Here is a 69,569-nt window from a genome sequence, read left to right as displayed (position 1 = left end):
AAATGCTTCTCTGAGGCTCACACTGACAAGTGGTGGAGATAGTATGGGGCCCAGGCCCCCAGTGCCACGTCTGCACTCAGCCCCTCGTGGTTGTGACAGGGCCCTCGCTGGGAGTAGGGCTCTGAGCTCAGGTGTGAGGACTCTCGTGAGCCCATTGTGCAGGTGAGGCAAAGAAGGCACACGGGGGTGAGCCAAGCCGGGACCAGAACCAGGTCGGCTGACTCCGGAGCCCTGTGCTGAGTGAGTCATCAAAACAACAGAGGGAACCTGCCAGAAGTGATGAGCCCCGAGGGGAGCTGAGTCCAGGGGAGACTGCTGGGGAGGTCAGGGATGGGAGAAGGGCCCGAGGAAGCCACCGTAAACCCACAGAGGTAGGCAGTGGGCTGGCCACCAGGGAGGGGTTCCTACCGTCTCTGGAGGGTGAGCTGGTACCACCTCGCCGCACCCCGGGCCCGCTGGCTCTGTGCCTGCCAGAGCAAAAGGCACTGCCTCTGCTGCCGCCGCCCTGCTGCCCGCAGAAAGGCCACCTGGAGGGGCTCCCTGAGGGCAGGGTCGCTGGGAGCCTGGGAGGAGGGGCGGAGTCTTAGGACCCCATTCTCGCCCCACCCCCACCTTATCCGCCCACCTGCCTTGGCCCACCCCGAACCCCTCACCCTGGAGCGGTGAGGTGTGCTGCAGCCCGGCCAGGCCCCCCTTTCAGGGATGCTGCGTGGCGTCGCTGGGGCCGAGGTGGGCCTGGCACTGCTGGGTGGGGTGCAGGGTCCACACACCCTTGCATGCCATCGATGCAGGACACACTGCAGGCTGCGCTGCTGCAGGCCCTGGAGGAAGAAGCTACACCACAGGGCAAGTGAGTCTGGGGCCCCAGCCTGGCCCCTGTGAAAAAGCCCAGTTGGAGGGGTGCTTGCCACGTGCACCTTCTGCCCCCCACGCTCCCAAACTGGCTGCTCCCTACACATGCAGATGCCCACTGGGCCTGCCGCCTGGCGTTCTGTTTTCATGGGTCTGGGAGCAGCCTGGGCAGGGGGGTCTTTCTGAAGCTCCCCGGGTGACTCCTCGCTTCTTCCTGGGGTACCAAGGGTGGGGACCACAGAGATCATGGTGGGGAGAACTGGGGCCCAGAGACGGGTCCCTGCAGCCGGAGCCCACACCCATAAACACACGGTTAGACCCGAGGCCCGCCGTGGATCACGTCCTCATCCTCCCACAGTAGCCTGCTGGTCTGAGAGAGTGGGTCCCAGGTTGGCTGCTGGGGCATATGGTGGGCATTTGAGGAATCGGCCAATGCTGGGAGGCCAGGGGATGGACTGGGGCCTGGACTCTAAAGGCCCGTAGTGAACGGAGTTCCTGTGGGGTCCCGGTGCAGGAAGAGAGACCGAGGGTCCAAGTGGACCGGGGTGGGGTGGGAGAGGGGACGGTGAACGTTGGGTGTGTGCCTTTCACGGGCAGACAGCTAGCTTGTGGGAAGCTGCCTCCCACCTTCATCCACCACCAGCAGCCTGAGGTCCAGGTGCCAGCATGGCCAGTTAGCATAAAGACAGCCCCAGGGCCTCACTGCTCATCTCTGGCATGCTCCTGAGTCACAGCAAGCTGCTCAAGGCCTCAGGGCCTCGGTCTCTGATATTTGTCTCATGAGGATGATGGGGTGGGCAGGGGCAAGCAGAGCTGCACACACCAATCCTAGACTGCACTGATTTCGTCTGCAGCCCCTGTCCGGGCCCACTGCACCTGCCGGACGCATGGAGGGGCACCCACAGGACTCCAGCCCCCAGGGAGCTCTATCTGGATGGGATCTGGATGTTGGAGGGGCCCCAGCCCCCTCCCTCCAGCCCCACAGTTCTGTGGTTCTCTGCCTGAGCCCAGGTTCCCAGCACCAGGCCACCTACCCGGCCTGCTGGCGCAGGGAGAGCTGTGTCGTCCACAGCAGCAGCACTCGATGGAGGGCCAGCAGGCGGCAGGCTTCCTGTGGGGAACCCCGGCCTTGCCCCAGGCGCTGCCCCCGGGCCTGGGCCTGGGTCCTTGCCCCTGGGGCCTGGGCAGGGGCTGCTCTGGGCGCTGGATTGCGAAGGGCTGCAGCTCCTGAGAAGTAGGCAGAGCTGGGCCAGCCACACCTCTGCTGACGTCTCTCTGCTCATAGCTGTTGGCAGTCCCTGGGGACCTCTCCCCTCAGGGACACTCCCCCCTCCCCCCACCTCCAAACCCCTTGCCCAGGTCAGGATGCCCCAAATGCCCCATCAGGCTGGTTTGGGAGGGGTCTCCCAGGAGCCTCCTGTGAGCAGGGAAGCAAGTCTCTGCTCGGTTGGGCCGTGCATGACTCAGCAAGGAGCTGGGCTCTCAGCATGTTGGCTCGGAAGGAGGGGGAACAGAGGCTCCGCCATAGGAGGTGGAGGTGAGAGCGAGGATGTGGGCCGGCACCCCCAGAGCTCTCTGTACCACCACCAGCTGCCAGAATCCATAGGCCTGTCCAGGCCCACTGAAGACGGGGAGGGAAAGGGGGCCCCACCTCGGCCAGCCACTCACTCACTCGCCTTCTGCCGGCAGAAGAGCAGCCGGGTGACCTTCATCCCATCCGAGACCTGGAGCTGCTTCATCTGCACCCACTGCTGTAGACACGTGTTCAAGGTCCCCACCCGGCGGCCAGCCTGGAGGTCCCGGCAGCAGGCGCCTCTTTGCACAACCCGCTGCCAGGCCCCAAAGCACCTGGGAGAACCAAGGAGTGGAGCTGGGGCGGATCTCTGTTGCTGACCATGGGGACAATGCCTGTCACACACCAGACACTGCGGGGCCTTGGGCAGCCAGGTGACCTCTGAGCTTAGTCTCCAGATGTGTGAAACGAGGCTGCCTGGAGGACAGTGTGGCAGGCTTTTCATCAGCCCAGGACCCCCCAGCCTCTGGGTGTGGACACGGTTCCTGCAGCCTCCTCCCTGCTTTCCCTCATCCAGCCAGCTTTTCCACTTAGCAGCCGGGGTGGGGGTTTTGTTTGGATTTTGAAAATCTCAAACGAATGGTCTTTCTTATTCTGTGGAGAACATTCTCCAGGGGTGGGCCCCTTGCTGAGTGATAAAACTCAGCTCCTCCCCAAGGCCTACCTGGTTATTCAACCTCACCCCCAACCATTCCCCTCTTGTTGCCAAGGCTCCAACTTGACTACGGCTCCCTGCATTTTCTGTGCTCTGCTGCCTCATGGCCTTTGCACATGCTGTTCCCTCTGACGAGCACACTGTTCCCCACACCCCCACCACTAGTTGACTGTCCCTTCCTCCACTCCTCCACAAAGCAAGTCCTTCTGGAAAACCACACAGGGGGGATGAAATCAGCAAGACGCAGCTGTGGTGGTGGTGGGGGGGCAACCACTGGACAAGCCCCCTGGTTTCTTCAACAAATAAATTACAAGAGGAAAAAAGATTGGGGATTGTGGGGAGAGCCCAGACAATAAAAATAAATCGACACATACCCACTTTCAAAAAACTTAACATCAGCAACAAATCAACCTATTGCCATGTGTTAGCCTTCTGTAGGCCTCAGAGAGAGCTGTGATAAAATCTCCGTTTGAGAGACAACTGGATAATTGGATGCTGCTGTTGCTCTCTGTCGCAGAACTGGGCCCTGCTCCTGGCAACGCCATGTCTTACAGAACAGGCCTGCTCCAAGGGGGTTTCTTGGCTGGACTGTCATCTTTATGGAAGCAGATCACCAGGCCTTTCCTCCGTGGGGCAGCGGGTGGGTTTGAACCTCCCACCTTTAAGCTAGCTGTTATTTGTTGCTGTTAGGTTTCATTGAGTCGATTCCAACTCACGATGGCCCGGCACCCAACAGAAGGAGACACCGCAGGGCCTGTGCCGCCCTCACAATATTTTCATGTCTGAGCCCATGTGGCAGCCACGGTCCAGGGCCTTCCTCTTTTGTGCCGCCTCTCCGCTTTAACCAAACGTGATGTCCCTCTCCAGGGACCGGCCTCTCCTGAGCACGTCTCCAATGGATGGGAGACGAGTCTCGACATCCTTGCTTCCAAGGAGCATTCCGGCTGTACGTCTTCCAAGACAGATGTGCCCTGTTAGCAGCCGCGGCACGTTCGAGATTCTTCCCCAGCACCGTCGTTCAAAGGCATCGATTGTCTTTCGGTCCTCCTTATGCTCTCCCACGCCACTGAGGCGATCGACAACACCATGGACTGGCTCAGGGGCACCTTGGTCCTCAAGGGAACAGCTTGCTTCCCAACACTTTAAAAGGTCTGGTGCAGCAGATTTGTCTAATGCCATGCGGGCTTCAGCAGCCCCTACAAGCCACTTTCCTTACCCAGGCAGTCTGAATACAGACCACGTCCTGGAAATTGGAATACAGACCAGCTATTTTGTGGGTATTAGAGAATTATGGTTCATTTCCTCAGGTGTGGCCCTCGGATTGTGGTTATCTTTTTAAGAGTCTTAATCTTTTACAGATACATACAGAAATATATAGGGTTGAAGGGACAGGGTGTTGGGGGTTTGCCTCAAAATCATGTGCAGGAGGGAGGAAGCTGTGGGGGTACATGCGGAATATTCTCAGGAGGTGATTTAGTTGCAGCTGGAGTGCTCCTTAGAGGCAAGGCTGGTGAGACTTTGTCTCACGTACTTAGGGCATGTCAGGAGAGACCAGTCCTTGGAGAAGGGCAGGATGCTTGGTAAAGTGGAGGAGCAGCTGAAAATGAAGCCCTTCAATGAGATGGATGGACACAACGGGCTCAGACATCAACACAGTTGGGAGGATGGAGCAGGCCTGGGCAGTGTTTCCTTCTATTGTGCTCACGGGTGCTGTGGGTCGGAACCGACTCGAGGCACCCAACAACAACAGTGATGAACACGTGGGGATGAGTTCTTGTATTCTACCTGTGTGTAAGGAACCCTGGTGGCATCGTGGTTACACATTGGACTGCTAACTATAGGCCAGCAGTTCGGAACCACCACTCCTCAGGAGAAAGATGGGGCTTTCAACTCCTGTAAAGAGTTACAGTCTTGGAAACTCACAAGGGCAGTTCTACCCTGTCCTTTAGGGTCACTGTGGGTTGGCATCAACTCGGTGGCAGTGAATAGAAATCCATGTCCAGGACAGCCATATACAGAGAAATCTATCGCACTGCGATAGAAGTGTTATGATTGACTACAGGCCCGAAAGCCGCCTGATCAATCCACCCGCATCATCACAGACGCAAGGCCTGTCTGTCTGCTTCTGCAGAGATTGCACCCAAGAAAACCAAATGAAGCCGGCTAACTCGGTAACGCAGAGCGTGGTAAACTGAGAGCCTGGATGAGAGCGTAAGGCAGATAAATCCTCTCGGCTTACAGTTACGGCTCTGGAAAGTCAACCGGTGGGGGAAGACTCTCACCGTTTTGAGATATAAATAAATCGTAGCCTACATTCTCATGACTGGACACAGGCCCGCCAGTAACACTCCCCCCGCGCCCTTAAAGGAACTGTGAGGAAGGAGCTACCACTAGGTGAGTCATTCCTACGTCTGCCTATTCCCTGTGCCTGGAGGTTGTCTGCAGCTAAGAGCCATCCCACCGCCCATAGCCAGACTCACCCTCAAAGGCAGCAAACCCTGTTTTGACATCTCTTGCTGATACTGGTCAGAGATAGCGATCCCTGGGGAGGGCTCCTGGGTCCTTCGAGGTCAACTGGCACTAGGTCAAGAGGATGACTCAGCTCCTCGCTTGTCTCTACGTTATTCGTTTATGATCTCACCCATCGACTTTGCTCCATATTAGCTGTATGACATGCATGTCTTATGACAGATCTGCAAGCCCCACGCTATAAAATGCATGCTCTCTCTCAGGCCTGACGTGGGACAAGCGGCTCCTGTGCCCTGCTGTCTGTCTGTCTGTCTTATTTTCCAAAATCACAAAGTCGCTCTTGAGGACCTGCTCATGTGTTGGGGCCCTCTCACCCCAAAAACACAGTTTTGAGATAAGTTAAAGTCAGCTCAACGGCAGGAAGGGTGAGATTTTGGTTCGTAGGAACTGCATGTGCCCAGACAAATCAATGGTGTCGCATGCCTGTTAACTAAGGCAACTGAGACGCTGACGGCATCTTTGGCCATGAACAGATGCAGACAAAATGATTACTGGCCACATTATCCATGGGCTTTCCTTTCTCTAGCAGCGAGTAGACAAATTAATGTGAACATATTTCTCATTTGTATGTAAGATGAAAACAGGCTGTAATTAAAAAATTCATAACAAGGGAAAAAAACGAACTGCTTTAGACCTGTATCCACTGCTGCCGGCGCAGGTAGCTCGGGCGGATCTGAGGCGGACGAGCCAAAGAGACTCCATGTTTTAGCTGCTGAGTGAACTGCCTCTCTCCCCCTCCCATCTCGGAAAGTCCCACTAGTGATTGATTTCAGGACGTACTCTCATGTACCCAGGTTCTGGACACTACAATGAGTTTTGACTATTCTTCAATCTATCGTTTGTTTTAATATTGTTCCTTTCGATGCTGTCATCTGAATGGAGTAGTTAATCTTGCTATGGTAACCAGGATGTCATAGTCCATGTTGGTATCGTTTCTTTCTTTTTATAAAATTAAATACTTTTTGGGGACTCTGACATCTCTTATCACAATCCATGCAATTATCCATTGTGTCAAGCACACTTGCACATATGCTGCCATCATTTTCAAAGCATTTTCTTTCTACTTGAGGCCTTGATATCAGCTCCTTATTTATTCCCTTTCCTCCCCTGTCCCCCCGCCCTCCCTCATGAACCTTTCATAAGTTATAGATTATTATTTTCATATCTTAAATCGTCCTCTGTCGCCCTTCACCCACTTTTCTGCTGTTCATCCCCTGGAAGGGGGTTATATGTTGATCTGGTGTTGTTTCTTTTACGATAAGGAATGTACCTTGTAAGGCATACTTGCTCTTCTTGAAGTTACCAGAATATTACAATCTTGCTGTACCCTGTAACGCTCCCTAACCCTAAAGAAAAATAACATTAATTTTGCTTCCTGCTTCTGTCCACGCTGGCTTAAGTCTTAGACAGAGGATAAATGAGTTTTTCGCCTTTAAAGATGGACTGAGATATGGACTCGGGACTGCAAGCAAAGAATCGCTTTTAGATTCTAGTAGTCCGATTATAACCCGATAAAGACTCCTCTAAATCATCACGCTGTCAGACTGGCTGCCCCTTATCAGAACCCTCAACAGGATCCACACACTCCCCTGTGCTGGTCTCGGGTTCTCACCCTGCCTCGCCCCAGTCTCAGGCCGGGACCACACTTGGCTTACCCAAGGAGCCCCAGCCGCTGCGGTGGTGGCCTGCTTAGGGTGGGAGGGGCCTCTGAGTCTGGTGTGGTCGTAGGGACCCTGCGTGAGGGTGACATGGCTCAGAGGGTTTTCTTGGGCATGATCTTCCCCAAAGCAGACCAGCTCTGGCTTCCAGGGAGCGGCTCAGGGGCTTCCAGCCACAGCCCTCTCGGTAGGCAGCAGAGTGCTTAACTGTTTGCACCACCAGGAGGTCCAAAGCCAAACCAAACTCCGTGCTATCGAGTCAGCTCAGCTACCCTAGAGGACAGGGTAGGACTTCCACTGTGGGTTCCCGGACTGTGACTCATGGGAATAGAAAGCCTTGTCTTTCTCCTGGGAAGCAACTGCTGGTTTCGAACTGCTGGCCTTTCAGGCAGCAGCCCTACTGGTAACCACGACGCCGCCAGGCTCCTCCCAGAGGCCCAGGAACTAGGTTAACAGCGGCTGCTTTCATTGGCTGGGTTCAGCCTGTGTCTCAATACCAGGACTCCTGTAGAGGTGGCTTACAGGACACCACCGGCTGAGTCCCCCATGCTGCCTCAGAGAGAAGACCACCCCGCCCCGCCCTGCACGGGCCCTGCCACACCCTCCACCTCCTTCACCTGTGGAGCCAGGCTCTCTGCCGCTGGGTCTGCAGCTCGACCACTCTGGGCAGGGCTGCAGCATGAGATCGCCAGGCCTGGAGGTGCTGTCCTGCCTTCGGAGTCCAGGGTGGGGCCTGGGCAGCTTCCCCCTGGGCTGCCCTCTCCTGCGTGGCCAGCCCCTTCTGCTGGCACCACAGGAGGACGACTGCAAAGGGACGGGGAGAGGGAGGGGTGTCAGGAGGGGCTCTTGACACCTGGGACACCAAGCCGTGGGCTCCCTGTCTCTGGGAGGCCCCAGTCTCCCCACAAGTGAGTAAGGCCTGTCCTCAGATTCCTGCCTGGGGTTTGATCAGAGTGTCACTTCTCCGTGCCTCTGTTCTCCATCCCTAAATGGGAAGGTGACTCCAAGGTCACTGGGCAGGTGCCCTAACCCCGTTGCACTACCTGGTGCCGGGCTCCACCTGCCCTAACCCCTCAGACCCTGCCTGGCCAGGCTCCACCTGCCAACGTCCCCCCCCCCCCACTTTCCCATCTTCTCACCAGCCAGTTGTTTCAAGGCCTGCAGGAGCTGGACGCCCCCATCTCTGCCATCCCGGCTCAGCCCCGTGTGCAGAGGAACCGGCCGACCTCCCTCCTCCGTCCTCAGGTTCCCTGGACTGAGAGTCAAGCTGTCAGGTCCAGGGAGGTGCATGGTCCCTGCCTGCCCACTGCAGCCCTAGGCCAGGGCAGGCCCCCCGTGGGAGCTGGCACCTCATGGGAGCCGGTCTCCCTGTAGGACGAGGCCTCCGTGTGGGGACAGTGTCACGGTGCCACCTGTTCTCTCCAGACACTTGGTTTGACTCGGAATCATAAAAGCCACCAAGGGGGGTGTGGGTCTGCCTTTACTTTATCTGGTCACGGAGGGGGGTGGCATTTTTGACAAGCGTGCAGTTAAACAAACCCACCCCACTGCCATCCGATCAAACAGACGGACTCAGAGTGACCGGCCCTCCAAGGGTGTCCAAGGCTCGACGTCTCTATGGGGGCGGGCAGCCCTGCCTCTCACTCCCCTACAGAACGGCTAGGGGACTCCAAGCAGTGGCCCAGAGCTTAACCTCTGTGCCACCAGGGCTCCCGTGTAGTCGTGTGAAATCATTGTGTTCACATTCATTTCAAATCAAAGACAGCTGTCACACGCTGCTGGCGTGGGAAACTGCAGGCCAGAGGAAGAAAATAGCAATAACCTGACAGGCCCCCTCATTCACCCACTTGAGCGTGTCTTCCCGTCTACGTGTGAGCCTTTGCTTTGAGATGGTCCATTTTTCTTGGCATTCAACACCGTGCCCATGTCAGAAAGAGGGGTGGGTGTGCGGGTGGGGTGGTAAAACTTCCACATTCGTGGATAGACACTAATTCCTAAATGCCACGCCCCACCCAAATCAGGTGCCGGCTGCTGGGACAATGGGCGGGAGAAACAGCAAAGATTGAAATGGAAAGGACAAAAAAATAGATAGATAAATAAATGCGGCTGGGAAGGAAAAAAAATCCTCATAAACATCATATTGAATGGTGGCCAAAAGATGTATCATGAGGTTAAACTTTCTACATTATAAAATACTGAGACCCCCATAGTGGGCACCCACTCCTTCCACCCCGCCCCCCCCCCGCACCAAAATCTGCTCACTGCATCCTGGTTCTGATGGGGGAGGGGGATGAGCACTGGGGTAGGAATGAGGGCGGGAAGATCACCAGCATTGCCCTGGCCACACCCAGGTTGCCCCAGCCCACCTGCTGCTCGGGGCAGTGTCCACAGTTGCCTTCCTGCCTGAGGAGGGGCCTTGGCTCCAGCCTTTCCCAGAGATGGTGGACCCTGGCCCAGCTGGGATGTGGGACCCGTCCTGCTTCTGCCGGGATGCCCGCCCTCTCCACTGTGTCAGAAGAGAAAGGGGATAGGCCAGCTGCAGCCTCCAATGAGGCCCCACAGTGGGCAAAAGGAGGGAGCAAGGGCAGGACTCCAAGACCTGGAGCCTCAAGCACTAGACCACCCTGCTGAGAGAGGGAGAGAGAGAGAGAGAGAGAGAGAGAGAGAGAGAGAGAGAGAGAGAGAGAGAGAGAGAGAGAGAGAGAAACTAGGGCTGTGTCCTTCCCCAGCACCCTCTTCCCAAGAGGTGCCTTCTGGTCCTGGCTGGCAAAAAAGTTCATGAGGGTGCCTGCCCTGTTTTTCTGTTTCAGAGCAACCCAATGGGTAGCCCCATCACTACCCTGTTCTCAAGATAAGGAGGCCTAGGCACAAAGAGTTGCCATAACTGGTCCAAATTCACACAGGGAGGGAGGGAACTCAGAGCAGAGCTGGTTCAGGGTCCTGGGCTCCAGGTCACCAATCACAAAAAGGCAGAGTGTCCTCTCAGCAGATGGAGCCTCCTTCCCAGACACACCAGCACTGCATCGCCTCCCCCTGCCCCAACCTGGGGACCCTGACCTCTTGGAAGCTCCGGGCCAGCAGGACCTGTGAGTGCCGCCTCCACGCGGCCTCCAGCTGCGCCTCCCGGAGGTGCTGGGCCCAGCGCAACGCCCGCAGGCCCTTTCTCAACAGCTGTCTTCGGCACAAAGCCGCCACTGCCGCCACTGCCCGCCGCCTCTGGGCCACGTGCCACCAGGCTCTGAAACACCTGGACAGCAGCTGCCGGCTGGGGGCAACAGCAGCCGGTCAGCAAGGCCTTGATGCAGGTCAGAAGGCCTTCCCTCTTCCTCATGGCTCCCTTGGCGTTTCCAAATGAGAAAGCCTGGGATGCGGCCGGGCAGCGGCCCCATGTCCCCGTCCTTGGTGCCTCAGTTGCTCCCCTCATCCCAGCAGGGAGAGCATGGAAGAAAGGGGCAGTGCCGTCCTGCCCAGCTCAGGTCTGGGCACCGCACGCCTGCCCACTCCCACTGGTAGCCCGCCAGCTCACCAGGCTGTCTTGATCTGCAGAGTCTCAGCATCTGGGGCCTTGTTCTGAGAATGCAAGCGGAGTCCCAGCGTTCACAGGTCGGAGAGGGCCCGGACAGGATCCCCGCTGCCCAGGCCTCCCTTCCTGGGTGAGGGAGTGGCCCAGGGAGAGACAATGACTTAGAGAATCCCTGGGAGGCGGGGCCCAGCCTGGGAGCCCCAACCCTGGCTTTACCTGTGGGGTGGTGTCCAGCTGACAGGAAGCTGTCCTCTGCTCCTTCCTGCGGGCCCCTCCTTCCCGCCCAGGCACCACGATGCCCCAGGCTGTCCTGGAGTCGGTGAGAGGACAGAGCCCAGCCTCTCTTGGGAGACCAGGGAACCCCCTCTTCTCCCCACCATCTGCAAGCCCCACAGAGCAGTCCCCTCCCCAGCATAGGGGGTGGGTAGGAACAACACCTCGCTCAGTCTCCCCTGAATCAGTTTTCCATGATGCTAGCTGGCCGCGGGCCTGAGAGCTGGCAACACTGGCCTGGGCTCCTGGTGTCTTTTCCCTATTATCCAGGAAGGCAGGAGCAGGCAGGCTGGGCTGGGGGCGGGGAGGGGCTGCTGCTAGGAGTTCCTGGGATGCCCAGTGCCTGAATTGGGCTGCCTCTTGCTCCAGGCATCGCGCAGAGGCCACCGAGTGGTGAACCTCAGCATGGGACCGGGTCTGAGCCTGGAGCTGGGTAGGGACCACCAGGTCCTCCAGGGCCAGGGGCTCATCCATGGGCCCTGAGGTCCATTGGCCCAGGGCACGCCAGGGGCTGGGACTTGGCCACGGGTACCCAGCTCCAGGGATGAAACCTACAGGGGGCTGGAAGGCTGGGTGGAGGGTGTGGGGGGCCAGTGGCTGAGACTGCCTCTGGCCAGAGGGTAGGCAGGTCAGCTGCCTGCTGCGGCAAAAGGGGCTTCCCCAGGGCAGAGTGTGGGGGTCCAAACCGATAGGCTCTCCCGGGTCCAGGTTGCTTTGCTGGGCCCTCTGGGGAGGCATGCCGGCCCAGGGCTGCAGGTTGCTCTGCTGGAGGTAGCTAGAGCTAGCCCCCTTCCAGCGGGTCTGGTCCCCGAGGGTGATGCCCAGGCCAGGGCTGGGGCCAGCCAGGTTGGTCTGGACGAGGCAGGGTTCCACGCGCCACATTGTCGCTGGAGAGGACGGGATGGCAGGCCCTCCCCTCCTGGTACATTGGTACATTGGTCCTCGCTGGCCGCTTGGGAATCCCCTAGGCTCTGAAGAGAAGAGAGACAAGTCCTGGGGTGGAGTCCAGAGGTCAGAGGTCAGCGGGGGCGGGGGCGGGCAGCCAGGCTGGGGAGGGACAGGGCTCCAGGTTTGGGAGTTAGTAGGGGAAGAGCAATTCTGGGGTCCTCAGCAGAGGGGTGGCATGCCGTGTGTGTGCGTGTGTGTGTGTATGCGTGTGCGCACACACATGCAAGGGCAGAGAGAAGGAGGAGACAACGGGGGCGGGGGTTGGGCTGGGTTCTGGACCACGAAGGTGGTGATGTGGGTGTAAAGGTGCTGGAGCCACATTCCAGTGGTGGAGAGCCAACAAGCTAAGAGGGGGTGCAGACAAGAGTCATGGTGACTCCTTGATTTCTGCCCTGAGACACAGGGGTGATGAGGACTCTTGGGGGAGGGGCATAGCAGGGGTGGTGGTGAAAGCAAGACCCACTACATCAAGCAGCTGGAGGGGGCTTCTCTGGGTAAAAGTGGGTGGAACAGTAGGGCCTTCCCTCCCTGCCGGTGCCCCGGATCTCTCTGCAGCCTGGCAGAATCCCCACGGGCACTGCATGAAGCCTGGAGGCTTAGGAAATGGCAGGCAATGCAAGTTGCCACCTTTGTGATAAAGAAGCTAAGGCTCAGAGCGTTGAAGCCACTTGCCCTCTGGTCAGTGGGCCAGAGCATGGAGGAAGAGGGAGGTGAATCCGAATCTGCACGTGTTCTCGCCTTGGCCGGAACAGCGCCAAGGCCTTCTTGCAGCCCTTGGTGACTGAGCGGGGAAGTCTACAGACCGCCACCCCAGGCACAGGCTGATGGGGGGCCCCTTCCCAGCCAGGCCCACACATGGACACCCTCTTCCTGACCTCATCCACCCACAGCGTGTGACCTCCCTCAGACCCAGGCTGGGGAAGACTTTGTCCTCAGCCCAGCTGACCCTGATCTGATCTGATCAGCTGGGGAATTATCAGGGTACTGGGGGCAGTACCCCCAGGCCCACTAAGCCTCTTGCCTGGCCTCAGGGGAGCCAAGGGCCTGGGGGGCACATTCTCCTTGCAGCAGGGTGGGACCTCAGCTCCACGCATTCCGAGGCCTGGGGCCGCCTTGTTCCTTCACAGAGGTCTTGCCTGTGCGTCTAGTTGAGGCTCTGAGGAGTGAGGTCACACAGGTCAGGCCAGGTCACCCCCTACACACTTAGCAGCACCCCCAGCTGCCCCTCGGGCCCATGCCCAGCTGCCCTGGACCCTCACTGGTCAGGCCCCCTGGGGTCTCCCTGTCCCACCCCACATGCCCCTCTTCCTGCAGAAATATCGTGGTGTCTGCCAGGGCCCAATCCTTCCAGCACCAACTGCAGATTCCTGGCCCATCCCTCCGGCCTCTGCTTCTAGCCTTCAGACCACTGGGCCCAGGGAAGAGGCCCTCCAGCACCTGGCCTCTGGTGGCCCTGACCTTCTCTTTTCCCACGATCCAGCCTTGCCCTTCACCACTGTACTGCCTCCCACCAGACTTGGGAAAATTGCCCAAACTAGAGCAGACCAGTCGCTGTTGATTGAGCCCTGTCCCTGGCCACCCGTCTGTCTCTGTCGCAGCAGAACTGTAGTCCATGGGGGTTTCCAGGGCAGACTGCCAGGCCTCTCTTCGGAGGCACCCAGAGGGGTGGACTCCACCCTTCAGACCTGTCAGTTAATACCTGCACCACCAGGGAGTCCTGGTAACTGCCCCCTCTGACTCCACTGGAAACAGCCCAATAGCGTCCACTGTGCACCCCTGCTGCTCAAGTCCTCTTGTGCCCAGCGCGGACACTGCTCCCTCTCCACCAGACACCACTGTCTGATCCTACCTCTTTTTGACAGTCCCTTACCTTCCTAAGAGGAGCCCTGGTGGCGTAGTGGCTATGCATTGGGCTGCTGACTGCAAAGTCAGCAGTTCTAAACCACCAGCTGCTCCAAGGGAGAAAGATGGGGCTTTCTACTCCCATAAACAGTCTCGGAAACTCATAGGAGCACGCCAACTCTGCCCTACAGGGTCACTGTGTGTCAGTAAGGACCCAATGGCAGTTGGTTTGGCTTTTTGGGTTTCCCTCCTGAATGCCCACCCCCACCCCCCACCTCTCCCTGCAGCCTGATGACCAAGAATTATAGGAGGGGACTTCAAAAAGTTCATGGGAAAATAAAATCATTGTACTTACTCCTTAATATTCTCCTTCCAGCTTCTCAAAGTCTCCCCCTGCCCTCACCTGTATTCTCACACCTGCTTGGCAAAACCACCACGCTGGGGAAGGTGAGCCTGCCACTGCCTGCACCTGGGCAGGTGGAGGTGGTTAGAGGGGCCACATGCCCCCACTGCCGGCCCGCTTTCCTCATGGTGATCTTCAGCCTGAGTGGTCCAGAAGGCAGCCCGAACCCCAGCTTCGAGCTCTCACTCCCCTGGACACTGAAACCCACTCTCCTCTGCCCTCAAGTCTCTGCCACCCCCTTGCCGGTCACCTCTCTGCAGAACAAACAGCATGTCCAAAGGGAAAGTGCCCTGTGTCCCCACATGCCAACGTCTTGCCCATGGCTCCACTGCCCCCTTGTGGTCCACAGCCGGGCCCTCCTCACCGACCCAAGGACAGCACCCAGGGCCACTGTGGGAAACAGAAGGATTTCTCCCCAAATATATGCCAAACTTAGCTGCTTCCGAATGACTATACACTTGGAGGTCATCAGAAGTAGGTCAGAGGTTATTCTCCCTAAGGGTTATCAGCCATCCAGAGCAAGCAGACACCACTGTTTATCCCACAACAAGTAGGGCCCACTCCCTTCTGATGAGGATAGTAGTTGTCTGTTTCCTTGTAGGAGACCCCAGAGAGGTCATGCCCACCCTAGGATGACCAAGGTTCGGCTGCCATCACGAATCTAGGGTCTGCCCATCTTGTCACATGTATACCCCTAGACCTTCCCATTCCTATGGGCACACCCCTAGCTCATCCCCTTCCTGCCACGCTCATGCCTACCGTACATCCCCTTCCTATGATGTGTATGCATATTGTACTGCCCCTTCCTGTGACGTGTGGGTACCTGTAATCATGTCCGCTGATGGAGATATAACCCTTGGTGAGCAATAAAGTCGAGGCGTCCTCCAGCCTCGTGCCGGGGCACCAGCCTCTGGCCAGGTCCTCAAGCCTCCTGCTGGGTCTCCACCCCACCTCCCTTTGGCCCACGCTGTGTGTGGACCTGGCTGGTAAGATCATGGCCATCTAGGAGGTGAGCATGCTACCATGAATTGTGTCTGAATCAATTATTTGACTCTCTCATCCTTTCAATGACTTTAATATAATATTTATATACCTCAACCGTACAATTGTGCTTATTGAACCCATGATTAGTGGGGGGGCTGGCACCCCAACTCATACCACAGGCCACCATTGCGTGTCCTTAGCAGAACAGGACCCTGCTGCAGTAGTCCTATCCCTTGCCAGAAACCCCGCCCTGACCCGCAGCACCCGGCCATCAACACATGCCCCCACCCCCACCTTACCGAGCCACTCCCACCAGCACATGCCACCAACCACCACTAGTCCTCAAGGCTCACGGACAGGTAACAGAGCTGGTCTGTGAGACATCAGTAGGCCTGGGCACAGGTGGCCATCCTGTTCTCCTGTGAGCTTGGCTTCCCCTCTGTCTTCCTTGCCAGGGATGATGCCCCTCCTCCCTGACACTCACATGCCTACTGCTGCTTTTAATGCATGTCTCAGCATGCATGGGCCAAAGGGATTCCTGCTGCCTGCCCCTGCAATTGGAGCTCTCCCGTCTCAGGGTCTCCCTGCAGCTCCCTCCAGCGGAACCCTGATTCCCTTGATCACACCTTAGTCAAGCCACTAGCTGATTCCATCAGATCTACTTACCAACCAGCACCCTCCAGCTATTCTGACTCTAGGCGCCCCTATGGGACAGAGCAGAGCTGCCCCAGGGGCTTCTCTGGAAGCCGGCGGTCCCATCTTTCTCTGGGGGTTGAACCGCTGTCCTCTCGCCACATGGCACAGTGCAAGGCTTCTCTGCCTTCCTCGGGGATTCAAGTTCTGACCTTTCTCATTGCCTCCCTGCTGCTGGCTACACTTCCCTCGTGCCTACTCTGGGGCAATGGCCTCCTAACTTGTCTCCGGGCCTCCGACAGTGGGACACAGCAGCGGGAGGGAGGGAGCCTGTGGCTCCTGAGTCAGATCATGGCCCGCCCTAGCTTAGAATTCCCATCCGCTCCCAAATCCATTCGTGTCAAAGGTGGTAAAACTGGCTGGTTGGCACCTGCTTTGTCAATAAAGTTAGACTGGAACACAGCCACGACCATCAGGTGTTAACTAGGGACTACACCACAACACAGCTGAGTAGTTGCAACAGACAAAGGATGACCCACAAAGGCTCGAACACTTGCCCCTGGCCTTAAAGACAACGTCCAATAGAATTTAACCTCTATCACAGGTACAGATAAGAGCTGGAAACACAGGAAATCCAGAATAGATAAACCCCTCAGGAGCAAGATTGAGAGTAGTGATGCCAGGAGGGTAAGGGGAAGGTTGGGGGAGAAAGGGGGGAACTGATCCTAATGATCTACATATAACCCCCTCCCAGGGGGACAGGTGAAGGGAGACATTGGTCAGTATAAGACATGAAAAAAATTATAACCATTTGTCAATTATCAAGGGTTCAGGAGGGAGGGGGAAAATGAGGAGCTGATACCAAGGGCTCAAGAAGAAAGAAAATGTTTTGAAAATGATGATGGCAAAAACTGTACAAATGTGCTTGACACGGTGGAGGGATGGATGGACTGTAACAAGAGTTGTACAGCCCCCAATTTAAAAAAAAAAAGAATTAAACCTCTCCATATAACTGCCACCTACTGCCTTCTGTTATCTGGACTGCAGCTACCTCCGCCTGATCCCTGCCCCTTGCCCTTGCTCACCATACCCCATACACCAGTCTCCTCAGGGTTCTCTGAAGTCGCCACCTATGCTGCGGCCTCAGGGCCTTTGCACATGCTTGGAATTCTCCCTTCATTATGTGTTCAAGTCCTGCCTCCCATCACAGTGAGCCCTGCCTCGACATCCTCTCCCCAACCAACCCCCCTCCTTCTGGTCTCTCTCTCTCTCTCTCTCTCTCTCTCTCTCTCTCTCTCTCTCTCTCTCTCTCTCTCTCTCTCTCTCTCTCTCTCTCTCTCTCTCTCTGCCACAGAGTCCCTTCTGACTCAGAGTAGAACTGCCTCTTGTTTCTGAATCTGTACCTGTTTATAAACAGGAGTAGAAAGCCTCTTTCTCCCTCAGAGGGGCGGGTGGTTTCTAACTAGTGACCCTGCGTTATCAGTCCAAGCATGACCACCCGGCCCCTAGGCCTGCTAGCAGGGGCTCACAAATGGATGTGAAATGAACGGCTGAACCAGGCGCTGTGCCGGGCTCCTTCAGCCAGCCCAGGGCTCTCTAGCCAGACAGTGGCAACAGTGGTACCCAGCAGTGGTAGGGCCCTGGGCGGCCTCCACAGCGCATGCTCCCAACCAGGACACCCCCCACCCACCCACGTCCCACCCCCCCACCCCCGCACTGACCCACCTCATTCCTAGCGACAGGTGCAGCCACTGGCCCCGCCCCCGTGCCTGGCACCCCTCTCTCCCCTGGGGCCCTTCACCCCCACCTCTCCCTCCAGGTCGGCTCCCTTCGGCTGTCTCTCACGGGTCCCTCGGTCGTCTGTCCGTCCGCACGCACTGGCCTCCGGCAGGACTGTCCGGACCCTGGCCGGTAGGGTGGTTGCGGGCCGGACAGCAGCGTGCCAGCCCGCGAGGGTGCACTTGGTGTCCACTTGGTGTCGGTCGCCACGTCCCGAGCCGCGCGCGTGCCCGCTGGCGTTGGGGTGGCTGCGTGGCCCAGAGCGCGGGGCTCGGCTGCAGGGCGCGCGACCTGACTCCGCACCCCAGGTTACAAGTCACGCAAAGCAATACTGCCCGTGGTCCTTCTGATGACTCCTCTCTGGCGGTGGCCCTCCCTCCGTCACTTTAACTCCGGATTCCAAAGGTCTCTCATCCCCCGCAAGCCTTCGCCCGTCGCGCGCCCGGGCAGACCTGCCAGCTGGTGCCTGCTCTTGCCCAGACAGCTGTGGCTACGTAGTGGGCTGCGAGCCTCAAGACACCAGTTCGACTCCCGTGAAGACGGGCCGCCACACGGGGAATCCAGGACAGATAAGCCCCCCAGGGCCAACAAGGAGAGTAGAGCTACCAGGAGGATTAGGGGAGGGTGGGGGTAGAAAGGGGGAGCTGATCACTAGGATCGAACTAGAACCCCCTCTCAGGGGGACCAACAAGGGAAAAGTGGGTGAGGGGCGGCGGAGGACGATGTCATTTATGAAAAATAATAATCTATAACTTATCAAGGGGTCGTGAGGGAGGGTGAGTGGGGGGGAAGAAATGGGGAGTTGATATCAGGGGTTCAAGCGGGAAGAGAATGCTTTGAAAATCATGATGGCGGCGCATGTGCAACTGTGCTTGACACCCTGGATGGATGTGTGGCTGTGATAAGAGATTAAGAGCCCCCGATCAAAGCATTAAAAAAAAATTCGTCTCAGAAACCCACAAAGGCAGTTCTACCCTGTCCTACAGGGTCACCGTGAGTCTGGATTGACGCGATGGCCGTGAGTGAGTGAGGCTTTGGGAACAAATAATGTACCTAACTCACCAGTTGGATGTCAGATATTTGACAAATAATTGACACAGAGGAGTTTAAAAACGAAGGCAATTCCTGAAGGCCCGAAACAACAACACACCCACACAGTTCACTGCCGTGGAGTTGATGCTGACTCATAGGAACCCTGTAGAACAGGGTAGAACTGCCCTGGGAGTTCCTCAGACAGTAATGCTGCTGGAGTAGAAAGCCTATCTTCCTCTTGAGGAGTAGCTGGCGGCCTCAAACTGCTGATCTCTCAGACCCAGCCCAACGCCTACCCACGGTCACCAGGGCTCCTTAAGTTTTGAAGACGGGGTGGTTGATTGTTGCTTCCGTCTTAGACCCACGTGTCTAATCTACTCCTGGAGAACTGAGCCGACCTTTGTTATTCAGGTTTAACCCTCTTTTATTTGTAGTAATACTTTTTCTTCGAGGTCCCGTTTGCCTGGTACTAGGTTAGGTTTCACTGTGAGTACATTCCATTGGGTCTATTCTGACTCATAGAGACCGTAGAGCTTATGCCTTGGACTGCGATCCGCATGGCCGCCAGTTCAAAACCACCAGCAGCTCCGGGGTAGAAAGACTGGGCTTTTTACTCCCTTGAACAGTTACAGTCTCCGAAACCCACAGGGGGTGGCGGTCAGTCAGCACTGATTCCATGGGAGTGAGACCACTGACTGTTCTGTTAATCCTGTCCCCCAAAGAGGCAACGTTGAGGCATCTTGGCAGTCTCCCAGGTCAATGGTGCTTCCCTTCCTCCAAGTGTATGTTGCATTCTTGACCCTAGAGCCTACGGATAAGAGCCCTCCTTGGTGACGTAGTGGTTAGATGCTGGGCTGCTAACCGCAAGGTCAGTGGTTTGAAACCAGCTATACCTTCAGGAGAAAGAGGAGGCTTTCTACTCCTCTAAGGAGTAATACTCTCAGAAACTCACAAAAACAGGTCTGCCCTGTCCTACAGGGTCTCTATGAGTTGGGATTGGCTCGGTGACAGTTTTGATGTTGGCACCTGTGGATATGATCATTTTTTGGAAAGTTTTTCTTTGGTTATGTGAATGAGATCCTGCTGGTGTAAGGTGGGTCCTAAACCTAATCACTTCTGTGTAACGGAAAGGGCAGAATAGTCACAAAGACACACACAGGGGGAGTGAAAAACAATCGAGACACATACATGTACAAGCCCAGGAACACCAAGGGTTTCCAGAATCTACTAGAAGCTGAGGGGTTCTGGTGGTGCAGCAGTTTAAGCACACAACTGCAAGCCAAAAGATGTGGTTAAAGCCCACCAGCCAGTCTGTGTACGTGGCAGTCTTCCTCGGGAAAGATCGATACATTGAAAGCCTGAGAGGGCCGTTTTGCTTCCTCCTAGAGGGTTGCTATGAGTTAAATAAACTCAACAGCAGTGGGTGGGGTTCTTCTGTTTCCACAGGAAGATCTAGTCCAGTCGTTCTCAACCTTCCTCATGCCGAGACCCCTTCACACAGTTCCTCATGTTGTGGTGACCCCCAACCATAAAATTAGTTTCGTTGCTACTTCATCACTGTCATCTTGCTACTGTTATGAATCATAACGTAAATGTCTGATATGCAGGATGTATTTTCATTGTTACAAATTGAACATAATGAAAGCATAGTGATTCATCACAAAACAATATGTAATCAATATGTGAAATATTGATTTCTAATGACAAATAAATGAAATTTTATCTTGAAGCATGGTGTAGCATGGGTAAGTCTTCACGCCGGGTACTCGCATGTGGGTGTGTCTGCATGTGGGCAGACCTGCCTGGAAATGGATAGAGGTGACTCAGTTCCTTAAACCATTGGAAACACATGTTTTCCGATGGTCTTAGGTGACCCCTGTGAAAGGGTCGTTCGACCCCCAAAGGTTGAGAACCGCTGATCTACAAGATCTTTTCCAAATTGGCGTGGTGGTGGTGGGGTGAGGGGATGCTGTCAGACTAGCTGCTTCATATACTGGGTAAGATTTCTTTTGAGCAAAGGTTTGAAACAGAGTTTTAAAACCACTGGGCCAGGGGAGCTCTAGGTTTCCTTCAAGCAAAACTGCTGGGGCTCTGAGCTGAGCTCTCAGGTGAAGTCCCTAGACTTACAGATGTGCAAACAGAAGGCACCCTGGCACCTGTGCGGGCAGAAAGACAGCTAGAGAGGGAGACGTCACTTATTGATCCTTTTTTTCAGTTGTTTTTTAAACTCGTGGAAAGCACTCAGTAATGCTTATTGACTTGACAGCAAATGAACAGATGGACGGTCAGACAGATGAGCCGCTGTGATTAACATGGTAATACAGGTAACAAAGATCTAACACGAATTACGCTGGCTTCCTGTAATGAGCAGTCACACCATTTCAATCCTCAGCTCTAACCCGTTAGGTTTGCCTGTACTTACCAGGATGACCTAATGTATCACCGCTCCCCCGCCACCCTCACAACCGTTATTGCAGCCACCGAGGGCCAGGTATTATTACCCCATTTTTCAGACGGGAAAATGGCGGCGTGGTGAGGTTAGGAGACTCCTGCTCTCCTGACCAGAAGGCACTGGTGATCTACGGGGAAAATATCCCTATGGGGCACCATTCTACTCTGACACACATGGGGTCACCATGAGTCAAACTGACCAGACAATGGCCCTACTTGATACTGGCCCTTGTGGAAAAAAATCACTGAAGCTATGGATGCCGCAGCAGTGGCGAAGAAACCAGATGGTTCCCGGTTATCAGAAAGAATTGAGTCTGCGGTCTTCAATAAAGCCTTGTTGTAAAATAAGCAACCATCTAAGTGAGACAACTAAGTTCACATGTAAGAAGCACACCAGCCCAAGTGATCCAAGGATTGCAAACAATATAATCCAACTCCGGAGAAGGAAATGGCATCAGAGCTTAAATCCTGAACACCGGTTTGCAGAAGGCTGCGGATGACAGAAGTCGAAAGTCCCTTTGCAGGGTGCCCACATGGACCGAGCCTCCTGTGAGTCCCCTCTGACCAGTCCAGGCATGTGACTAGCCTCGCTGTCAGACAGTGGACACTGTAAAGTCCCCTGTGGCAGACGTTGTTAGATTCAAATGTAATACCTCATCACTTGATCTCACTTTTGAACCATTCTAAAGTCGATTCCACTTTTAATGTTTTTTTTTTTCTCATTTCTTGTCATTGCTGTTTGTTTTTTAGGTTCTTTGTGGTTTTCTGTATGTGAAATCCAGGACAGGTAAATCTATAGAAATGCTAACTCGATGAATAACCACCTAGGGGCATGGCAGGGGGGCGTGGGGAGCTGACAATAATTAGGAGATAAAGAGTATGTTCTGAAATTGTGATGCTTACCCAACTCTCCATTGGATTGAACAATCTAACTGTATGTGAATTACATGGCAATAAAGCCACTTTTAAAACTTGACTGGACAGCAACTGGCTGCTGCACATTGTCTATTCTTATTCCTTCTATGCGGGTGGACGATGGGCGGTCTAGTTTTGAGATGCGAAGGCTCCCACCTGCGCTCCTAGCGCATACCGTCTGTGAGCATGCTGTTCTGTGATGTCTTGTCCACTTTTGTGTCCCCTGAAGGCTCTTCCCTGAGACTGAAGTTCTCTGAGAACCATAGCCTCTGAGCTGATCCTGCCCCATGTCAGAGGGGACTGTGCCCCAGGGGGGTCTCGGTGCCTGGATTTGGGGGCTAGACAGCCAGCCTTTTCTTCTATGCTCTTCTGGATGGGCTCAGACCCCGACATTTCAGTGAGCAGCTGAGCATGCACACGGTTTGCACCGCCCAGGGTCTCCCTTCTGCTGAGAGCATTTGCTGAATGCCCCACCACCCACCCACCCACCCTGACCCGGTGGGCACCCCAGTTCATCACTGTAGCTCGGACCCTGGTCCAGCAGGCACACAGCCTGTTTGGACTGACAGATGGACAGATGGGGTGGTGGAGGTCGTGCTCCAGTCTGGAGTGGAGCAAACTGTGAGTGTCCAGACCCAGAGTGGGGTGGGGTCTCTGCTCTGGGACCCACCGAGCTTCTGGCCAGTGCACGTCAGCTGTGTCTGGGACACAGTCTGCCAGGAAACACTGCTGTCACCTCTCAACTCCTGTCCCAGGAGCCTCATAGGCTCAGGACCCAGCAGCTGGGCCCAGGCTTCTTCACCGGGGGATTAGAATGAGAGCCCTTCCCAGGAAGGGCCAGCCCCAGGCCCAGGCCCCAGCCCAGGTTGGAGAGATCAAACACAGCTCCAGACACAGTCCAGCGAAAGGATTCCCCCAACTTTAATGTCAGGGCTCTGGTCCTGGACACCCTGCTCCAGCTGAGAGGGGTCCCTGGGCGCTCTGTGACCAGGCAGTGAGACACTGGGACCTTGTTCCCATGCTGCATTGCTCCAGGACTGGGATCGCCCTGATGCTATCAGAGCTGGTGGATGGGCCCCTGGCAAGTGGGGGTGGTAAGGCGTGGGCAGGGGGCGTCCCTGGCCCATAGCTACCTGACCCTGCCAGTCTCGGCCGCTGCTTGGTCTGAGGCCTGCACCAAGCAGGGAGGGGCAGAAAATAGGGTAGGGACAGAGACTATGGTCCCCAGCCTGGGGACCACTGGAATGATGGACAGGAGGGGCGGTCTGTGTGTGGGCACAGGGTAGGGGTACACAGGGGCTCCTGGCCTCTCCAGGCACTTGCTTCAGGCAAGCCCCCAACATGGGGGCCTAAGGACCAGTTCCATCTGAGATCCAAGAAGGGGAGGCCACGTGCACCCGAGAACAGCCCCTCAGGTGGGACGCTGCTGCCAAGGCTGGGCCTGGCCTGGCATCAGTAGCCTCGGGTCCCCTGGCCCCGGTTCTCCGGGCCTGCGAAAGGGTCGTTGGGTGCTTCCGGGGAGTCAATTGTCTGGTAGGCACTGCGTTCGGGCGAGGGTCCGAGGAAACCTGGGGCAGGGAATCAGGGGGTAGAAAACAAGAAGGGATTTAGAAAACTCAGGAAATTCTGCTGAGTCCAAACCAAGAGCCGCCCAGTCCCCACTGGGAAGGGCGGCACTGGGAGGCCTGGCAGCAGGACAGAGACAAGGCAGCAACCCCTGGGCACCACGCCTTCGTTCTGCTGCAACATCATTCCTTTGGTCTTTTCGGGGAGTGTCCCCCTGAAAAGCGCCTGTGTCCCGCAGGGAGTCCCCTCACACCGGAGGGCTTTGCCACAGTCGCAGTCGTGTGTCCCGTGTGGCAGGCACAGGGGTGTGCTCCGCTGCTAATCAGAAGGCTGGGGGCAGGAGGACCCCACCCCCACCCAAGAGGGGTCCCAGAAGAAAGGCCTGGCAATCTGCTTCTGGAAAATCGACCACCAAAGACTCTCTGGAGCCCAGGTCTATTCTGATGCACACAGGATCGCTGGGGTCACCTCACTGGGTGCTCTGGGGGTCTCACATCTCACGTTACTGGGGGGGGAGGTGGACAAAAAGCCTTCCGCTCAGCAGGGGGAGGACCCTGAGCTCTGAAGCTGGAGGCAGGGTTGTGGGGTTGGGCCTAGTGCTGAGCCCACTGGGGTGGGCACCCAGCCTGCTCCTGTCCTTGCCCTAGCTGCTCCCCTGGGCAGATCGCAGGTGTAAGAAGGTAGAAGCCCCCTCTCTGCCCACCCACTTCTCTCTGGGAGACAAAGGAAGGAGAACATGTGTCTGAGAATGGGAGGAGGGCGGGGCAAAGGGGCAGGGGGGTGGGCTGCGGGGCTGGGGGCTAGAGGGCTGGTTAGCCGGGGAAGGCTGGGAGCTGTCACTGCTAGGGCAGTGGGAAGCCCTTACCTGGCAGGAGAGGGGCCAGGTGGGACCTGAGAGAAAAGGCTGGCACAGTCGAGTGCCCCATCACCCTCAGCTGACCCAGTGCACTGGACTGAGAGGAGGCTCTGCCTGACTGACGTCTGTCTGCCTGGGCTCCTCGGCAGGTCTGGGACCATCACACTTTCTAGTGGCCCGTGCCCTTAGTGCCACGGGGAAGGCGGGCTCAGAGGCCAGGGCTGCGGGTCCGCAGGGAGGCTGGGGGGCGGACTCACCGATGTGGACCTGGACCTCTCCCCCGCGCTCCCGGTACATGTGGTAGAGGAAACAGCAGGAGATGGGCTTGAGGAGCAGGCTGAGGATGGCCATGCCCGCCGCAAAGCGGCCCGTGTCGGAGAGGCCCACCCGCGGGTAGAAGATGCTGATATGGATGATGTCCAGGAGGATGGTGACTGCCAGGCCAACGAGAAACTGCAAGACAGGCGGGCACATAGGGCACCATGAGTTTGTGACATCCCTGTCTTCTCCCCGAGCAGGAAAAAGTTCAGGCGGCTCCCTACGGAGTCCTGAGGGATCGAGCAGGCAGGAGGCGGGGACACTGGGCCCAGAGGGACCCTGCCAGCTGGCCCACCGAACCCATACCGCCTCTCTCGACAAGGTCCCATAACTCGAGCTGGAAGGACTCTTAACGCTCATGCAACCCCGTCTCCCCTACAAGGAACACCCCATCTCCATCATGCTGAGAGCCAGCCCGGGTCTGGACTTGAAGAGCGGCCTCGCCTGGGAGCTCACTGCCTCTGGAGACCTCCTGTGCACTGGGCAGCTGTCCCCGGGGAACGACTGGTGACTTCACTGAGTGGCAGCCACTCAGCCAGGGGCAGCCCCCTGCCACATCCCGCCTGGACAAAAGAGCCCTTGAGTCAGGTGACTGGGGAGGGTCGCTGGCTACAGACACAGTCAAGCTGTACTTCCCAAAGAGGACACCGAGCAGGCCCCGGGCCCTCTGAACCAGGCAGGCGGGTCAGGCCTAGTGAGGCTGGTTTACTTACAAGGCCTTGGAGCAGTAGTTCTCAACCTGTGGGTTGCGACCTCTTTGTGGGTTGAGCGACCCTTTCACAGGGGTCCCATGATTCATCACAGTAGCAAAATGACAGTAATGAAGTAGCAACAAAAATAATTTTTATGGTTGGGGGGATCACTACCACATGAGGAACTGTATGAAAGGGTCGCGGCATGAGGAAGGTTCGCGGGGTTCGGGGTTGAGGAAGGGTCATGGGGTGGGTGGCACAAGGAAGAGAAGGAAGGTTGGGGTGAGTGAGGGGAAGACAAGAGCAGGGACCACGGCGCACCCTGAAGTCAGGACCCCTGGCCTCTGCCCCCCCACCCCGCCATCCCCCGAGCTCACCATGCTTATGGCGTCGATGGAGTCCCTCTGAGCAACTGCCCACACGCCCAAGGCCAGGATGGTGAAGTTGGCCCAGGCATAGGGGCCTGAGAATATAAAGCAGCCCCTGCAGAAAGAGGTACCCCAGTCAAGTACCCCCCAAATGCCAGTGCGTCCCACTGATGGTCGGCTTCAGTCACAGCCACCACCCTCTCTGCGGCCTGTGGGGGTCTCGGTCTCCACTCCTGCTCCGAATAGCACCCAGTTGCACGTCAGGACTGGGTGCAACAGCGGGTCACAGGGTTGGCTGCTGGAAAGGCGGCTGCGGGAGTCATCCAGAAGCTCTGAGGAAGAAAGGCCTGGCGACCTGCTTCTGGAAAACCAGCCACTGAAAAGCTCCGGGAGCCCAGTCCTCCTCGGAGACCCTGGGGGTCAGCAGGAGTCGGAGTGGACTTGATGGGCGCTGGTGTTACTGTTTTTATTTTGAATGTAAGTCAAGTGAGGTCACTCCCTCTGCTAGAGAATGCCCACATGCCATCCATCCTGAAAAGAATACCGCGTGGTCTCCTCACCATGGCTTCGACCCTGCCCACAGTCTGCAGACCTCTAGGCCCCTGAGCCTGTCTCTCTGCCCCTCAAACAGGCTGCGTTCCCTCCAACTGCCCACACTGCTCCCTTTGCCCTGGCCCCTTGGCCCCCTTGTCCTTTAGTCTCAGCTCAGAGCTTCACTCCAGGACACCTCCCCATGGTAGGTGCTCCTTCATTACTTTCTCAAGCAGGGTCAGTTGTTCGAACCCACCAGCAGCTCCTCCGGGGAGAGATGAGGCTTTCTACTCCCGTCAACAGTGACAGTCCCAGAACGCCACAGGGGCAGTCGTAGCCGTCCTGCCGTGGGTCCGCATTCACTGACTGAGCTCCTCGAGTTCTGGGCTACAAATTGCTACTGTTTACTTACTTGCTTGTCAGCCGGATGAGAATAAAAGTGAGCACGCCCTGAGCAGCTGGCGCTGTGCTGGGAAACCGCTATGCACTAATGTGTGTGCAGCTGTGTTCACTTGGGAGGGGGCCGTAGTAGTGCCCTCACCTGACAGGGCGAAGCAACTTGCCCAAGATCACACAGCTGCCAAGGGGCAGGGCTGGGATTTGAACCCAGGCAGTCTGGCTCGAGAGCCCATCCTGGTATTCTCGACGGCACAGGACGTCCGTGAGGACCGGTGCCACTCTCCCCCTGGGCCTACCCTGGCCCAGCCTGCAGGGGTGCTCTGTAAGCTTGGGCGGCACTCGCCGGAGGGGAGAATTTGGGAAGCATTCAGGAAGAGGTGTGGCTGGAGCCTGCAAGTGGAGGAGTCACTTCACCCTCTGATGCCAGGGCCCCAGGCCAGACGCCCCAAATCACCATTTGGAGGGGAGGGGGAGGTGCAACTGAGGAAGCCGTCGGTTTCCCTCGCATCCCCCATCATTAGCCACGTTATCACTGCGATCCCAAAGGGCACCCAGGAGCTCGGTGGCTTCTGGTCTTGGTTTGGAAGGAAGCCCTTTCTCTAGAAGAAACCTGCCCCTGCCTCACAGCCAGCAACTGTGGAAACCCATCCTTGGTCCTCGCCCTCCCTGCGCAAGGTCCTGGGGGTTCTGGCTGAGCACCACAGACCCTTCCTCTGACTCCTGCAGGTGGGCACCCTTCGCCCCATTTTACAGGTGCAAACCGAGTCCCAACAGGTAAACCTGCCTGGCCAAAGTGTCCTGACCGGACTCCTCCGAGGCCCAGGTCTGTTGTCTGGGCGGGGAAGGTGGTGTGGGAGGGGCGGGCCCACTCCTAACCTGATGGTCTCACCTCTGGGAGTCCCAGGTTCATGGAGCTACTCACAAAGGCAGCTGGCCAGCCCCGATAGATGGGAGCAGGGCCGCCTCCCCGGGACCGCAGAAGGAAAGCGGGAGGGTCGGTAACAGGCCCCTGTTAGACGAGAAAGCAGGGCTCCGAGTTTAAGGTCAGAGCCTGGGCCGCCCACGGCTGCCTGGGCAGGAGCCAGCCTCACAAGCTCTCCAGAGGGGACCTGAGCTGTCAGCACGGCCGGGCCTGCAACTCTCCTTGGATGCAGCTCAGAGCTCAGAGAGGCAGCAGTGACGGGGGAGGGGGGCTCTCAGAGCTGCAGCCCCCCTGACAATCATGGGGTGCTGGGGAGCTTGCCAGCGATAAAGTCTGTCTTCAGTCTTGGACCCAGCAGGAGACACCGGCACAGCCATAGACCCGATGCCCACGGGGTCACTTACCAGGTTGTCAGCAGCCAGTGAGCCAGGAGGATCGCCTGTGGCACAAAATTGGGTGGGGGGTGGGTTAGAATGGGTCTGTGGGTGCCAGCACCACGGGGCATGGGCTGGGGCAGCGTTTGGAGCCAGAAGGCAAGGGGGCATGTAAGAGGGGGTCATGGATTGAACAGTGTGTTCTTCCCTGCCCCCCACCTACTCCCCCAAAGCAATGCTATAATCTTCCCCCATTCCTGTGATTATCATCTGCTTGGAAATGGGGCTCCTTGTCTGCTATGAAGGTCACACCGTGTATGTGTGTGTGTGTGGGGGGGGTGTTTCCCAAGCCTGTCCGTTTTAATGGTGTTTCTGAGAAAGAGCAGCACACACACAAGTACATACATACACACACACACACACACACACACACACACACACACACACGGCAAGACAAGCATCAGGTGAAGATGCCACATTGACAAGTAGTGCTGCCAGAGCTGCAGAAGCAGAAAGAGCCCGCAGAGGGAGACAGCCCGGCTCTGCTGACCCCTACGCAGGGCCTGCCTGTCCTTGCCAGAGACCCACTTGCTCCGTTACACTTGCTGTTGACCGTCACGTCAATTCTGACGCACAGCGACCCTACGGGACAGACTAGAACTGCCCGTCCGGCTTCCCAAGCTATGAGCTTCATAGAAGCGGCTTCCTCCCGCGAGTGAAACCACCGGGGACTCAAACATCTGAATAGAGCTGAGTGCACGTCCGCTCTACCACCAGGACTGATTTAACGACAGGGTCTCTGTCAATGTCTGCTGAAGAAGACCTTAACAGTGACTGGCTCAGAGGTGGAGGAGAAGGGAGACGTGAGCCAGCTCAGGGAGGCTGGCACATCCACACCTTCTGGCCTGTGGGGCGGCTGACACGTCTTGTCTTTGGAAGTTTCTTTTGGGGAGCGTGGGCGTGAATCAGAGGGGGCTTCCCTAGGTGGGTGCCAACAAGTGTGGTTTCCTGGGACACGAGCTGAAGGCAGGAAGGCAGAGTGGACGGGCGGGCAGCAAGTACCTTGGAGGAACAGGCCAATGGCCCGAGAGCAGGGAACAGTGGGCTTGGGGGTGAGCTGGGGAGGAGAGCCTGGGCAGAGTTGGTGTGATTCTAGGTGCCATGAGGTGAGACAGTCAGTGACGTCCTAAGATCAAAGTGAAGGGTAAACAGAACCAGAAAACCCTCCGGCCACTGTTTCTGGATAATGGTGACATCCCACCCTCTTCCCTGCACTGTGTGTCCTTCCGCCGTGGTCCCTGGGTGGCAGCGGGAACCCGTCAGGGGCACTGCTGAAGATCCACAAAGACCACAGCCAGAAACCGCCAGGAAGCAGTCCTCGCTGTCACACACCACACGGCCACCGCACACACGGGAGCTGGCACCGACTCGATGGCGGCAGGTGAGGTTTTTCGGTTCTGTGAAACTAGAGCCCCTGGTGGTGCCAATGGGGACAGTGCTCGGCTGCTAATGGAAAAGTTGGAGGTTCGAGTGCACCCCAAAGTGATGCCCACAAAAACAGCCACTGCAAACCCCACGGGCACAGCTCTCCTCTGGCACAAGTGGGGTCACCGTGACTGGGGCTGGGTCGGTGGCAAGTGGGTTTTCTGCAACTGGTCTCTGCTCTAATCACCAGAAGGGCCTTTGCAGGGCAAGAGAAGGCAGGCAGGCACAGCCATTATGGGGTGGTGGTCAGACAGGGCGACCTCAGTGAGCACTAGTTCCAAAGAAAGGAACCGCAAAGGTGAGCAGATTCACTGGGCAAAGGGGAGGGAGCATGGCGAGGCCTTCCAGCAAGCGGGCACATGCATCCGAGGCATGGGGCAGGGCCCAGGTGGGCACAGGGTCAGGAGCAAGTGGACAGCATGGCAGTGGCGGAGGCTACGGGTGGTGCCAGAGGCCCTAAGTTGGAGGCATAGTTTCAAGGGATGGGGTGGGGTCAGCCTTAGGAATGTAGGGGAAGTTATAGCAATGGAAAAGAGATCTCCTTCCATGACGAGGGAGGAAAACGGAAGCTGAGATTGAACGATGGTGAGTGGGGGGACTTAGCCAGGGGCAGGAGGGGAGAGGGCAATTCAAGCAGAAGGGAGCAAGGGGCAGTCTGGGAAGTGAGCGGAAGCCAGTGCCGAGGGGAGGCTGGGAGGCGGGCAGTGAGGTCTTTTTTATTTTAAAAAACTTTTTTGGGGTGGGAGGACTGGTAGGGCTTGATCAAGGGCAATGTTACCGAGAGGAATTACTGAAACCCAAATGAAGGCTGAGCATGATAGTGGGACAAGAGGAAAGTAAAAGGAAATAGAGGAAAGAAGTAGGTGGCAAAGGGCATTTATAGAGGTATAAATACAGACATGTACATATGTAAATATATTTATGATTGTGGGGGAAATAGATCTATGTGCATATATTTATAGGTTTAGTAGTAGGGTAGCAGATGGACATTGGGACTCCACTCACGTACTCCTTCAATACAAGAACACTTTGCTCAACTAAACGGTCATTCCATGATATCCACTTTCCTGACACGATCGCTGAAGACAAAGCGGGTGCATAAGCAAATGTGGTGAAGAAAGCTGATGGTGCCCAGCTATCAAAAGATATAGCATCTGGGGTCTTAAAGGCTTGAAGGTAAACAAGCAGCCATCTAGCTCAGAAGCAACAAAGCCCACATGGAAGAAGCGCACCAGCCTGTGTGACCACGAGGTGTCGAAGGGATCAGGTATTAGGCATCAAAGAACAAAAAATCTATCATTGTAAATGAAGGTGAGTGCAGAGTGGAGACCCAAAGTTCATCTGTAGGCAACTGGGCACCCCCTTACTGAAGGGTTGAGGGGAGGAGATGAGCCAGTCAGGGTGCAGAGTAGTAAAGATGAAACCTACAACTTTCCTCTAGTTCTTAAATGCTTCTTCCCCGCACCCCACTATCATGATTCCAATTCTACCTTACAAATCTGGCTAGACCAGAGGATGTACACTGGTACAGATAGGAACTGGAAACACAGGGAATCCAGGACAAATGAACCCTTCAGGACCAGTGGTGAGAGTGGTGGTACCAGGAGGGTGGAGGGAGAGTGGACTTGAAAGGGGGAACCAATTACAAGGATCTACATATAACTTCCTCCCTGGGGGATAGGCAACAGAAAAGTGGGTGAAGGGAGACATCGGGCAGTGTAAGATATGATACAATAATAATTTATAAATTATCAAGGGTTCATGAGGGAGGGGGGAGTGGGGAAAAAAAACAGAAAAACGAGGAGCTGATGCCAGGGGCTTAAGTGGAGAGCGAGTGTTTTGAGAATGATGAGGACAATGAATGTACAAGTGTGCTTGACACAACTGATGCATGTATGGATTGTGATAAGAGTTGTATGAGCCCCAATACAATGATTAAAAAATAACCCCGAAACTTTTTACTGTGAAGCAGAGCGGACCATGAGTTTGGCGTTCAGTCTCCCCTTGCTGATGCCACTCTCTCCCCGGGCTTCCTCTTTCCTAACCCTCTGACCTTTGACGTTGGGTACATGCTGTACTTCTACTCTGAAACGGCTGGCTATTCAACCGCAGGGGGCAGTTCACGTCCAGACCCGAAGGACTATGGCTCAGGGGCCCACCTGTCTCTGGTCTGACTGTGAGTCTGGTTTCTGTGGGGATGCTGAGTTTTGTTCCGGCCATATCTCACTCCCATTCTACCCAGGACTTCTGCCCTGATCCTTCTCAGAGCAGTTGGCAGTGGCTGAGGGGCACCTTCTAGTTCCTCTACCCCCTCCTGGAGGCCACGTGGTCGGCCAGGCCTCAGAGAAGACACCAGGGGAGAGGGCACCCCTTTCCTCAAGAAAACAAAGCGAGGCCATCGAGTAGACCCAGACTCAGGCTGACCCGCAGCATGTCAGCGCAGAACAGTGACCGGCTCTTTGGAAGGTCAGAGCCAGGCCTTTCTTCCGCAGTGCTTCCAGAAAGACTCGGGTCTCTAACCAATGGTCAGTCAAGCCCATTCACCATTGTGACCTCCAGGGACTGTCCTCAAGAAAAAAGAACCAACACGCGGTCTGACTTCTAGTTTCAGAAACCACCTTTGCTTCTAAGTGATCTCCCGGGGGCTCTGGTCCCTGCATCTCGACAGTGTGCACACAGGGTCCCAGTTGCCCACGTGTTTCTTGGGGCTGCAAAGTCCGCTGACTAAGGAGCAGCGGGGAGAGCTAGAGGGCGGGGCCGAAGGCAGCCAGCTGGCCCGAGGGGACCCTGTGGGTAGATGGTTCTGCAGAGCCTCAGAGATGCACACTGGGAATGCACGCCTGGCGAGAGCCAAAGCTGCACCCCCTCTGGGGAGAAGAGCAGCACCCTGACAAAGTGCAGCTCCTCAGAGGCCCCAAGGCCCTCTGAGACATCACCGTGCTGCCTTTATAAGGAGCCAGAAAACTGAGTACCATGTGGAACTTCTCTGACCGCTCTGGGATCAAAACAAAACAAACGTGGACGACTAAGCCTCCTCAGTTTCCCCAGCGGGGAGCACGCAGTGGGCCACCAAGAAGGCCTGCTGTCATTAAAGTTCCAGGCAAGCCTGGGCTGGCCCTGTCCTTCCCGGCAGCCCCAGGGAGGAGAGGCCAGTGACTCATGGTCAGCACAAAGGGCTGTCTGCGGGCTCTGGGGGAGGTGTCCAGTGACCAAGAAGAGGCTGGGAGGCTCAGGTACTGTGAGGTCAAGAAAGAAGCTGGAAGGGGCTGGGATCTAGAATGGTCTGGGCAGTGGGGGCAAGAGGAAAGGAGCTGGGGCCTGGCTCCTGGGGGACCATGTGTGCGGAATAGAACAGCTCTGTGGGGTTTCCCAGACTGGGGCTATGGAGGAGCAGATGGCCACCCGTCTTCGGAGATGCCTCCAGGTGGGTTCACGCCACCAATCACCTTTCAGCTAGTAACTGAGAACTTAACCCTTTCCACCCTGGGGCACCTCCTGAGTGCCTGGACCCTACAGACAGTGCTGTAGCCCAAGAGAGGCTGCCCAGGTCTTTCTCAGAGCACACCCACTGGGTCAGACGGACACCAGCACGTAGGGAGGACCGAGGTGGCAGGGGGCTGTGGGAGACAGAGCTGGGAGAGCTGGGATCTGGGTCAAGGGTCACATTCCTTCACATCTCTGAACCCCCATTTCTTTATCTGTGACATGGAGGCAGTGCACGTCATCCGTGTGCCCCACAGGGGTGCCACACGGCCAGAGAGAAATGGCATCTGGCTGGTCAGGGCATGGATCCATTTAGCAACCACTAAGTACCTGTGTAAGGAGCTTTGGTGGCTGCTAACTGCAAGGTCAGCAGTTCAAAACTGCCAGCTGCTTCATGAAAGAAAGATGAGGCTTTCTGCTCCCGTAAAGATTTACAGCTTTGGAAAATCCAAAGGAACAGCTGTACAGTGTCCTACAGTGTTGCTATGACAGAATTGACTCCATGGAAGTGAGTTCAGAAGTGTCTGTTTAAGAGGTTTGGTGACACAAATGATTGAATACTCAGCTACTAACCCAAAGGTTAGGGGTTCAAAGCCAACTCTGGGCTCCTTTGAAGAAAGGCCTAGAAATCGACTTCCCTTCCTGAAGATCACAGACCAGGTACCCCCCACGGCGAAGGGGGTCGATGGCTTTTCTAGAGCAGATACCAGGCCTTTCTTCTTGGGTGCAGTAAAGTGGATGCAAACTGCCACCCTCTGGGTTAGCAGCCCAGCACTGAGCAGATTACACCACCCAATTACATTTGAACGTCAGATAAAGAACTGAAACTTCTGAGTATGTCCCAAGTATTACATAGACCATACTTTCCTAAACGTGTAGGTGCTGGCGATCTGAAATCCAACCGGATATCCTGTGTTGTATCTGGCTTCCCTAGCCCTTTAGGACCCCCAGAACAGACCTGTCCTCCGGCTGGGAGCTGCTAAGACCATGGAGACATGGGGAGTTGTTCCTAAGGCAGGAGCAGCCCTTCCTTCTGAACATCCAAACCCAGCACTGCTCCCTCTGTGGCAGGCCCCATACCTCAAACCAACCCCTCTGAGCCAATTCTGATGCATGGAGACCCTATAGGACAAAGCAGAGCTGCCCCATATGGTTTCCAATGCCCCAAGTCTTTCAGGACACATCTTTTCATGAAGCGGCCGACAGACTCAACCTACTTTTTAATTTTAGCCGAGCGCCTTAACCACAGCGTCATCGATGCGCCTACCAGTGCCATAAAGCTGCTACAAACGAAGCCAAACAGAAGAAGCATCTCCCGCTAGTCACGGCAATCACACAGGAGCCAGCCCCAGCCAACCCAGTGTCCAGCAAAGGACATGGTGCCAGGGCCTGACATATGTGGGTTCAAATCCTGACTCTGCCACTCCATCCCTGTGTGACCTTGGCAAACACTTACCTTCTCTGGCCCGTAGTTTGCTCATCTGTTAAAAGATAGCCATGCAGCTTTCTTAAGGAGCTGACACGCCACAGACACTCCCTAGAGGAGAGCTCTCTCCCCCAATTCCTGCTTGTGGTAGTTACATAATCTGTTGTCAATTTGAGACTTAAGAGTGAAGGGGTGGAGTTTAGCCTGTTAATCAGGGCGCAGCTTGATGACCTCACTTGGAGGCGTGGAGATAAATAGCTCGCTGGGGGCAGGACACACACTCCCTGTGAGACACTGCTGTTGACAAGCCACATGGAGACAGGCTGATGGCAGCCAGAGCCTTGGAGCTGAAGGATTCATATGGAGACCCCTGCCAGCACTGAGATACTTCCATCGCCACTGGATCCACAAGACTTTCCACCCACTGGGCTGTCTTCCTGCATTCGGCGTCATTGCCTGTCTGCGTGAGTCTAAAGAGGAATTTATGGACTAGTATTGACATATGGGGTAATATCAGACTTATGGACTTGATCTGGCTTGGGCTGGGATTCTCAATATACAATTGCTATTTTATATAAAACTCTTATACACATATGCATGTTTATGAATTTATTTCTCTAGTCTACCTGACTGACACAGTGCAGAACTGTCCCTCACCAGATTCTCTCCTTCTTTTGCCATCCACTAGTCACTGCCACAGGAACCCTGGTAGCATAGTGGTTACATGTTGGGCTGTGATCCACAAAGTCAGCAGTCTGAAACTACCAGTCGCTCCTTGGGAGAAAGACAGGCTTTCTACCCCCATGAGAGTTACAGTCTTGGAAACTCACAGGGGCAATTCTACCTTGTCTTATAGGGTCACTGTGAGTCACCATCAATCCAACAGCGGTGAGTGTGGTTGGCTTGAGTTACTGCCATTGAGTCAACCATCGAGTCAATGACAACTCATAGCGACCCTGCAGGACAGAGTGCAACTGCGCCTGTGGGTTTCTGAGGCTGCACATCTTTATGTGAGCAGAGCGCCTGTGGGTTTCTGAGGCTGCACATCTTTATGGGAGTAGAAAGCCTCAACTTTCTCCTGCAGAGCGGCTGCTGGTTTTGAACCACTGACCTTGCGGTTAGCAGCCCAATGCATAACCCATTCTCACACCAGAGCTCCTCCTTTGTAGCATCAGTTTGTACAAATCTCTAATCGGAGGCAAGGTGGCCAGCAAAGTACCCTTCTGCATCAGCCCCGAATCACCAGGAGCAGTGCAATTACTCAACGGCTTCTGTACTGAGGCCAGCACACCTCCGCTGTCCTCTTACACATTCCTTCCCAGCTAACATTAACCCAACCTCAGTTCCAGCTGCTCTCCAGCTGTGGATTGGAGGGGAAGCCCTCTCAGGTGAAATCCTAGCCAAGGCATGTCGAAACACCCAAACATAGATGATAAAGTATTTTGGAAACGGCCAGCCTTGAGTCCCACAGAGGGGTGAATGGTCCAGCCTTCTGAGGGAAAGGGCATTCCTGGATATGAGAGGCGGAGCCCAGACCCAACAGAGGCCAGTCTGGTCCAAGGTTTGTACTTTCCACCCCAAAGCTAAGGACCTAGCCCCCTGGTCAGCAGACAGAGCCAAGACGTGGGCTGTGGGGCGGGGTCAGGCCCCTCCTGAAAAAGAGCTGCCCAGGGCTCAGGACAGGAAATGAAGAAACTCCAGGAAGTCCCACAGTATCGTCCAAAGGGCACAAAGCGGGGGTTTCCTGCTTGTATGTAACTTCTACTGGTTCTTGTTTCTTAGTTACGAAACAAGAACGTTGTACTTAGCACATTTTAGAAAACGACTTTCTATTAACTTGGGATTTTCTTGAACAACTCAAACCGAATCTGTGGTCTCCCCGTGGCTTTGGGCTCCTGGCATCCCCGTGTGTTAGAGAGGAAACCTGCCCTATCATTTTCTTGGCAATGTTCTTTGGGGAGGGAAGGCTCAAAACCCAGTGTGAGCGCCAGGCTGCAGGTGGTAGACGGAGCAAGCAAGCCACAGGCATCGCCCAGGGACCTTATGCTAACCTCATTTGGGGATAAAGGGCCCAATTTAGGGGTCCAGGAGAACGTTCTGGCCCCAATGACTGTGGTGTGTGTGTGTGTGCGCGCGCGCGCGCGCGCGCGCGCGCAGAGGGGAGTGAGTTCGTGTCCAGCGAGCCTTCTCCCTCACTCCCCACCCGGCTCCTCCTCCCGTTCCTGGGGAATTCTGGGCTTGCAGGCCTGAAGCACTCTTCCAGGGCGGAGCTCATGGCTGGGGGCGGCTAGCTCGGGACAGCGCGTTCCGTCCCCTCCCTGGTCAGCCCCCAGGGTCCCCTCCGAGCCCCCCACGGTGGCGTTTTCTTAGCTCCTTCCACCCCGGGGAGGTTTGCGTGCACTTCGTCCTTCCCAACTGGTGGGAAGGGGTGAGGGGCTCTTTGCCTTCTCGGCCTCCCCCCTCGCAGCAAACGCCCGGGCCTCCCACCTCTCCATCAGTCCATCCCACTGCCTCCGAGGGGACGCCGACTCGCGGCGACCCGCGGCGCAGGCTGGAAGCGCCCAGGTGAGGCGCCTGGACGGCGACTCTGGCCGAGCGTGGGCAGCCCGGTCTCTCCCGGCTCCTCCCGCCTCTCGAACGCCCACCGCCGCCCCGCCCGTGGCCACCTTCAGGTTCACGGCCGGCAGCTCCATCGGGACCCAGGCCGCGGGCACCTGCGGACCAGCCGAGGGGCTCCTCCGCTCGCGACGCAGCCAACTCCCTCGCCCCGCCCCGCGCTGGGGCGCAGACCCGCGCGCGGAGCGCCCTGCGGGCCACGTGAGGGGCCCAGCGGTCACGTGCGCGGCCCGTTGCTCGGAGACGGCGTCGGGCGGGGCGGGCCCGGGCCACTGGGTCCTCGCGGCAGCGCGGGCGGGGCCGGGGCGGGACGGCCGGGTTCTGCACGCCCAGGGCGGCACGTTCCGTCTGGCTGCTGCCCCCGGGCGCGTGGGGCCACCGACAGCCGGGTGCACACTGGCAGTGGCCACGGCTGGGGTCTCGGTCCCCGGGGCACCCCCTCTCCGTGTTCAAACGGACACAGATCATTCCACATCCTTGGGAGGCGGGAACGGGAGTTTTGAGAACAGCTCCAGGCTTGTCAATGGGCAAGCACTACACAGGGCACCCTGCTTGGTGCAAACTTAAGCGCTGAACTACTAACGGAAAGGATGGCTGTTCAAATCCACCCTGCGACTTAAAGTCAGACTTCTAATAGGGGACACACACACACACACACACACACACACACACACACACTGTCAAGTCCCCCTGGAATACAGTTTTACCCTGACATGATTTTGATCTGTTAGTGATTAGGAAGAACACAACCATTGATGAACTTGTCAGGCCAGAACACAAAACAGTGGATGTGGTGAGAGATGACATTTATCAAGTATTTCTTAGGAGTCAGAATCGACCCAAAGGCAGTGAGAAGTTTTATTTTGTGGTAAACGGTGTGAAAAGTGTCATAGGAAAGGCTCTCAATGATCTTGTAGTACCAGGCGAGATCAAACCGCGCCACTTAATTAACAATTAAAGCCTTTATTACACAGCGGGTCCTAGAGGGGGTGATCGCCCTGAAATAGCACTCTCGCCCCAAAGGAGAAAACCAGAGATCTTTATGGTGAAGACAGAGAGCTGGTTTACAGGGAGGGAGGACATGCAGGCAGTTACATTTTCACTTATCAGGTGCTCACCAGATCAGGAAGAGTCTGCAGATCTCTAGAGTGGAGGTCTGTCAGGAGATCGGGGAGGGGCAGGAAGGAGGGTATGGGGAGCTGGCTGCCAGCAGGGGATTGAAGGCGGTCAACACAATGAAGTCCCTCGGGCTACACTGGGGGACTGCCATCTTACAGTGCAGATACTGTTCAGATCTTTACTGACACTTAGGAAAGTAAGACTAAGGGACATACGTGACTTGCCCAAAGTCACCGCACTGACTAGTCCTGAAACTAGTTTATCTCCAGAACCCACACGTTTCAAGGTTGAGCTAAACTGCCTGCGTTGTCAAGGAGATGTAACCACCACCACATTCACTGCCATCAAGTCCGCTCTGGTTCATAGCAACCCTAGAGGACAGGTTAGGACTGCCCTGTGGGTTTCGGAGACTGAAACTCTACAGGAGAAGAAAGGCCCATCTTTCTCCCAAGAGGCACAGCCCAGCTGCAGACAAGAAGAGACTGGGCTGGACAAGGAGGCGAGAACAGGCCAGGTCAGCGGGGAGGTAGTTAAAGTGGGGTTTGGGGAGAGTCTTGCAACTCACACACTGACCAGACTACCTCGGGCCAGAATCTGGGAGGTGACAGAGGGGAGACTCCCCTGGCAGGAGCACTGAGGAGGCATAAAGGAGACTGAAATAGGTATTCTCAAAGGAGCCAGAGGTGTTGTGATATAACCCTGACTTGGAAGGACGCGTGGACCTCCACAAAGGACATGCCACAGGCTTCAGGTCACATTTGTAGTGGGCATACTTTTGGAACTCAAGTTTAAATTCTTCATGCTGAGAGGTAAACTGAGGCACGAGGACAAACAAAGAGAAAAAGTTGAGACTGTAACAGCTCTTTATTAGAAAAGAGGTTCTGTGGGCTAGCCAGAAGCCCAGGGAAGTCACGCCCAGTGAGGAGAGTGGTGGGCTTTTAAAGAAGGGGCAGAGGAGGGTCCCTTTGGGGAGGGGGAGGGGCTGCAGCTGCTGGGGATTTTCCACCGCTGTCATGTTTTCCTTAGACCAATTGTCCAGCCTTCGCAGGTGGGGAGGACAGACAGCTATTCTTGGAGCCTGTTCTGAGGATTGTCTGTCAGCTTTATTTCCTGGTACGAGCAGGGAGAAGGGGTGAGGTCCTGACAGCCTGTCCCTGACCCGACACATACCTTTCACTAACTTTGTCTCTTTCAGCTAAAAATTTTTTTTAAAGTTACTAAATACCTACTTGGGTAAGTCAGGGAGAAAAAAGATCCCACATTCAAACATAATTTATAGACATAGTTAATAATTCTAAAACAGGGAAAGACAAAGATGAAACATCCTGGTGAGAGAGAGCACCAGGGTGAGGCGTAGCAGTGTCCGAGGACCCACAAGGTGTCAGCAGGGAGGCCCTCCCTTGGAAGGCCCTAAGAAAGAATCCTTCTTGGCTTCTGCCACCTTCCGAGAGCCCCAAGCATGCCCTGGCTTTTGGCAGCCTCCTTCCCAGCTCTGCCCCCTGACCTTCCCTGTGTCGCTGTCTCTAGTCGCCCTCTGCCTGTCGGTAGAGGCCTCCGTGTGGCTGTGATGCTGACTGGGTTTCAGGGATGGCTCCAAACTGGCAGGCTAGGAATAAAGTTCTGGCTATCTATTTCTGAAAACCAGCCAGTGGAAGCCTTGTGGGCCACAACAAACCCATCACGCGGGTGGCACCAGACCAGATGGTGGTTTGTTTCTTTGTACACGGAGTGTCGGGGGCTAACTTAAGGACAGCTAAGGACAACGTTGGGTTTAGGGGCCACCTTCCACCCAGGACACACTCGTCTCCAGACCCTTCACGTAACTACATTGGCAAAAAACCATTTTTCTCTGTTAAGGCATTCTCATTCCCAGATGGCAGACGTTTGGACCTGGGCGTGTCTCTCTTCCTGTGTGTCACTTACACTAGTCCACCCAGCAGGACAGCCCTGTTTCTTTTCCTCCTAGCAAGCCTGCAAGATGGACCCCACCCAGCCTGCTGGGAAGGAACAGCTCTGCTCGGGAATCTCAAGGCCCAGGTCTCACCCGCCCGCTCTCCTCTCCTCCCCACTTCTATAGCTTTGGGTCTTTGTGACCTCCGGTGAGTCAGTCAGTCTCTCTGAATGTTTCCGTGTCTAGAAAACAGGGATGCCAGCTCCCTCAGGGTGCACGAGCCTTAGAGGAGGAGGCACTGAACAGGAGCAGATTTTATCCAGGGTTGTTTTCGGTGCATTGAAGATATCTCCAAAACACATACACCAGTCCAACAATTTCCACACATAGAAGTCAGAGACCTAGATTCCGTACTTAAGGTTGTCTGCAATCCTCTCTATGCTTTGCCAACGTATTCTGACACCATTAGCATAAACTCAAGGCCCCTCAGTAAATCTCTCCCCTCCGCCTCCCCACTCCCACCCCCCGTCTCTTCCACTCGCTGATAATCTTTTGTTTCTGCATGGTTGCTTATTTTATGTAAGCGAGATTGTTCCGTGTTTGTTCTTTGGCACCTGACTGATTTTGCTCAGCATGATGTGTTCTAGATTCATCGCTGTTGTGAGACATCACCAGAGCGTCATCGCTCTTTATGACAACAAGGCTTTGAAAGGACTCCCAGGTGTCCCAGGACCCATCCGTGGTGGACGCTCACAACACGGATGTGGTTCCGAGCCATTTCCTTTCTAAGTAGTTCAGCCAATCGGCAAGCCTTTCACTCACTGCCTTCGAGTCGGTTCCCAGCCAGAGCAACCCTATCGGACAGGATAGTACCGCCCCTGTGGGTTTCTGAGACTGTAACTCTTTAGGGGCCTAGAAAGCCTTGTCTTTCTCCAACAGGGCAGCTGGTGGTTTCAAACTGCTGACCTTGCAGTTAGCAGAGAAAAGCAAATAGCCAGGGTGCTTGTCCAAAAGCTCTGTGAGAAGGTGGCCTTCACAAGAAGTGCATTGGGCCTGGGGGCAAAGCCATGGCCGGGCTGGGCCGGGGACTGCTGCTGGATCTTAGCCACCGCCCTTTTCCTCCTGTGCTGCCTCCCCATTCACCACAAGCACACAGGATCCAGACTTCGTTGCCAAAGGCCTCCAGGGCAAGGGACGGCCTGGGAGTCTCATTCTTCCACATGGCCCTTTGTCAGCGTGGACCTGACCTTCTCACGGTTCCCCTGGGATCTGGGGCCAGCTTCAGGGAGCAGTGGGACAGTGGGAGCTGGGGCACGAGACAGGAAGAGCGGCGGGAATGGCTTAGGGTCGGTGGCTGGTGGTTTGGGGCTCTCTAGGGCCCTCACATCTCATCCACATTCTTCGGTCCTGCCTGGATGGTGTCAAGACTCAGAAAGCATCAGAGTCTAACAGCATCAGCACTGTGGATGCTAGAAGGTCTGGGGTTGAAGTCAGGGCGGCCAGTTCACTTACTTCTACCTCCCAGTGTTTCTGGGACAGTCAGAACACAGACGAGAGCTGACGTGTGCCCGACTCCAGAGGAGGTGTTTTTTGTGAGTGTGTGTGTGTGTGTGTGTGTGTGTGTGTGTGTGTGTGAGAGAGAGAGAGAGAGAGAGAGAGAGAGAGAGAGAGAGAGAGAGAGAGAGAGAGAGAGAGATTCATCAGCACTGAAAGTATTGCGTGCTCCCACTTTATGGAGTATCTGGACCAGACAAGTGTCTACAGACCAACGCTTACTAGCGGTGACAGGGCAGGGAGGAGGGGATGGGAACAGGTATGGACTACATCACAGGTATTTGGCTTACTGCCCCCTTTTCAGGAAAAAAAATTACTCAGTGGCCTCCGGCAATGAAAAACTTTGTTCTTGGGGCCCAGGGGGAGGGCGGTATCACCCTTTGTGGGAAACGCTGGTTTAGCGGGGACTGAGTTTCTGTTGAAGCCCTGCTGGCATGGAGAGCTAAGTGCTGAGCCACTAACCCAAAGGTCGGTGGTTCTAATCCACTAACTGCTCCTGGGGGAAAGAGGGGAGCAGGCTATCTGCTTCCCTACAGATTTTCAATCTCAGGAACCCTATGGAGCAGCTCTACTCTGAGCTATAGGGTCACTGTATAGAATCGACACAGTGCCAGGGGCTGGGTTTGGTTTCCAGCAGTTTCCATGAAGGATGATGGGAAAATCTTAAGGCAAATGATGATGATGGCTTCACCCATGATGCGCATCATTCATGTTATGTGAATGGAAGATGTGTTCACAAACACACACATTTATGGCAAAGCATTTGCTCTTTCAATACTTCCCCCTCTATTTATATTTACCACACGGAGATACCAATAAAACAAAGGCGGCTGATTCTGGAATATTTGTCCCCGTGGCACAGAATTCAGACTCGTAGCCGCAGCCATCGCCAAGTTTCCTAGGCCCAGCCAGGCTCCGTGAATGCCCCTCCTGGAGCCTGCTGCCCATGTAGGAAACGCTGCCCACTGCCCCTGCTGCTTCTCCACCTCCCAGTGCCTCGGGAACGACTCAGGATACTGCCCTGTTCTGCTGGAGCCCCGGGTGCTCCCCCCCGCAGGCACCAGAGACCCCATCCAAGTGCCCTGTGGAACCCTTGCTGAGGGCAGAGGGGGCAGCGACGGAAATTGCCTACGCTACGGTCGTGTGTGAGACTAGCTGTGGAGAGTCGATGTGAGGGGCCAGCCGCCCAGCTAACTGCTCCTAGCTCTCTGCCATCCGCAGCGGCTCCCTCCTCCTTACCCATATCCTGTTCATCTCCTCCCATGTGTGTCCGGGTGCCCGCCCGTTCTTGCAAGGTTTCTGCATGTGCACACTGGTGTGTACGTGTGTGTGCATGTATGTGGATGTGTGCTCGCTCCCCTGACATCTTGCTCAGAGCTGACCCTCACCCTGGACCGGGCCGTGACACAGGGACTGCCACTGAGTGGGCTGCTGCCTCTCACCTCCTGGTACCAGCAGCCCAGGTCCTGTCCTGAGGCCAGGCCCTCTCCTTCCCTCCGGTCAGCCTCCCATCTCTCCTCGTGGAAGGCGCTGGAATCTCAGGGAAGGCACCTGAGGCTCAGCCTGGCCTTGCTGATGGCGCTGATAGACAAACAGCGGAGCAGCCAGGACCCAGCCTATCGGCGGCGGCTCAGGCTTTCATCCCTGCCTGGTATGCCCGGTCACCACCGGTGCTTTCATGGGCTGTAAGTGGAGCTTGCACCCACAAAGAAGGAGAGATAATGGAGGAATGAAGGGGGCATGGAGATGGGCAGGGCGCCTCCACCGGCTCCGCTAGTCCAAAGCCCCAGAGAGGAATTCTGAGCCTCTCTCCTGGAGTGGCCTATGAAGGCTCTGGGTGCGGCAGGCAGGCCTGGGACTTGCTCCAGATGGCAAGCTTGGGTGAGGGCTGCTGCTGGACCTCCCGCAGGTCTGGGGATGGATGAAGCCGGTGGGCATGATCAGGTCTGGGAGTCCAGCCCTGCCACCCTCTGGCCGCATCACTTTGGATGTGGGACAGAGTGACGTTTCTCTGTGCGTTGGGTTTCTCCTCTGGAAATGAACTCAAATGACTCCCCCTCCCACACACCAGGGCATCAGCGATGCGTGACGGGACAGCGTGGTCAATAGAGGATGGCGAGTGTTGGGAAGAAGGCTTTCTTTAAGGCTGTTCTGGGCACTGACACGAGGTCAGGGCAGGGGACACAGAGGACAGTCCATGACCAAAGTGGGAGAGAGAAGCGGGCACCTCCACTCAGCCATGTGTCCACTCACATAATAACCCCCTGTGTTAGTCCGGGTTGACTAGAGAAACAAATTCACAGACACTCATATGTGTGTAAAAGAGAACTTCATATCAAAGAGTAATTGTATATTAAAACATCCCAGCCCAGTACAGATCAAGTCCATAAGCCCGATATTAGCCCATATAGTCGATACCAATCTATAATTTCCTCTTCAGACACATGCAAGACATGCAATGACGCCGAATGCAGGAAGGTCACAGGTCAGTGGGGTGGGAAGTCTTGTGGATGCAGTGGTGGCGGAAGCATCTCAGAGTCAGTGTGGATTTCCACGTGGTTCCTCCAGTTCCAGGGCTCTGTTCCCCTCAGGGGTCTCCATGGGACATGTCGGCAGGAAGACAAGCAGAGTCAGGGTCTCCCACCTTCAAGGAGGAAGACAGGAGTTCCCAGAATCCTCAGGAGAAGGCCATGCCCACACGGAGGCCTCATTGGCTATGGCTTGATTGCCAGGCTAGACCCCACCCCTCTGCATGTTAACAGATTATGTCACTGCCACACGCACCCCTGCAAACATCATCGTCATGTCCAGGCACACGGGCCACGCATGCTCACATGCCTGACAGCGGTCAGCCTCTGGAGCGCACGAGGTTCAAGGTGGCAGACAGAGCGAGGAAGTCCTACTGAGTGACCTCCCAAAGACCGCTCTGCTTTGTAGGTCGGGGTGGGCGTCTGGAGCTGGGCAGCCGGGCTCGGGAAGGCAACTAGTCCAGAGACAGCCTCCCGCCCTGCACCCCTTATGGCCTTCAAAAGGTGGGTACAATCTAAGTGCCCACCACAAATGAATGGATCAACCAAATGGGGTGTGTGGAATGGAATATGAATCCCATACCAGCCTCATGGCTGTCCACCCATTTCCGCCCACAGCGACCCTATGGGACGGAGGAAAACTGCCCCTGTGGGTGTTCCAGGCAGTCATCCTCACAGGAGCAGGTCGCCAGGTCTCTCTCCCACCGAGCTGCTGCGTGGGTCTGAACCGCTGACCCAAAAGCTAGCAGCTGAGGACTTCAGCATGGTGCTGCCAAAGCTTCGTGGTTCTCTGTCTCTGTCTCTCTCTCACACACGCGCGCGCGCCTGTGGTCCTGAGTTGGACTGGCCTCGCACCCCTCATCTTAGCACGGGTTCTCCCTTCATCAGTAGAAATGAAGGTTGACATCCTATGAGTTGACATCCCAGCCTCGGAGAGGCTCTTGGGGCCCAGCATGCCTTTCTGCAGCCATTGACCCGGAGCTGACTGCCATCGAGTCAATGCTGACCCTAGCAACCCTGTAGCACAGGGAAGAATGGTCCCATCTTTCCCAACACTGTGGTCCGTGACTCGAATCCAGCCCACTGCTCCCCTGTGTAAGAGCACCTTTACTGGCACTTAGTCAGCCCGCTCTGTGTCATTCTGCAAGGCAGACGGGAGACAGGTTAGCACCTTCTGGGTTTGGTTACTCAGACCCACGTCTGGTGGAAGGTTCCCCCGCTGTCTGGGTCCTGAGGATTCAGGCAGCTCAGAAGCAGTGGTTCTCAAGCCTGAGTGGGCACCCAAACCACCCACAGGTGTGTGTGTGTGTGTGTGTGTGTGTGTGTGAGAGAGAGAGAGAGAGAGAGAGAGAGAGAGAGAGAGAGAGAGAGAGAGAGCGCTAATTAAACATGAAGCTTCCAGGAGATGCTGAGTCAGAGGCCCAGAAGGGCTCAGAACCTGGGGTTGTCATGAACATCCCAGGGGACTCAGATACTGGGAACACTGAGCAATCCCTCTGGGGAGCTGGATTGTGGGCTTCACTCATCCGGACTGGAACAAGTGGTAGGGGCACCAGGACTTTAAGGGTACCTGTCTGTGGTTACCTAGCCCCTGCTGTTGCTTGGGACACAGTGCTGCTGGGGAGGGCACACCCAGCCAGGCTCCCATCAGTCAGGAGAGTGAGGGCCTCAATAGACAGTCTGGACCAAGCCGGCTGGAGCTGCCTCTGAGATAAGATAGCCTCGCTCCTGGTGCCACCCTCAAAGCCCGAGGCCTCCCCGGATGGCATGACCCCTTCTCAGGCTCCACTTCAGGCGGCTGTGCCCTGCCCCTCCCCACTGATGGGAGTTGGCATCTGCCTTCTCTGCACCTGGCCCCCTGAGCCTGGGAACAGGGCCACCTGAGGTTGTCCTGATGTGACCACAGCCTTGTTGGGACCTCAGCTGGCCCATCCTTAAGGCAGGGGGAGAGCGAGAATTCCCAGCCTGGAGGAGCAGAGACACCAGGGTCACAAGAACTGTAACCAGCATCCTTTATTTACAGAACACATGCAACAAATGTCCCAGGGTTACAGGCCGTAGGACCTCCCCTCGCCCTGCTGCTCCCACCTGCCAGTGAGGAGACAGCACCCTCAGGAGAGATCCTAAGAGTCAGAGAACCCGATGATTGAGGGCCACAGGTCCAGGCGAACCACTTGATTCCTTCCAAGAATAAAGTGAGGATCCCAGGCTGGTGAGTTTGGCCAACTCAGCACTGGCTGTCAGCACCCCACCCTGCCCAGCATTCTTGCCCCTGGCCCCCGTATGGTTCCTAGACCAAGCCCTCCCTCCCCAACTGTGTTGTGCCCAAGAGACACCTGGAACTCTGGGTAGGACCAAGATCGCTGGGTCCCACCCCTGGAGATGCTGTTGGTTCAGTCAGTCGGGGGCGGGACCGGCCCAAGCTCCCAGAAGATGCTGACTCTGCTGGTGTGGACCACTCGCTGAGGGGCCAGAACACCTCTTGCATTCAGAACCTGGATCAAACCACCTGTCCTGACTGGGGGTTCAGAAAAGATGCCCTCCAATACTAGCCCCTGGCTCGGCCAACTGCCAATTCCTGCCACCCACCTCTCCTACCTACATGCCCACCCCTCCCTGTTTCCCAACAGGGTGGTGCCCCTCTCCCTGGGGGCAGTGCCTGTTGCAGCCCCTTGAAACTCCTTTCGTCCTTTGGTGCCAGGGAATCGAGTTTCTCTTGTAACCCCAAGGGACAAGAGGTGGCTGTCATCTTTATAGAAGAATTGCTACAGGAGCAGATTGCCGGTCTTTCTGCAGCAGAAACCTGCAACTAAAAGCTAAAATGGTTGGCTGAGCCCCACCCCACTCTCCTAGCACCCATTTTAGCACACTAGTGTTCTGTCTGCCCATTTACAAAGCAATCCCCCTGCTCGGAGCCCCTGCATCCACCTGAACGTTAGTTAGATGACATCGGAAGCAGGTGCCTCAAGGCTGGCCTAGAGTCCATCATGGCCCGTGGCATACCCAGCCGCACGTTGGCAGTCACCACTGCGGACCGGCTTGATGGCCTGACTATGGTTCAGGGAAGCTGTCACTTTCCCATGAGGCTCGGTGTCCGTGTCAGCTGACCGGCAGCCTGTTCCCAGCAGGCACAGGAGCCTCTCTTGGCCTTGTGGACAAACCCTGGAAAGGCAGCCCTGTGGGAACTGCAGGTATCTGGGGGGCCGGTGGCTCGCCTCCAGCGGGAGGAATGCAGGCGGGCGGCTGTCCAGCAGTGATTGCTTTCTACTTGGCCCCACTGTCAGCGCTCTCCTGGTGGTTGTTTTTCAGGCTGTTGACCTGTTAAACCACAAAGCTGCTTAGCCCTCCAGCTGGAGCCCGTACATGCTGCCCAGCGGCTCCTCAAACCTCTCTAACCATGGAACCCCACCTTCTCTTTTCCAGGCGTCCCCAGTGTTCTGTGGGGCACGCTTTGGGGGGGTGGGCGGAGTCTGAACTGTGACTGAGAAAGTATCTCTGAGGATGTTTGGCTTATTCTCCTAGGATAACAGATCAGCTGGTACTGGGGACTGCCGTGTCAGGTGTTATTTTAAACATGTGGCGAGGGTCCTGTGTTTAGTCCTCACAACCCGCCCCCCCCCCCCACCCCATGAAGATTAAGAGCTCAAGGCACTGAGACCTTCAGGAAGGTTTCTGGGGTCATCAAGAGGGTGACAGAGCGTACAGGCCATTTTATCACCACCTGTATCACCACTCAGGAGCCCTGGTGGCATAGTGGTTGAGCATCGGGTCGGTAACCACAAGGTCAGCAGTTCAAGACCACCAATTGCTCCATGGGAGAAAAATGAGGCTTTCTGCTCTCTTACAGGGTTACCATCTGGGAAATCCACAGGGGGCAGATCTACCCTATCCAACAGGGTCAGCATTGACTCAGTGGCAGTGAGTTTGGTTTGAGATGGGTCCTGCCGCCCACGGGAGGTTAAGAGGCGTGGTCCTAGCCCTGACTACACATATGCATTCCCGGGAAGGTAGGGTGGTGCTTGGGGAAAAAATCCCCAAAGCTCAGACTATAAAGCAGACCAATTATAGCAAACTTGCTGACAGTGCGCTCTGGGCCGCAGCACTTTTGAAAAGCTGCCCACATCATTCTAATGAGCAGCCTGAGAATGGCAGGTGAGCGCAGGAGTTGCAACCTGTGGCCCGGGGAGCCAAAGACAGCCTCAAGCTCCCTAGTCATGTAAGGTACTCGAGTTAAGAAGCATTTTTGTATTTTTGATTGGTTTTTAAAAAATCAAAAGAAGAATCAGTGCTCTGTAAAGGTTATAGGAAATGGACACCTCAGGGTCTGCACATAAAGTTTTATTAGAACACAGCCATGCCCATTCATTACATGTCATCATCGATGGCTGCAACACACCGGGCAGCTCACCTGGCAAACCTTTGCCAGAAAGGCTTGCAAACCCTGGGTCAGAGGAAACCTAACTAACTGGCTGGCACCTAGTGGCAGCAACAAGGGAGAATTCCCGGGTAGAGGCTCCGATTAACCATGAGGGGACTGGAGGATGCCACGTACTCCCCGGTGCCATGGAAAGTGGGGCAGGTGAGGCACAGCGCAAACCTGGCGTCATGGGGTCCCCTCTGACTCAGGGTGTCCCCATCTATTTGGGAGTGGATCTGTGCACTGCAGAGCACTGTCACTCTGTGCCAGGCCTTTCTTTCACAGCACCACTGCGTGGTTTTGAACAGCCAACCTTTGGGTTGCCAGCCAAGCGCAAACCTTCTGCACCACCCAGAGGCAAAGAAACCAGTCCTGAATTCCAACCATGAGTGTCCCCTGGCAGGCAGTGGCAGTTGGGCCTGGCCCTTCAGCTCTGTCTGGGCCCTCTGTGTTTGCCCCTGCTAATGTACCAGAGCTGTCCAGGCCCCTTCCCTTCTGTGGCCCACAAAGTTGGGTTCTCTGCCTGCAGCCACCTCATCAGAGTCCTGTCCTCACAGAGCCAGCCCAAGAGGACAAACTGGCCCAGGGAATCAGCCACCACCAAAGAGGCCACATACCTGCGGTCGCCTGACTTCAGACCGACCGATAGGCTGGTGGATCTGCTTTCCAATTCACCAGCTTTGATCTTGCACATCCAAGATTCCACACCCATCACACTGGAATTGGGAGATAAGAGCACGGTGTCTGGTTTCTCCTAGGTTGGCTTGTTTTCCTTGGTGCCTGGCCCCAGCCACAATGCAGTCATCAGGCCTGGTGTCCCTAGGGGCACGGCCCAGTGGCAGCTGTCCAGGCCAGCATGGAAGAAGAATAGGGAAAGGCTTTCACCAGGAGGAACCAGATTTGCCGTGGGTCAGAGGCTGGCTGGGAGCATGCTGCCAAGTGGGGGGACTTACACTGTTTGCTCAACGTGGCCCCAGGAGGAGCCACAGCTGCTTGGATGGGTGGGTGGGGTGGGATCTGATCGGTGGGAGGCTTCAGATAGCTCGGCACTCTAAGACAACCACCCAAGCTCCCGACCCCCAGGAGATGCTGCAGCTGTGAGGGCAGAGTTCCAGCAATGGCCTTTGAGGCCACACGGGGTGTGCATGGGTGGGAGGTGTGATTTTTCTAGAGTCTATGTTGACATCCAGTTCTCAGAAGGCATGAATGCCTGGGGTAGAAACGACTGAGGTGATTCTGAAGTGTCTGTCCCTGTCCTGGAAGAACAGAGCCATGGGGGTGTAAGGGACAACGTTGCTTTGTCCCCAAACATTCTTGTCTCAATCACCTCTCAGAGGGCAGGAGCCAATCTGCCCAGACTCCTCCTCACAAGCAAGCAGAGGCTGAAGGTGCACTTTGCTTTGCTTCTAAGCCCAGGGAGGAAACACAAGCATCAGGGGACCCCCGCTTCTGCTACAGTGAAAGGGAGCCCCAGGGAAAACGTCCCCCGCCACCTCCACCCCCCGAAAAAAGCCGGAAACCCAGCAGCAATCTTCAGTGAGGAGGGGCAAGAGAGTGTGGGACCAGGCTCAGTGCCCGGCTGTGCCGTTTACTGTGTGGGACTGGCCAGGACCCTGGACCAGCAGAACCAGGGGCTCCTGGGAGCTTATTTGAAATGCAGAACCGACCGAAACCGAATCGCATTTTAAGCAGTCACTCAGAGGGCTGTCATGCACGTTGAAGGTTTGAAGAGCATTGAGCTGGGGCCCTGGACAAGTCACACAATTCACTGTGCCTCTGTTTCCTCGCCTGTGAAAGAACGATGCCTACTTCTAAAGGTCGCCGTGAAGAGCACATGAGATGAGGCATCCACCCCACACACTTAGCCCGGGGCCTGGCACAAAGATGTTCCATGTTAACCTCCTGTCCTTGAGTTCCTGCAAAGAGCCCTAGACCAGCCCTTTCTCTTAGGCGTTTCCACATTTTTTCCATGCTCAAAATTCTCCACGTGGTTTTTTGCACGTGTGTGTTGCAGTGCTGCGGCAGGACAGCAGAGGGCACTCTCGACAGTACCGTCGCGGAGAACCTGAACTCCGGGGTGGGGGCGCAGGCCCGCATGCATCCCAAGGTTAGGAAGAGGTGGGTGCCCGTGTGCTGCTATCCGGTTTCGGGGCAGGGCCCTCTTGTCCACCCGGACTCCTCCGCATCAGCGCTCCCCTCCCAAAGATGGAGGTCCTGGTCCCTCCTCAGATCTCTCACTTTGAGTTATAAACACATCGCCCAGTTCTCCAAACCTCCCGCGCTCGGGTCCCCAGGCCGGTGGGGAGGCGCCCCCGCGGACGGCTAGACGTTGATGAAGGATCCCTGGTCGCCGTTCGCTGTCTCCGGCTCCACGCAGCGCCCCTTCCTCCGAGTGACCCTGCGGTTCCGGTGGAATTTGGCATAGCAGCGCAGCCCTGGGTGAAGAGAGCCGGGGTCAGGGGTGGGCTGGCCATCAATCCCGCCCCCCAGCCCCACCCCGCCTTGTAGTCTTTTTTTTCACACCTCCTGTTATTCTACCCCCACAACGTTCTACAAAAGGAATCCTATGCCGCGTACAGGAAATGACCCTCCTGCAAAGCCACGCAGGAGGACGCCGATTAGTGTCCGCCAGGGGCTGCGGCGCTGGGAGGGACTGCTGACTGGCTGTGGAGTCTCCTTTTGAGATCACAAAAATAATGTTTGCACATTATGGTGCAAGAATTAGATGCCATGGAATCGTACACTTTAAAATGGTCCCAACGGTAAATGTCATGTGTATTTTACTACACTTTTGGGGGGTGGGTGGGGGTAAATGAATGAGGCTCGGCCCACCCTTAGAAAGCCCTCCGTGGCTATTCATGGCACCTAGAATAAAATCCCAGCTACCTACCTCACTTACAAGGTCCTCGGGGACCAGGCGCTTCCTGTCTGATCTCCTCATCTAGAATGTTCCTTCTGGAGCTCCAGCCATCCCAGTCTTTCCGTCCACCTCATCATCCAAGCATTCCCTGCCTCAGGGTCTTTGCACGCCCCTCAGCTACACAGTCTATGCACAGCCTTTGGGTCTCAAAGAGGCATCCCTGACCACCCTCACCACAACAGGAGCCCTGATGGTGTAATGGCTACAGCGTTGGGCGGCGAACTGCAAGGCCAACAGTTCAAAACCACTGGTCTCTCTGTGGGATAACAATGAGGTTTTCTGCTCCTCCTGTCCAGAATTATAGTATGTCTTGCAGGGTTGCCAGGAGTTGTAATGGACTCAGTGGCAGGGAGATTGAGATTTCTTTTGGTCATGCTGCTAACTTAAAGATTGGTGGAAGAAAGAGCTGACAACCTGAAGAGGAGATGCAAGAAACCCTGGAAGGGGTGGGGGGGGTGCAGTTCTTCTCTGCCACACGGGGATCAACAACAGTAACATCAAGATCTTGTAACTCGCAGCCGCTGCCTGGGGGCCCTTGTACCTTCCTCAGCCAGAAACACCTCCCCAGGCTCTTCATGAGCTAGAGATCTCCCCCCTCAAGGCCACATCCTCCCAGTGGTAGAGGAAAAAAGGGTGCTGTGGGCAGCATCCCTCCCAGGCTCAGGGTGGCCATGAGGAGGGCGTGTCTCTGGGTTCAGATCCATCTATGTCACCTTCCAGAGAGCACAGGGGCTGCTGTGAAGTCTGGCATTTGAACGTGGGTGGAGGGACTTTCCGACCTCGGACCACACAGGGACACCTGGGATTGGAGCAGGACAGGGCTTGCAGCCACTGAAGCCCTTCTGGGCCAGGCTGCCCGGGACTGGCCGGGGGCCATGTGTGCAGGGAGCTGGGATTTCTCAGGAGTCCTGAGGTCCCCAGACCCTCTGATGCAGCATCTTGTGCCCCGCCCCATCCTCTCTAACCAGGTACCTGAGTAGGAACTCTTGCTCTCCATCCTGTCCGGCCCTGAGTCTCCAGGGAGGAAGACTGAGTTCTGACGGCACTGAGCAGATGGCACTTGGGGTGCTCACAAAGCACCCCTCCCCTCCCCAAGACCCCTGGGCTGAGGGCCAGCTACAGAGTGAGTGCCCAGCCTGGCACCAGCCGGACCTATTCAGCTGGGCTGGACCTGAAGGGCTACGGTGTACGCCCTGGACTCCCTGCCCTCCGACCTGCGCTGCCCCTCAGTCTCCTCCTCAGTGAAATGGGAGCTTACCAGCACGTAGGTGCCTGGAGGAGGCTTGGAGGCATAGGTATGTGTGGGGCTGCTAACCACAAGGCTAGCCATTCAAAACTCCCAGTCCCTTCTCAAGAGAAAGACAAGGCTTTATACTCCCGTGAAGAGCGATGAGTTATGGCTTCAGAGCCCTTGGGGGCAGTTCTGCGCTGTCCTACGGCACCAACGGGGCGGCGGTGAGTTTGGTTTGGGTTTAAGGTGCCTGCAGTCAGTGCTGAGCATCTTCCAGTGTCCCCTCCATCCTCTCTCACTTTTCTGTTGGTCCTCCCTGCCCCCACTCTGGTCCCCCCGGCACCCCCAAAGCTAGAGTGGGCTTTGGAAGGCATAATCAGATCCTGCCATGCCCCGGCTTACAACCTGCCAGCAACTCCAATTACAAAGCAGAACCCAAAGAAGGCCGGCAGCTCCCACCTCTCCTGGCACCACCGTCCTTGTTGCCTGAGACCTTCCATCCTTCAGACAGGCTGCTTCCTGCTCCAGGGCCTTGCCTTGCCCTTGCTCTGCCTGACCTGGAGCATGCCCCCCACCAGATCTTTAGACATCGGCTCCCCTGTCCACCTTGCCATCTTTTCTCGAATAACTCCAGGGGCTCCCTTATACATCCTCCTATTTTCTCTTCTGTCTAGCCCTTATCACTGTCCACAGATAATGATTTATTTGCATATCATCTGTTTCTCTCATAGGAACGGAATGCAGGGCCACTGAACGTTCTGGATGCTTTTCAAGGCTGAACCGTCACGACCTAGGACTCGGTGCCTGGCATGTAGCTTTGGGTAGGTTGGCTACAGTCCGTTTTCATTGCCTGTGCTTTTTTTCTTGCCAGGTCTTTCTTCCTAGTCTTATCTCTGGTGAAGCCTATTCAGCATCATAACCACACACATGTCTCCACTGACAGACACGCAGCAGCTGTGCACGAGGTGCACTGCTGAGAACCAAACAGGGGCTTCTTGCATGGTGTGAATTCTACTCTCAAACCACCACTGCCCCTAGACAGAACAGGCACACAATCCATCCTCCTGGACTGACTGGGTGAACCTAAGACTGAGCCCAAAGATCTATGCTGCTGTCGTAGTAGATGGCTGGTATTGAGGATCCCATCAGTAGAAGCAGGGGTGCATCTCAGGCTGGCCAAGCAGAAACCGAATTCACTCACAGAGGAGAGTGATTTTCCTTTTATCTCCGCCCCTTGCCCCCTCACAGCCATGGAGTCCATTTGGACTCTTTACCACCAGAAGGCTGATCATTCTCCTATGGGGTAGAGGGTGGGTTTGAACTGCTGACCTTTTGGTTAGCAGCCCAATGCATAACCCACTTGGCCACCAGGGCTGCTTAGGAAACAGAGAGGGGGTAAATATTGCCAATTTTAAGTGTGATCTTGTTTAGTGAAGGAGCATTGAGATGCTAACCCCAAGGTTGGCGGTTCAGATCCACCAGCCTCCTGTAAGGAAGAAGGACGAGGCTGTCCATCATCCTAAAGATCAACAGCCTCAGAACACTCTACAGCAGCGGTTCTCAACCTTCCTGATGCTGCGACCCTTTCATATGGTTCTTCATGTGGTGGTGACCCCCCCCCAACCATAACATTATTTTTGTTGCTACTTCATCACTGACATTTTGTTACTGTGATGAATTGGGTGACCCCTGCGAAAGGGTCGCTCCACCCCCAAAGGGGTCGTGACCCACAGGTTGGGAACCACTGCTCTGCGGAATCCTGATGAGTCAGCATGGCCTCCATGACGGTGGTGGGTCTACTGGTCTTGTGGCTCTGTTTCTATAAGAGCACTTCTCTTTCAGAGATACGCTAGGGGGGCTTCAGAGAGGCCACAGAAAAATTCTGTCCTCTTTTCCTCCCTTTGCAGCTCCTTGGAAGAAATGTCCACACATTGCTAGGAGTTGTTGCAGAATCACCTGCTGAGTGGCTGCTAGCTTTTGAAGCTGGGGGATGGGCAGTGGGGTTGCTGACACTGTCCTGAGGAGCTTAAGTAATTGACTCCATTGTGCTTCCCACAAGGAGGATGGGGAAATCCTGACCCCCTGGCACCCAGGAATGTGGCCTTAGTTGGGAATGGGCCTTAAAGACATCCTCTTGGTTAGGTCGACAGGAGGTCGGGGAGTGAGGTGGGCTGACTTACTAGGAGTGGGCCCTATGAAGGAGGAGGGGTGGGCACAGGATGGAAGGCGGGGCCTGAAGTGCTTGGACGTGCCAGGGAATGCCGAGGGCTGCCTGAAGCTGGGCGCACAGTCCCTGGACTCCTCTAAGAGAGCCGCTCAGCCAGCACCCTGAATTCTGCCTCTCAGCCACCGGAACTGTGGGTGGGACAAAGCATCGAGGGCTTATGAGACCCCTGCTTGGCAGACATTTGCTTTGGCTCAGCTAGCAAACAAAGCGACCATATTGCTTGGAAATTTTCCAGAATACAACATTCAAAATACTCTCCCGCCTTCCTAGCTGGGTACATGTGGGCCTCACTTGGCTCGAATGTAAAATGGGGATCAGGGCAGCTCCCGCCCTGGGGTGGTGGAGAGGACCGCGCCAGCAAAGGAGAGAGAAGGCTTCACCCTGGAGCTTGGAACACCTGGGCCTTCGAGTTCTGAAGTGAGGAGACTGCACAGGTGGCTCTTCTGAGGCTCTGAAGAGGCAGGGGTCACGTGTGTCCCTCCCCAGGACAGCACTGGGACATTCCCCCCCCCCGCCCAGTTTGTTATCACCCTAAGAATGCCGGGAGGGATAGAATGCTGTGGGAAGGCACCAGGCTTTTGCAGTTTGATCTTATTTTAAAAGATACTCTCTTCTCCGCCTTCAGATCTCGGGCGAGCAGACCAGCTTGTATTTCGAGAGGTGAGAAAAGCAAATCGGAGAAGCCATGCCAGGGATCGGGGCTAAATGAGTTCGCAGACTGGGGAGACATCGGGCGAGGCTGTTCTTGCTCGTGTCTCCCGAGGGACTCTCCCACCCCTCCTTGGTGTCAAGCCACCACACAGTGCTCCCTGTGCCAGGAAATCTCATCCCCCAACACTCCTACAGAACCCGCGTCCAGAAACCAAGAGGCTCCTCCGTGGTCCCAGAGCCCAGGGAGCCCATCCGACGCCTCACCTTCTGCACACATGCAGTCGTCGAAGCACTTGTTGTTGAGTCCTCGGTTGTGGGGTGCGCAGAGGTGTCCCCGAAGGTCACAGCAGCTGCCTGCGACACAGCAAGCCCCTTTGTCAGACCCCCTCCCTGCCCCCCACCACCTGGTGCCTGTGGCAGAGGGGTAGACACCCCAGCTGCCCCAGTGGGTCCCTCGGTGGATCACTGGGGAGCAAGGACAGGTGGGACCACCTCCTGGGGAGTTGGCTGGAATCTGGGAGCGGTCTCAAGGTGGGTGACCCAAAGGCGCTCTTTGGACAGATAGGAGACCAGACCTGGGAAGGTCAGGGGGTGAGGCCAGCCTTGCCCATCCAGGAGCCAGATGTCAGAGGCGGAATTCAGGGGGCCCTGAGGCCTGCCTTTTCTTCCTGCTCAGTGAACCTGGTCTTCCAGGCACCCCTGGGTGGGTTTGGTTGCAGTCCAGTGCTTAACCGTCTGCACCCCATCCCCACCCCGGAGGATGCTGGAGCGAATGAACTGCTTTGGCAGCAGAGCCAGCGGCCTGGCTTCTGGTTGCTGTGCTTGTTGATTGGTTGGGAAGAAACCAGGGTAGGCGTCGAGCTGGGGGTGGGGGTAAGGGTAGTGTGTGTGCGCGTGTGTGTGTGTGTGTGTGTGTTTACTCAGTCGGCTTCCTGGGGCCGCATGGGCTGTTCCCTAGAGCAGAGGACAGTCTCCCGGGCTGCCAGCTGCTAACTGGAGTCACCTTAGCTTTCCGTTGAGGTCACTCCTAGGACAGTGACTGACACTCCTGTGGGCGTGCCTCTCCTAAGGGGCAGGCTCTGCTCAGGGGCGTGTGTGCGTGCCCCTCCTCCGCTCTGCAGCGCCCCCTCGGCGCTGGTCCAGACTTTGCATTACAACCCGAAGGCTTCTCAGCCGGACAGCTCCTTCCTCCTTTTACCTCTCTGAAGCAATTCCTCCATCGCCCAAAGTAAGCCCCCTGCATTTTCATCTCCGTCTCACCCCATGCTTCTCAGAGGTCCCAACGGACCGAACAAGGACCAGCAGGGCAAGGCACAAACTGATCAAAGCCTCGGGCGCTTGTCCTTAGTGACGCTGCAACCCAGGCGGTGAAGGCTCCCCAACCATTCGGCTCCCCAACCAGTGCTCCAGGATTGCAAGGGACAAGGACAGATCCAGTCCCGCCAGGCTCCCAGAAGATGCACGCGGTCAAGAGACGGGCCCTGGGATGCCAGGCGGCGCTCGGCAAAGGTGAAGAGCCACTTCCTAGCTGTGTGAGCTCAGAGGAGACACCTATCTGCTCTGGGCTCCCTGTCTCCTTGCCTGACCGGGGATGGCAGTGTCCCTTTCTCTGGGGGGCTGAGAGGATGACACAGAGCCGTGTGTGACGGCGACTATCCGTGAGTGCTAACTGGCTGCCCTCTCGTCCACTCCGACTCTGGGCGACCCCAGGTGTGTCAGAGTGTGGCAGTGCTCCCAGGCTTTCACCTCGCCTCTCTGCTGACGCCCCTGGGGGTAGATGCAAACCGCCAACCTTCTGATTCGCAGTAGAGTGCTTTCACAGTCCGTCCACCAGGGTCAAGCACGTGGTAGCTGGTGTGACTGTTATTTATCATCCATAAAGGGCCAGGGAGTCTGGGGACCGTCTCTGTGCCTCGGTGCCCCGTGGCACTGTACACTCCGTGCTGGTGAGGTGGGTGGGTACCTGGTAGGCAGTCTTGGTGATGGTCACATGGTTCCCCCTCAGCTGGAGATGTTTCGTTGCCATCACTGGAGAGTTGACCCCGGTGATTGTCTGGGGACATGAAGATGTGGTATCAGAAACAGGCCAGCGGAGCCGAGAGGTGAATCACACAAACCCAGAGGCAGACCACCCTTGCTGTCCCGTCCAGCTGTGCGCCAGACATGCTCCCCCTCTCTGCCCTTCCTTGTCCCTGACATAGCAGTGGGCAGCCAAGAAGAAGACTTTGATGGGATGGAGGGACACAGTGGCGATTGTGAGGGGGCTGCCACGGGACCAGACAACGCCTCATTCTGTTGTCCAGAGGGTCACGATGAGTCAGAATGGACAACAATAACAACATATAAACAACTCACCTAACAGTGATATTTTTCAGCATAAAATGAGAAGGTAGCTGGAGAGAATTGGGCTTATATTAAGCATTTAATCTTTTGTTTCGGTCACTGTTGCTCTCGTTGTTAAATTTGCTCGAGCTGAGAGTAGCAAAAGCCAAAGGAAGAAACATGATGGAAAAGAGTCAAACAGAAGAGTCCTGAGGGTCACTCCAGAAGCTAGAAGACTGTAACAGTGAAAGGGGCCACCTTCCAACCTGAAGCTAGAAAATAAAAGTATAAAGACATAGTCAAACAAACAAACAAACCAACCACATTCGGTGTTTCTCAAGCTGAAAGAACTGAAGGGGAAAAACCCCTCAAGCCTCCCATTGCAATATTGAAGGATTCTACAGGCAAGAAGGCGAACAGCGCAGGAAACATCAAAAGAAGATGGGAGGAATACACAGAGTCACGGCACCGAAAAGAAGTGATTGATGCTCAACCACTTCAGGAGGTAGCGAATGACGAAGAACTGGTGGTGCTGGCAGAAAGAGCCCCAGCTGCAGTGAAGGCAAGTTTTCCGGAATGGATAGGATACCAACTGGGATGTTTCAACAAATGGCTAAAACCCTGGAAGTATTCAATCGTCTCTGGAAGACAGCCACTTGGCCAATATCACTAATATCACATGCAAGGAGAATGCTGCCGAAGACAGTTCACAAATGGTTGCAGAGGTGCATAGACAGGGGCTGCCGGAGACTCAGGCCACACTCAGAAGAGGGGTGGAATGAGGGGTGTCATTGCTGATGTCAGATGCATCTTGGCTGAAAGCAGAGACACCAGAAAGATGCTTTCCTTTGTTTTAATGACTATGGAAAGGCATTTGGCTATGTGGATCATAAAAAATTAGGGATCACATTGTCAAGAATGGTAATTCGAGAACACTAAACTTTGCTCGTGGGAACCTGTGCACAGACCCAGTGCACTTGTTCGAATAGAACCAGGGGCGACTGCATGGTTAATTCAGGAAAGGTGTGTGTCAGGACTGTATCTTTTCGCTAGGTTTACTCAGTCTGTGCGTTTAGCACGTACGCTGAGAAGCTGGATGGGTCAAGGAAGACCTTGGCAGCAGGCTTGGAGGAGGGTTCCTTACACCCTGCACTACGCAGATGCACGACCTTGCTTGCTGGAAGCCAAGAGGGCTGTAAGTGGTTCCTGATGGAGATCAGTGCTCTGGATTACACCTCAACAGAAAGCAACACCACGGTCTGCTCCACTGGACCAGTGAGCTGCATCACGGCCAACCGAGAAGAGGTCGTAGCTGACAAGGGTTTCATTTCACTTGGATCCACAGTCAAGGCCCATGAAATCAAACGACGTATCACACCGAGTAAATCTTCTCCACAAGACCTTTGAAAATGCCCAAGAGCGAAGATATACTTTGAAGCTCATGGTGCACCTGGGGCAAGTCATGGCATTTTCAAGCACCTCCTATGCCTGTGAGAGCTGGACAATGGATGAGGAAGGCCAGAGAAGAGTCGGCACATTTGGATGACGGTGTGGGTAAAGAACATTGACTGTATGTATCGTGGACTGCCGGAGGAGGAACACACCCGTCTAGGGAGAAGACAGCCAGAACGCTCCTTCCAAGTGAGGATGGTGAGGGGGGTCGGCGTCGTGACGCAACAATGGGCTCCCACATGGAAACGATGCTCTAACCCCAAGAGCAAGCACTTCACAGCATTTCCGATTTGGCTGTTGGGTGAGATGCGGTTTAGATTTGACTTTGGACAACCATTGGGCAGCCAGGGCTCCCGGGGCTGGGGAACTCGGCACCTGGGTGTCACGGGAGGTGGACATACCTCTCTTCTTTGCAGAGGGCCACACATCAGGTTTTAAGTCTTCGTAATCGGTCCAGTCGAACAAGGCCATGTCCAGCGTGGGCATCACCTCCCCATCAGGCCGGGGCTGCACCTGAAGAAAGGGGTGTGGAGGAGGAGACCTGAGCTGTCTGGCTGCTGGGAGCAGGAATGGGGGTCAGGGTGAAGGGAAAGGGCTCTCCTTGACCGCACGACTGTCTCTTCCACAACTCTGTCTGTACCCCAGCCCCCAAATGAACTGCACTGCCATAGGGGTGATGCCGGCTCCTAAAGACCCTATAGGACAGGGCAGAACTGCCCCCATGAGTTTCTGAGACTGTCACTCTTTGCTTTTTAGACTGTAGCTCCTCAGAGGAGTAGAAAGCCCCATCGTTCTACTTGAAGAAGTGGGTGGCTTCAAACTGTGGACCTTGCGTTTAGCCGCTCCACGCGTCACCACACTGCTGCCATCAGAGCCCCTCCGTCTGTGCCCCAGGCTCCCTAGACACACTAAGCAGGTGCAGCACAACAGGGTCTCAAGGCCACTCCAGCTCTGAGGCTGTGCTCAGACTCCTTACCTGGGGCTGCAGAGAGGTGACAGGCAAGATGACAGACTCTTCGGTGGCAGGTGCCGCCTCCAGGGTGGTCAGGAACAGCATGGTGGGGGCCAGGCTGGTGGAAGACTCCTCCAGGGTGGCGTCCCGCACCTGGTCTTCGGTGAGGAAGTCAGCCTTCTTCATCAGCGAACTGGGGCCTCGGACCAAGGCTCGGCCTGAGACACGGAGCAGGAGGCGTGGAGGCTCTGTCTGCCCACAGAAGCGTCCACACTTCCTACTGTAAACTGAGGGGTGGGAAGTGGGGGAGGACTAGGTACCCCTGGGCTCAACTGACATCCCGTGACCTGCCCTTCTGGGGAGGTGAGAATGCGGGGCCCTCGAGATGTGTCTGGGAGACGTGCCGGGCTTCTCCGTAGGAAGCAGCATTCCCCAAAGTCCACGTTGGAGCTGGCATGGGCCACTAAGGGGAGCTGGCAGGAGTAACCACGGGCAACTCCCTGGAGGAGGGGAGGTTCGAGTAGGGGAGTGAAGCGCTTTGGAGGGGCGAGCAGAGGGCTTTGAGGAGGCTGGAAGTGAACATGGCCGTTCTCCTGCACAGGCGTGGGATCCCTCGGCGGTGATCTTATGCAGCACCTGCTTATGCAGGGTCCCATTTGCTCATCCAACCATCCTTAGAGAGTTGTGAGGGGGGGGGTGCTCCCTTCAGCCTCATCTACAGGAGAGGAAACTGAAGCACGCAATGGCGAGGTGACTTGCCTGGGACACGGTTAGCGGGGAGCTGAGACTGGATCTGCAGCTAGACTAAGTCAATATTCTTCACCACTAACGGGGCAGGGAGAGGGTGTGCAGACTCGGGGTCAGGAGGAATGGGGCTCTGAGAGAGCTGGAAGCCCAAGGCTCACTCTGCCTTGGTTCTCCTCTGGCTATAAGGTCGGTCGGGCCGGTGGGCACCCCCCTGCAGGAGTGAATCCCCGAGGGTGGAAAGGGGTCCTCAGGGCCTTTGTGCTTATCTTATTCATTCTGCTATCAGCCTGGGATCCCAACCTGCATATCAAGTCTCCCAGCAAGGGCCAGTCCCATTGCCCTCCTGCAGCGGGAGGTCAGCTAGCTCACAGGGATAAAGGGAATGTCAAGGGAGTGGCAAGGGCTGGGGGCACTCTTTGGGTGCCCTGTCTGTAGGCTGGACAGCGCTGATTCCGCTGTGAGATCAAACTGAGGGTGAGCTAGTAGCAGCTACCGCTCATTCCCCCTGCCACCGGCCGGCGCCATTCCAAGCAATGTGCCTATCAAGTCTCTGGATTTACATGGAGGGCAGAGGAGTCCAGGATCCTTATTTTGCAGAGGGAGAAGCAGGAATAGAAAAATGACTTATCCAGGGCCACCCAGCCTATAAGTGATGGAGCCAGGACTGGAAGCTGGCCAGGTCTGGCTTCTAGGCTTGTCTCCCCGCTTTGCTCAGCAGGTGCTGGAGTGACTGCTCTGACAGGTCTGTGGTGTGCTTGGAGGGCCCCGGCGGGCTCCATCGCGACCCAGGACTGATCACCAGGGTCAAGGTGACCCCTTGTCTGGGGAAGCAGATCTGGCTTCATGGGCTTTTCAAGGACTGGGTTTGGAAAGCAGACTGTCAGGTCTTTCTTTTGAGGTGTCTCGGAGTGGACGGAGAGTCTAACCTGAGTCCCTGCTCTGGGTCAGCAGAGGAGCATGCTAGCTTCTGGGAGCTCCCCAGGACCCCCACTCAGGACTTCTGGTCCCATGGATTTAGGCCAGACCGGGTGGGACTTCCTCACTTCGGGGGATCCTACATCCTGACCAGGTGGAGCCTACATTGGCACATTGCCCCCAACCCTCCCCTCACCAGATGCTCTGACTCTAGTGGGATCCCTTCCCCCCTCTGGGCGACCCTGATTGTGGGCTCTGCACCCCTCTGACACCTCCCTCCCATGCCTGGAGTCCCCACCTCGCAGGTAGCCTCCAGTACCTGGGTGCAGCTTCAGCCTGTCCCTGCGTCTCTTGTGCTCTCTGCCGCCCTGCTTCTTCGCCCTCTGCAGCCCTGGTGACCGGTTCTCCTTCTCAGGGTAGGGCAGCGCCAGCCCCAGGAGAAGGTTCTTGTCTCGCAGCAGGCCTGCAGGACTCTGCCCAGGCAACAGGCCGCCTGCACCGGGCAGCCTAGAGGCCTGCCTGGTGGTGGAGACCACAGCCCCATCCTGGGCCCGGCCAGGCATGCCTGGACCCCGTGCCTTCTTGCCCAGGCCCCGGCGGCGGTGGTGGCTGGCCTGAGGCTTCCAGAGCGCTGGGCGAGGGAGGCCAATGTGATTCTCCGGAAGGCTCTGGGCAGGGGTCGCAGGGGCCAAGGAGCCTGCGGGGCTGAGCTCCAGCAGCACCAGGAGGACTAGGAGCAGCGTGGGGGCGATGGGGGTGGGGGGCCTGGCCATGGCCTCCTTCCTGCAGGAAGAGCAGCACGGTGAGGCCCTCTTCCCCTCCGCACCTGGAGCCCCTACATCACATCACGGGGCTTCTCATAGGAGGTAAGGGGGACTGTGCCCCCAGGGGACACCTGGGTGTATCTAGAGACATTTCCAGTTGTCACAACTGGCCCCTCCCCTACGTGTGACATGATACTGTGTCTACTGGGCAGAGGTCAGACATAAAGACAGAGCCCAACCGAGAGTCGCCTGGGGGTGTCCAGGACAGCAGCAATCCTGGGGGTGGGGATCCCCACCCCAAGGAGTTCAAGCCACATCCAGGTTCCAGACCCACCTCCAAGTCCTTTTTCTGCATAAATCTCTCTCTTGCCAAGTGCCCCGTGGGGAGGGGCTCAGCCACCCCCCTCTGGGTCCAGGGCCCCCACTGAAAGCCTGCTCTTCACAGATGGGACCAGAGCTCCTGAGCACATGCACCACCCCAGGAGTCATGGGAAGTCCCCGAGGTGAGTCTATGTCACTTAGTCCATCTAGTCAGTGCTGACTCACAGTGACGCCCCTGTCCTCCCACGGAGCTGCTGCTGGTTTTGAACTACCGACCCCGCGGATCGCAGCCCAACACTTAACCACTGCACCACCAGTGCTGTGATCCACAGGGTTGGCAATTCGAAACCACCAGCAAGTTCCATGGGAGAAAGACTGGGCTTTCTAGTCTCGTAAACAGTTACAGTCTCGGAAACCCACAGGGGCTTGCTATGAGTCAGCTATGGGTCACGCTACGAGGCGTCCTCATGGTGTAGTGGGTTATGCACTGGGCGATTAACTACAAGGTCGGCAGTTCAAAATCTCCAGCTGCTCCAAAGGAGAAAGAGGAGGCTTTCTGCTCCCATAAGTTCCACTCTCAGCAGCTCACAGGGGTTGTTCTACCCTGTCCTACAGGGTTGCTATTGACTCGCTGGAAGTGAGTTTCTCTTTCAGTCCTTCCAACCAGCATCCTGATGGAGCCTTGAGTGAACACGCAGGTGCTCGTGGCGAGTCAGCGGTTCGAACCCGTGAGCTGCTCAGCAGTAGGAAAAGAAACTTGAGTTTCCAAACCAAAAGTCTCACTGTTGTCGAGTTGATTCTAATTCATCGTGACTTCATAAGACAGAGTAGAGCTGCCCCACGGGCTTTCCAGGACTTGATGACAAAGTGGTACAGTGGTTAGTTTTCAGCCACTCATGGGAAGGTCAGTGGTTCGGACCCACCTTCTGTTCAGCGGGAGAAAGAGGTGGTAGTGGCTTTTGTAAAGATTATCGCTATGAGTCCGACGGCAGTGGGTTAGTTCCTGCACCAGCTCTCTGGAGGGGGTCCTGTTAGTGCCCCTAGTTTTCTAAAGAGAAGATTAAGGCCCAGAGAGGCTGGGGAATCCTCAGTAAGTGCACCCCTGTGCTCTGCAAGCCTGTGCATCTAACCCCCGCGTGGCTGTGGTCCAGGGCAGCACAGCTCGGCCCTCATCCCCTTCCACCTGTCCATCAGTCCCAAGTCACTTCCTCCAAGTCAGTGTGGTCCCTCCCTCCCTCCCTCCCGAGCTTTGGAGGGGTGGGGCCTGGCAAACACAGTGAGGGGGTGAGGGGTGGCACTGAGGGGCTTTGGGGACAATCTCAGAGACTTGTCCTTGCAAGTAAGCCAACTTTGACCTACTCTCTGCACCCTCTGCCCATGCAAAGTGTTGGTCCACTGCTCTGGCCCCACACAGAAGGAAGAAACTGACCCCTGGATGGCCCAGCAGAGCCCAGCCTGAGAGGGGGCAGTCGGGGTGCTTGCTGAACTGTGGAGGCCCCCCTCTCTGACCCACGCCCCCAGCCTCACTGCCCCCAGCCAGGCTCGGCACCAGGTTAGCCAGACTGATTGACTGTTTATGGTGCCCGGCCTCCCTTGGAGTCCATTAGACCTGCAAAGTTGCTCACACTACTGTTTCTTTGTGGTTTGTGGTCTTTTAATTGCACAGCACTGAGGATTCCCGGTAAGGCTCCCTCCTGATTCTCAGCTCCCAGAAGGGCCTTCCCCCAGCCCTGGCTGGCAGCAGAACGTTTACCTGTAGCCAGTCCTGAGAGGGCCATGGCTGGGCCCTCTGGGTCAACTCAACACAGAGCAGCTTCTGGAGGAGACAGGTGGGCAGTTCCCCCACCTCTAGCCTCTGACCAGGCTGACCACCCCAGGGGCTGGGGGCGTAGTAAAGCAGGGGAACTATCTGGTTGGCTCCCCATCCCCCAGCCAGTCTGGGAGAGAGCTTCTGAGGACTGCGGTCATCCAGCCTGGTCGGTCATGGGGCCCTCAGAGGCCTGGTCCCCAGATTAAGGTCCCACTTCCCATCTCTCCCTATTATGGATGGCGGGGCTTGCATTGACTGGGTGAGCCTAGGTGGGGAGTGGGGAACACGGGGTCAGGCTTATGGAGGTTCCTCCTACACCTCCCATCCCCCCTCCCCAAACATCCAGTTCTTGCTCACTTGCACCTCACTGGCGGCAGCAGGTTCCTGCCCACCGGCCTCCCTCCGGCCTCTCCATAACGAGGCCCGCAGATAGCAGCTGGACCTGAGCCCCGTGGGAAGAGGGCCGCTTGAAAGGCCTGTCAGTCAAGCAGTGTTCGACTCTGTAGGGGGCGGAGTAAGCGCCTAAACCCTGGTTTCAACCTCCCCAGTGGAGCTGGCAGGGGGGGGGGGGACTCCAGGGTGGTGTGCAGCTTGAGAGGAGCCAGGCGGCACCCTGTTCTCCCTGCGATGGGGAGAGGCAGGAGGCTATGCTAGATGCTGTTTGCGCCTCCCCCTTTTTTCCTGCCGGGATGCTGAAGCCCACAGGACACCCCTGTCTGCAGCGAGAACCCGTGGCTGCTAGCAGGTGAATGGACTCCTCACCCACCAGCCCTGACCGGCAGTGAGAGGGGCAGCTGGGGAGAGAGGTGGGGAGCAAAGGCAACTCAGGTTCTCTAAGGTCACGCTAGAGCACAGGGTCTACTGCCCTCCACCCCTTTCAGGAAAAAAAAAAATATATATATATAAAAATAAAACTATATATATATAAACTATCTATATATAAAACTATCTATATATAAAACTATATCTATCTATCTATCTATCTATCTATCTATCTATCTATCTATCTATCTATCTATCTATCTAATCGCTCAGTGCCCTGCTGGCAAGGAAACCCTTGCACTCCGTCCCGTGATCCAGGACCAAGAGTAAGCATCAGCTTTGCAGTGCCTGCCCCCAGAGGGCAGTGTCTCCCATTTGGGAAAGACTGGCCTCCCCATAGACAGGACACAGCCACCTCCATTCAACCCCACCCATCTCACATCACCACCCTGCCCATGCGGCCATCAGCCCCCACATCCTTCTTGGGCCAAAGGGCCATTTGTCATACCCAGAACCCAACTGTGCCAAATTTGTATTCCCTCTCACTCTTTGCGTCCATGAGCCAAGATTGCTGGGCAGAGGGAGAGGGGATTGGGGCGAGCACTGGCCTGACCCCAGACCTCATCAGCACCATCGTCTCCAGTCCCAGCCCACGATACCATACCACCTGACTCAGACCGTCCATGGTTCCTTACTACCCGCTCATTTAACCATTTAAACTGACCACTTGCCACCCCGACCAAGTACAACGTGGCCTCAACCTGCCTGTGCAGCCGAACAAATACTTCCTCCCCTGAGCCACAGGCGCGGCCTAGGCCCCGGAATGCGCCTCATCACTCACAGCTCTGCCCTAACTTAGTGGGTCCTTTGCCTGGAAAGTGCTCCTCTCCCGCACCTGCTGAGTCCCGTGGGAGGGCAATGGGGCTCCCTGAGGGCAGCATGTGCCCGCCTCCCTGCTCCAAGCCCCAAGGATGTGTGTGTGTGCAGTGATCTTGGCACAGCCCAGCAGCTGAGATGCCAGCCTGTGAGAGCCACTCAGGGAATGTAGCTGCTGCGGAAGCCAAAGATGCGCATAACGATGGCCTCCACTCCATCCTGTCGCTCTGGACCGGTCAAGCAGGTCCTGCGCCCTCCCAGACAGCTCTGGAAGGTTCTGCCTGTGGCTTGAGCACAAGCCTCCTCTTCTGACCTCTCCCTCCCAGATCAGGGTTACCCTGGACAAGGGGAGCGGAGGGAAACCAGGTCCAGGCACGGCCACCCCAGCTGCTACAGAGGACTCTGAGCCGACCAGACCAACAAAGTGACAGACACAAAGATGCTAATGTAAGCTGTCAGTCCATGAGCAGCCCTTTAGCCCCAGGCGGCTTCCCGCTGCCTGCCTGCTCCCTGCAGCCCTGAGGGCAGAGTGCTCTCTGAGTTTCTAAAATGAGGAAACGGAGGCTCTGGGCAGGCAAACCACAGGCTGGGGTCAGTGCTGGGGAGAGGCAAAGCTCAGCTCCAGGTCTGCCCCAGCACCAGGGAGGGACACAGCCCCACCCGGTCTCCAATGCCCACACTCAGCTTCATCCTCATCCTCCTCCTCCCAGTGCGCTCAGAGGCCAGCTGGGAAAGGAAGGCAAGGAGGGGACAGGAAGGCGGCATGTCTCATGCCCCTCACCCTGTGCTGAGATGCAGGCCATGGAGCCAAGCTGTTGGCACCCAGGAGGCGTTGGGAACAGCACCCTCTGCAAAGGGAGGTGATTAATCAAGCCTGGGGCCTGCTTTGATTCCAAAGCCTTGGCGCCCCCAGCCGTCCATTCAGGATGTGGGGGTAGCAGGATGTACGGGGGTGGGGGGGGTACTGCTGTCCCCGCTCCTGGTATCCTGGTAGACAACTGTGGGGCTGTGGCATCCCAGCAAGCTGTGGGGCCAGCCTCCCGCCTGGCTCAGCGGCTCCCCCACTGCAGAGTATGTTGGGGAGGCAGGCCAGCCCAAGGGGGTTGGGCTGAGATCGCTTTGATGCTATGAGGAAGCCAAGGGCTTATGATACCCAGTCCAGGCTGTGAGCCAGACCCAGCAGGAGATCGCGGGCACTCAAGCTCCTCCCTGGCCCTCTGCCTTCTCTTTCTATGTGAAAAGGGACCAACGTGAGGCACTGGCTGCAGGAGAGATGCTTCAGGGGCTTGGGAAGCCCTGACCTTTAACGGCACAGTTTAGAAACCATTTTAAAGCGAGATTAAAAAGTGTAGTCAAAGAATAGGCATTTTCTGGGAATCCAGGACAGATGATCCCTTCACGACCAGTGGTGAGAGTGGCGATACTGGGAGGGTGGAGGGAAGGTGGGGGAGAAAGGGAAAACTGGTTACAGGGATCTACATATAACCTCCTCTCTGGGGGACAGACAACAGAAAAGTGGGTGAAGGGAGACGTTGGACAGTGTAAGACACGACAAAATAATAATAATTTATAAACTATCAAGGGTTCGTGAGGGAGAGGGACGAGGAGGGAGGGGGAAAATGAGGAGCTGATACCAAGGGCTCAAGTACGAAACAAATGTTTTGAGAATGATGATGGCAACAAATGTACAAATGTGCTTGACACAATGGATGGATGGATGGATTGTGATAAGAGTTGTACGAGCCCCCAATAAAATGATTTAAAAGAACAGGCATTTCCTGTGTTCTGTGCTAAATGTTCACAGACCCAGCACCCCCATTGCCGAGGCTTCTCCTGGTCTCTGCAGAGGAATCCCAGGATGCCAGGGGAGCTGATAGAGTCGAAGAAGCTCAGAAAAAGATTAAAACTGCTCTCATGTGTAACTAAGTGTCAACCACCTGTCACTTGCTGCACAGTGGTGGCTTGTGTCTTGCTGTGATGCGGGCAGATAAGCCACCAGTAATTCAAATGCCAACCAGCAGGCTCAGGCATGGCAGGTAGATCTCGGTGCCGATTCCAGGCTAAGAGAGTAGGAAGAAAGGCCTGGCGATCCATTTCCAAAAATCAGCTAGTGACCACTGCTGGACCGTAGCAGCATATTGTCCAAGATAAGGCTGTGAGACGAACCCCCAGTGCTGGAAGGCACTCCAAACAGCTGGGGGAGTGGACTCCCCCAGAGGAGCCAGGACCGTGCAGGGGGCACAGGAAGGAACGGGCAATTCTGCTATGCACAAGGTCGCCGAGAAGCAGCGCACACCACCCCCAAGGACAAATGTGTATGCTGTCCGTTTTCTGCACGTGACTTACCTAAGCAGAGCTGTCCCCTAGGGGTTTCTAGGCTGTTATCTTTATGGAAGCAAACTACCAGATCTTTCACCCAAAGAGCCACCAGACGGCTTCGAACTGCCCACCCTTTAGTTAGCAGCTGATTTGAACAGATGCAGTCATTGAGAGTTAGCTGTGGATCTGGTTTTCTGGTATGTTCTCCTGTGAACCAGGAAGACACATCGGATCCCTTGCTTTTCCTGCTCAAAATACTTCCACGGACATTTCTGCAACATGTCGATTAAGCTCCTTAACAAATAAAGATGGTTCATTCCCCCTCAGTCTGGCACCCCAACCTGGGAGGCCCGGGGGTACGGCAGGGGTGGGATCTGCAGAGTCAGTTGAGACTCAGCAGAATCGTGATAGGTTGATGTTAGGCGTCCTAGAGGTGAATTAAACGCTTCCGCCCTGTGCCATCCTCATCAAGGGTTTCATGTTTGAGCCCACTGAGGCTGCCTCGGCGCCAGTTCATCTCAGCAAGCCTGTCTCTGCTCTGCCGTAGCAGGAAGACACCCCTCCAGGGCTTCAACAAACACTTATTCTCGCACAGTTTAGGAGGCCGGAAGTCCACATACGGCGGGAGGGTTTCTCCTTTAAGGAGGCCTTGCCTCCTTTAATATCGATGCGTCTGGCATCCCTTGGAGATCTACGCATGGCTTG

At 56.0% G+C, this 69,569-nt stretch overlaps 2 protein-coding genes across 2 annotated transcripts; both read right to left on the bottom strand.

Moving 5' to 3' along the window:
* Window positions 1–22,953: 22,953 nt before the first annotated feature.
* AGTRAP (angiotensin II receptor associated protein) lies at window positions 22,954–37,281 on the bottom strand. The gene is made up of 5 exons (XM_075550868.1): window positions 37,137–37,281; window positions 28,107–28,141; window positions 25,860–25,965; window positions 24,730–24,925; window positions 22,954–23,618 (listed from the first exon to the last, which is right to left on the bottom strand). The coding sequence occupies exons 1-5, from the start codon at window positions 37,161–37,163 to the stop codon at window positions 23,503–23,505; spliced, it is 480 nt and encodes a 159-aa protein (XP_075406983.1). The 5' UTR covers window positions 37,164–37,281; the 3' UTR covers window positions 22,954–23,502.
* A 12,878-nt stretch (window positions 37,282–50,159) lies between these two features.
* Window positions 50,160–62,785, bottom strand: DRAXIN (dorsal inhibitory axon guidance protein). Its single transcript, XM_075560234.1, has 6 exons — window positions 62,332–62,785; window positions 60,375–60,568; window positions 59,800–59,911; window positions 57,588–57,677; window positions 55,889–55,978; window positions 50,160–51,030 (listed from the first exon to the last, which is right to left on the bottom strand). Exons 1-6 carry the CDS (start codon window positions 62,783–62,785, stop codon window positions 50,918–50,920), a joined length of 1,053 nt encoding a protein of 350 aa, XP_075416349.1. The 3' UTR covers window positions 50,160–50,917.
* Between the last annotated feature and the right edge of the window lie 6,784 nt (window positions 62,786–69,569).

The sequence above is a fragment of the Tenrec ecaudatus genome, chromosome 1 (genome assembly GCF_050624435.1).
Source record: "Tenrec ecaudatus isolate mTenEca1 chromosome 1, mTenEca1.hap1, whole genome shotgun sequence".
NCBI classification, from domain to species: domain Eukaryota; kingdom Metazoa; phylum Chordata; class Mammalia; order Afrosoricida; family Tenrecidae; genus Tenrec; species Tenrec ecaudatus.
This window is presented reverse-complemented; position numbering and strand designations above follow the sequence as displayed.

What these genes read in the sequence shown, in the direction of transcription:
- AGTRAP (XM_075550868.1), bottom strand. Translation starts at nt 37,163, where the DNA reads ATGGAGCTGCCGGCCGTGAACCTGAAG. An exon ending in TGCCGGCCGTGAACCTGAAG is followed by an intron (nt 28,142 to 37,136) that starts GTGGCCACGGGC and finishes TTTGTGCCACAG; the next exon opens with GCGATCCTCCTGGCTCACTG. An exon ending in CCATCGACGCCATAAGCATG is followed by an intron (nt 24,926 to 25,859) that starts GTGAGCTCGGGG and finishes CCTGTCTTGCAG; the next exon opens with TTTCTCGTTGGCCTGGCAGT.
- DRAXIN (XM_075560234.1), bottom strand. Translation starts at nt 62,785, where the DNA reads ATGGCCAGGCCCCCCACCCCCATCGCCCCCACGCTGCTCCTAGTCCTC. An exon ending in CAGGCTGAAGCTGCACCCAG is followed by an intron (nt 60,569 to 62,331) that starts GTACTGGAGGCT and finishes TCCGTGTCTCAG; the next exon opens with GCCGAGCCTTGGTCCGAGGC. An exon ending in GCCCTCTGCAAAGAAGAGAG is followed by an intron (nt 57,678 to 59,799) that starts GTATGTCCACCT and finishes TCATGTCCCCAG; the next exon opens with ACAATCACCGGGGTCAACTC.